The 70113-nt window shown below is 47.0% G+C and overlaps 2 protein-coding genes across 6 annotated transcripts; both read left to right on the forward strand.

Annotated features, from left to right (window-relative positions):
* Positions 1-16826: 16826 nt before the first annotated feature.
* Positions 16827-24571, forward strand: CNBP (CCHC-type zinc finger nucleic acid binding protein). Of its 4 annotated transcripts, none has more exons than XM_060180309.1 (5): positions 16827-16993; positions 22193-22309; positions 22426-22516; positions 22934-23137; positions 23572-24571. In XM_060180309.1, exons 2-5 carry the CDS (start codon positions 22207-22209, stop codon positions 23687-23689), a joined length of 516 nt encoding a protein of 171 aa, XP_060036292.1. In that variant the 5' UTR covers positions 16827-16993; positions 22193-22206; the 3' UTR covers positions 23690-24571. The 4 variants fall into 4 exon arrangements, with proteins under 4 accessions (XP_060036292.1, XP_007531689.1, XP_060036290.1 ...); XM_007531627.3 differs by having other exon boundaries at positions 16829-16993; positions 22426-22518; positions 22939-23137; XM_060180307.1 differs by having other exon boundaries at positions 16833-16993; positions 22193-22330.
* A 3182-nt stretch (positions 24572-27753) lies between these two features.
* Positions 27754-54887, forward strand: ISY1 (ISY1 splicing factor homolog). Of its 2 annotated transcripts, XM_060180311.1 has the most exons (10): positions 27754-27972; positions 32456-32478; positions 33034-33085; positions 35407-35431; positions 38809-38939; positions 41752-41869; positions 47458-47580; positions 50142-50263; positions 53705-53791; positions 54157-54887. In XM_060180311.1, exons 1-10 carry the CDS (start codon positions 27970-27972, stop codon positions 54262-54264), a joined length of 792 nt encoding a protein of 263 aa, XP_060036294.1. In that variant the 5' UTR covers positions 27754-27969; the 3' UTR covers positions 54265-54887. The 2 variants fall into 2 exon arrangements, with proteins under 2 accessions (XP_060036294.1, XP_060036293.1); XM_060180310.1 differs by lacking the exon at positions 32456-32478 and having other exon boundaries at positions 27754-27978; positions 33017-33085.
* Positions 54888-70113: the final 15226 nt, after the last annotated feature.

A 70113-nucleotide genomic window follows, 5' to 3' on the forward strand; every position in this document is an offset into this window, starting at 1 on the left:
AGGAAGAAAACAAACAAACAAAGACCAAATAAATGACAGCCCACTTTATTTTGATACAGAGCTTCCCTGGAATTCTGTACGAATCCAAAATTTGACTAAATCTTCACCAACTTCAGTTTTTGTCTCCTGATAGCTCTTATGGCAGCAAATGAGGAGGTCAACATCTAGATAAGGGGGAAATTGCTTCCAGTTATTCTTCAAATACAACAGAAAAAAAACTATTATGAGCTAGTAACAACTCCAAAGTACTCCCTTTAAATATGATGAGTCAGTGTAGAGGAATTTCTTGACTTAAATGCAAATTGATCTTAATAATATTGAACACAGATAAAACTCTTTGGAATTGGCAAAGTCCTATACCTTATTTACTTATTTTTTAAAAGTACTCTTTCCAGTATGGGAAAGGATTTGCTGTATGTTTTATAATTTTTTTGTTTATTTTATTGAGGGATATACAGAGACAAAGACAGTGACAGAGTACTGCTCAGCTCTGGCTTATAGTGGTGCTGGGGTTGATTTCAGGACCTTGGGGCCTCAGGTATGAAAGTCTTCTTGAAAACCATTATGCTGTCTCCCCAACCCCCCTTCTACCTTATTCAATCTTCATAACTCTTTGAAGAAAAAAAAAAACTGAAGTCTATTCTTCAACATTGATGTGTATGGTAGAGCTAGGAATTAATACTCCTAGAAATGGTGATGCTGGCCTTTTTTTTTTTTTTTTTAAGTGACTTTCAGGGGGAAATTATAAGAGGCTTTGCTGATCAATTTCCCATCTGCAGTGGGAGTGGGGGGAAGTTGCAATGTTCATGAAATACACAGCCAAGATCACTTTGGCCAGTCAGTGTCTTCTGAATGCTTGCTAGATTGGCAGCGTCGACTCAGCAGTGCAGACTGTGACCCCGTAGGTGCCACACCCCAGCAGGGAGGGACTCTGGGTGGCCCTGGGAGAGGGCACTCACTGAGAGGCCGAACTGGAGGGACTGTGCCAGTTTGGACAGCCTGCAGCTTTATGGCTAGCTGCAGAGAGAAGAAGGAGGAGAAGGAGAAGGAGCGGGAGGGGATAAAGGGGACGGAGAAGGAAGAGAAGAGGAGGAGAAAAAGGGGAAGAGATGGGGGGACTAGGAGGGGAAGAGGAAGGGAAGGGGGAGGGGAGGAGAAAGTGAAGGAGGAGGAAGAGAAAGAGGAAGAGGAAGGGAAAAGGGGAGGGGAAGGAGAAAGTGAAGGAGGACCAAGAGGAAGGGGAAGGGGGAGAGGAAGAGGAAGGGAAGGGGAAAGAGAAAGTGAAGGAGGAGGAAGAGGAAGGGGGAAGGGGGAGGGAGAGAGGAAGGAGAAAGTGAAGGAGGAGGAAAAGGAAGGGGGAGAGGAAGAGGAAGGGAAGGGGAAGGAGAAAGTGAAGGAGGAGGAAGAGGAAGGGGGAGGGGAAGAGGAAGGGGAAGGGAAGGAGAAAGTGAAGGAGGAGGAAGAAAAAGGAGAGGAGGAGCTATGTAACTGAGCAGATGAGAAAGCAAACCCTCCCTCTTAACCTGGCACGGCACTGGCTTGGCTCTTCCAGAGGCTGTGTCCCTTTTAAAAGTCACTGCCTCACCAAAGTAATCTGCATTCTCTGTGGCTGGCTGAAGCATGAGTCAGGATTCTAAATTCTGCCTGCAGTGCTAGGAGGTGGGGGAGGAGGGAGGGTTGGAAACCAGAAGCATCCGTGGAGAAGTACAGCATGATGTCAGCAGTTTCCAAGGGCTGGTCCACAGGCTGAGAAACTGGTTTCCTGGTACAGTAAACACATACATATATATGAATGTTCCCCAGACCAGGCAAAGGGCTTGCCAGAGCACATGTGGAGGTCCAGAGGTTTTGATAAGCTTTGCCTGGATCCATTAAAGCATTTTGATGGGTTTAACATATGCAAAGGAAATGCAATAGAATTGGGTGCCTCAGGCATGAGAGTCTTTTTGTAAATTTTTCTATTGAACTAAATAAAGTTTAAAAATTATTATAAATGAATATATTACCCAGAGCCATCTACAAATTTAATGCTATCCCCATCAAGATCCCAAGCACATTTTTTAGGAGAATAGAACAAATGCTCCAAATGTTTATCTGGAACCAGAAAAGACCTAGAATTGCCAAAACAATCTTGAGAAAAAAAGAACAGAACCGGAGGCATCACACTCCCAGATTTCAAACTGTATTATAGGGCCATTGTCATCAAAACTGCTTGGTACTAGAACATGAACAGACACACTGACCAGTGGAATAGAATTGAGAGCCCAGAAATGAGGCCCCACACGTATGGACATCTAATCTTTGACAAAGGGGCCCAGACTATTACATGGGGAAAGCAGAGTCTCTTCAACAAATGGTGTTGGAAACAATGGGTTGAAACATGCAGAAGAATGAAACTGAATCACTGTATTTCACCAAATACAAAAGTAAATTCCAAGTGGATCAAGGACTTGGATGTTAGACCAGAAACTATCAGATACTTAGAGGAAAATATTGGCAGAACTTTTTTCCGCATAAATTTTAAAGACATTTTCAATGAAACGAATCCAATTACAAGGAAGACTAAGGCAAGTATAAACCTATGGGACTACATCAAATTAAAAAGCTTCTTCACAGCAAAAGAAACCACTACCCAAACCAAGAGACCCCTCACAGAATGGGAGAAGATCTTTACATGCCATACATCAGATAAGAGTTTAATAACCAGCATATATAAAGAGCTTGCCAGACTCAACAACAAGACAACAAATAACCCCATCCAAAAATGGGGGGAGGACTTGGACAGAATATTCACCACAGAAGAGATCCAAAAGGCCCAGAAACACATGAAAAAATGCTCCAAGTCTCTGATTGTCAGAGAAATGCAAATAAAGACAACAATGAGATACCACTTCACTCCTGTGAGAATGTCATACATCAGAAAAGGTAACAGCAGCAAATGCTGGAAAGGGTGTGGGGTCAAAGGAACCCTCCTTCACTGCTGGTGGGAATGTAAATTGGTCCAACCTCTGTGGAGAACTCTCAGAAGGCTAGAAATGGACCTACCCAATGACCCTGCAATTCCTCTCCTGGGGATATATCCTAAGGAACCCAACACATCCATCCAAAAAGATCTGTGTCCACATATGTTCTGGGCAGCACAATTTGTAATAGCCAAAACCTGGAAGCAACCCAGGTGTCCAACAACAGATGAGTGGCTGAGCAAGTTGTGGTATATATACACAATGGAATACTACTCAGCTGTAAAAAATGGTGACTTCACCGTTTTCAGCCGATCTTGGATGGACCTTGAAAAAATCATGTTGAGTGAAATAAGTCAGAAACAGAAGGATGAATATGGGATGATCTCACTCTCAGCCCGAAGTTGAAAAACAAGATTAGAAAAGAAAACACAAGTCGAACCTGAAATGAAATTGGAGTATTACACCCAAGTAAAAGACTCTGGGGTGGGTGGGTGGGTGGGGAGAATACAGGTCCATGAAAGATGATGAATGACATAGTGGGGGTTGTATTGTTAAATGGGAAACTGGGGAATGTTATGCATGTACAAACTATTGTATTTACTGTTGAATGTAAAACATTAATTCCCCAATAAAGAAATAAATTATTTTAAAAATAATAAATAAATAAATAATTATTATAAAAGAGAGAGTATTAAAAAGAGACAGAAAGTGGGGTCGGGTGGTAGCACAGCAGGTTAAGCACACATGGTGCAAAGCGCAAAGACCATTGTAAAGAGACCAGTTAGAGTCCCTGGCTCCCCACCTGCAAGGAGGAGTCGATTCACGGGTGGTGAAGCATGTCTGCAAGTGTCTTTCTCCCCCTCTCTGTCTTCTCTTCCTCTCTCGGTTTCTCTCTGTCCTATCTAACAACAACAATAGTAATGACAACAACAAAGGTAACAACAAGGGCAACAAAAGTGGGGAAAATGGCCTCCAGGAGCAGTGGATTCGTAGTGGAGGCATCGAGCCGCAACAATAAAATAAATAAATAGGAATAGAAGACTAAAAGAAATCTTAAGACTACATTAATATGAGACTAGAGATGATGATGTGTTCACATGTGTGAGACCTTGGGTTCAATTTCTGGCAGCACATTAATAAAATAATGTTTAAAAAAAGAAAGAAAGAATGCTAATCTTCAGGACCACCATAAGCCAGAGCTGAGCAGCGCCCTTATAAAAAAAATAAAAATTAAATTAAATTTAAAAAACGGTTATTTATCTTGACTGTAGCAGTGGGTTTGCAGATGTACACATTACATACAATTGTCTAGAATGAAATAAAAGCTAAAAATAGTGTAAGCACAATTGGAAAAATCTGAACAAAAATCAGTGTGTGGTTACACATCCTGGTTTGAGATATTGTACTATATGTCCATGAGACATTAGCATGGAGTTTTGTTTGTTTGTTTGTTTGTTTTCCTTTTACCAGGGCGCTGCTCAGCTGTGGTTTGTGGTGGTGTGGGGGATTAAACCTGGGACTTGGGAGCCTGGAGTTTCTTTGCATAACTATTATGCTATCTCCCCCTGCCCTCTCCTTCTCTACCTCTATCTGAAATGCAAAGGAGAAAATGAGTCTTCGAGTGGTAGGAAACACACTGGGAAACACACTGGGAACACAACACAAAACTCTATACGTAAATCTACACGTATCTCAATAAAGACAAAGTGACAGGACATGTTTCACCCATGAGTTTGAGAAAAAGGTTGTTTCAACTCACAGTATAAATCGATTGTGGGGACCTGAGAAACCTGGCACCTGGGAGTATAGTTTGCTACGGCCACTTGTGAGAGTAAGATGGCAGGTGACCAGTGACATCTGAATTATACGTGATTCACTGCCCAAAGCTCCCAGCATTCCATGTGCCAGTATGACTGTGGTTCTCTCTCTCTCTCTCTCCCTCTCACTTTTTAATTTTTATTTATTTTTTATTTGTAATTGCCCTGGGATTAACGGCTGGGGCTTGGTGCCAGCACTAGGAACTCACTGTTCCCAGTGACCTATTTTATTTTCTATATTACTAGGACAGAGAGAAACTGAGAGTGTGTGTGAGGGGGGTTAGAGATGGAGAGAGAGAAAAAAGACAACTGTAGTACTGCTTCAGCACTGGTGAAGTGTCTTTCCTACAGGAGGGAGCAGGGGCTTGAAACAGGTCTTTGTGCATGGTCATGTGTGTATTCAGCTAAGTGCATCACAGCTCACCTCCCTCTTTCTTAATATCTTATTTTAATGAAACAGACCGAGACCAGAGCACTGCTTAGTTCTGGCCTATGGTTGTGCTAGGGACTGAACTTGGGACCTCAGAGCTTCCTCAAGCATGTAAGTCTCTCATATGATCCTTATGCTATCTTCCCAGCCCAATGTTGTGGTTCTCTCTCTACTCTTTTTTTCATTTGCCTCCAGGGTTATCTCTGCAACTCAGTGCCTGCACTAGGAATCCACTGCTCCTAGAGGCTATTTTTTTCCCCCTTTTGTTGCCCTTGTTGTTTATCATTGTTGTTGTTATTATTGCTGTCGTTGTTGTTGGGTACGGCAGAGAGAAATGGAGAGAGGAGGAAAAGATAGGAAGAAAGACACCTGCAGACCTGCTTCACCACCTGTGAAGTGATCCCCTACAGTTGGGGAGCCAAGGACTCCCCGAAATCCTCACTCCAGTCCTTGCACTTCGTGCTTAACCCGCTGCACCACCGCCCAATCCCCCACCTCTCTCCCCTCTCTCTCTACTCTTCAATTTAAAAAAAAAATTTTTTTATATCTATTTTATTTATTTATTCCCTTTTGTTGCCCTTATTGTTTTATTGTTGTAGTTATTATTGTTGTTGTCGTTGTTGAATAGGACAGAGAGAAATGGAGAGAGGAGGGGAAGACAGAGAGGAGGAGAAAAAGACAGACACCTGCAGACCTGCTTCACCGCCTGTGAAGCGACTCCCCTGCAGGTGGGGAGCCGGGGTTCGAACCGGGATCTTTATGCCGGTCCTTGTGCTTTGCGCCACCTGCGCTTAGCCCGCTGCACTACAGCCCGACTCCCTCTACTCTTCAATTTTTATTTGATTTTTTTGGGGGGAGCTCAGTGCCTGCACCACCAATCCACTTCTCCTGGAGGCCATTTCCCCCCCTTTTGTTGCCCTTGTTGTTTTTATCATTGTTGTGGTTATTATTGTTGTTGTTATTAATGTCATTGTTGTTGGATAGGACAGAGAGAAATGGAGAGAGGAGGGGAAGACAGAGAGGGGGAGAGAAAGACAGACACCTCCAGACCTGCTTCACCGCTTGTGAAGCGACCCCCTGTAGGTTGGGAACTGGAGGCTTGAACTGGGATCCTTAAGCCAGTCTCTGTGCTTCATGCCATGTGCGCTTAACCACGGCACTACCGCCCAACCCCCTCAATTTTTATTTTTTACCAGAGCACTGCTCGGCTCTGGTTTACAGTGGGGCTGGGAACTGAACCTGGGAACTTTGATGCCTCAGGCATGAAAGTTTTTTGCAGCATCATGCAATCTTCTTAGCCCAAATAAATGAGCAACATGAAAACTCAGAGCTTCAGGTATGAAAGTCTGTTTACATAATTATGATGCTATCTCCCCTGCCCATAAAGTCTTTTTTTCCAAAAGTAAAAAAATGAAGGGAAGGGCCTAAAAGGTGACTAAGTAGATAAGGCATTAGATTCTCAGGTAGAAGGTCTTGAGTTCAATCCCCAGCATTACCTAAGCCATGGTTCTCTCTGACAAGAATGCTCTGGTTTTCTCTCTCCTGCTCTCTGTTTCATATTACTAGATAAATAAGGGGGCTGGGGAGATAGCATAATGGTTATGCAAATGCCTGAAAGCCTGAGTCTCTGAGATCTCAGGTTCAATCCCCAGCCCCACCATAAGCCAGAACTGAGCAGTGTTCTGGTCTGTTTTCAGTTTCTTTCTCAGTAAAACAAAATAAATGTAAATATTTTTTTTAAAATAGATAAATAAGGACTGAGGAAGTAGCTCACTTGGATGGAGTGTGCTGCTTTGTCGTGTGTGTCACCAGGTTCAAGTCTGGCTGTCGCCATATTTAAGGAAGCTTCAGTGCTGTGTCTCTTTTATTCACTCTCTCTGCCTTTTTGTATTTTTCTTTTTTCTTTTTGCCTCCAGGATTACTGCTGGGGCTTGAATCCACTGATCCTGGAGGCCATCTTTTTTTATTTGTTGTTACTGTTGTTGGATATGGCAGACAGAAATTGAGAGGAGGTAAATTCAGCGAGAATAATGACAGACACCTGCAGACCCGCTTCACCACTTGTGAAGCAGCCCTCCTGCAGGTGGCGAGCTGGAGGCTTGAAGCAGAATGCTTGTGCCAGTCCTTGCATTTCTTTTTTTTTCCTCTTTTTTAAAAATTTTTATTGAGGAATTAATGTTTTTTACCTTCAACAGTAAGTACAATAGTTTGTACATGCATAACATTCCCCAGATTCCCATATAACAGTACAACCCCCACTAGGTCCTCTGGATCCTTCTTGGATCTGTATTCTTTGGTGCGATTCACAGTCCTTGCATTTCATACTGTGTACACCTAATCTGGTGTGCTACCTCCTGCCCCACCCACTTTGTATTTTTCTTTCTTTTTTTCCTCTAGGCTTATAGCTGGGGCTCAGTGCCTGCACTACAAATCCACTGCTCCTGGAGGCCATCCCCCTCCCTTTTAAAAAAATATTTTATTTATTTTATTTTAATGAGAGAGAGAGAGGGAAAGAAAGAGAAAGAGAAAGAGGAGAGGGAGAGAGAGAGAGAGATATGCCAGAGCTCTGAGCACTGTTCAGCCTGTTCAGCCCTTCTCTGGTTTATGTGGAGGTCTTGGGGACTGAACCTGGGATCTTGGAACTTTGGGCATGAAAGTCTTTTGCAGAACCATTATGCTCTCTCCCCAGACTACCCTCCCCCCTTTTTTTTATCTCATAGGACAGAGAAAAATCGAGAGGGGAATAGGAGGTAGAAAAATAAGTACCAAGGATCCCGGTTTGAGCCCCCGGCTCCCCACCTGAAGGGGAGTCGCTTCACAAGCGGTGAAGCAGGTCTGCAGGTGTCTATCTCTCCCCCTTTCTATCTTCCCCTCCTCTCTCCATTTCTCTCTGTCCTTCCAATAACAACGTCATCAATAACAATATTAACTACAACAATAAAACAACAAGGGCAACAAAAGGGAATTAAAAAAAAAAAAGACAGACCTGCTTCATCACTTGTGAAGCGTCCCTTCTGCAGGCAGGGAGTGGGGGGGGGGGCGGTTTGAACCAGGACCCTTGTGCGGGTCCTTGCACATAGTATTACGTGTGTTTAACTGAGTGCGACACTGCCCAGCCCTCTCTTTGTATTAAAAAAAAATCTTTTTAAAAAATGAATAAAGAGATTAGACAAAATACTGAGAGATTAGGTGAAGTACTCTCCCAAATATCATATAGGATTTTATGCTCAATATATAGAAGTTTACTTTGAATTTAACCTTTAAAAATCAGCTACACTGGCAGATCGTATGGCGGCACCCTGGGTTAAGTGCACATATTATGAAGCATAAGGACCCACACAGGATCCTGGTTTGAGGCCCTGGCTTCCCACCTGCAGGAGGGTCACTTCACAAGCAGAGAAGCAATTCTGCAGGTGTCTGTCTTTCTCTCTCCTTCTCTAATTCTCTTTCCCTTCTCAATTTCTCTCTGTCCTACCCAACAAAATGGGGGTGGAGGGAAGCTGCCAGGAGCAGTGGATTTGTAGTGACAGCTGAAGGTTAAAATAATAATAATAATCTTTTTGTATAACCACTGTTATTTTTCCTGTACAGCCCATAGTCTTGATGGGAAGTTTTTTTTTTCCTTTTTTTTTTCTTTTTATTTATTTATTCCCTTTTTTTTGTTGTTGCCCTTGTTGTTTTATTGTTGTAGTTATTATTGTTGTTGTCGTTGTTGGATAGGACAGAGAGAAATGGAGAGAGGAGGGGAAGACAGAGAGGAGGAGAGAAAGATAGACACCTGCAGACCTGCTTCACCGCCTGTGAAGCGACTCCCCTGCAGGTGGGGAGCCGGGGTTCGAACCGGGATCCTTATGCCGGTCCTTGTGCTTTGCGCCACCTGTGCTTAGCCCGCTGCGCTACAGCCCGACTCCCGGGAAGTTTTTTTTTAAGATTTTTAAAAATATTTATTTATTTATTTATCTCCTTTTGGTGCCATTGTTGTAGTTATTATTGTTGTTATTGATGTCGTCATTGTTGGAAGAGGGGAAGATAGAGAGGGGAAGAGAAAGATAGACACTTGAGACCTACTTCACCGCTTCACCTACAGGTGGGGAGCCAGGGGCTTGAACCGGGATCCTTATGCTGGTCCCTGCGCTTTGGGCCACTTGTGCTTAAACCGCTGTGCTACTGCCGGACTCCCGGGAAGTTATTATTATTTTCTTTTAATGAATGCCACTTTTCTTTTCTGTTCTTTTTCTTAAGTTTGTTTTCTTTTTTTTTTTTTTTTTTTTTTTTTACCAGAGCACTGCTCTGGCTTAAGGTGGTGCAGGGGATTGAATCCAGGAGTTTGGAGCCTCAGGCATGAGAGTCTCTTTGCATAATCTTTATGCTATCTACCCCTGCCTGAATGCCACTTTTCTTCTAAGGAGAAGAGGAATGGATTTTTTACTTTGATACTACACTTGATCTTAGTCAAAAGGCTGAGAAGTGATGGATTTTTGCTTTGAGACTTTAACAATTTTGCAAAGAAAGTTTTCCTCTAACCAGTTAGTTTGCATAAGTAAAGACAGCTTCAATTCCAGGTTACAGAGAGGGAAAGCCAGCTGGTGGAACACTCACCAAATGATTAGTCAGCCTTTTATAGTGTCCTTGTCATCAGCTGGCGTCCCCACACTGTCCCTCCTAGGACTCCAAGGAAAAGTGGAGGCTTTGTCCTGATAATTACTGGGAGGACGGAAGTTCTGTGTTTAAGTAATTATGCAGCTCCAGTGGGAAGCATCTCTCACTTTAAGCCAAGTACTTAAAGTCTTTGGACCTATTACCTCATGTGGGTAATAAAAGTACTTATCTCATGAGAGTGGTGTGAAATCTCATAAAGAGGTATAAAGAATGGCTTAACAGTCAAAAACACTAAACTGTAATAATGGATAGCATTTTTGTAGTAACCACTTTATCTGGGCACTGCTATAGGAACTTGGCAGATATATTTAATTAGTTATTAGCTAATAGCCCTGTATTTGTATTACTGATTCCTATTCCAGGATTCAGCTCAGCAGATTATGTTTCTATTCAGCAACAGAGAGGAGGGCTGGAGACAGTTTCCTATTTTTTTTTTTAATATTTATTTTATTTATTTATTCCCTTTTGTTGCCCTTGTTGTTTTATTGTTGTAGTTATTATTGTTGTTGTCGTTGTTCGATAGGACAGAGAGAAATGGAGAGAGGAGGGGAAGACAGAGAGGGGGAGAGAAAGATAGACACCTGCAGACCTGCTTCACCGCCTGTGAAGCGACTCCCCTGCAGGTGGGGAGCCGGGGTTCGAACCGGGATCCTTCTGCCGGTCCTTGTGCTTTGCGCCACCTGCGCTTAACCCGAGTTTCCTATATTTTAACCCTAGTTATAAACGTTCCAAGGAAAGTCACAGAGACTACTTCTTTGCTGGCAGAAAAAAATAAGACATGGAAGGGCTTGGAAGGATATATATTCACTCTCATTATAGTTAGACAGCCCCCTTTAAAGCATGTCCTGTACAGTTGGGCATTTTAGCGGAAATTAAAGAATTGGCAGGTATTGCTGTTCAACTAGGAGATTGAAGGAGTCCTGAATCATGCTGAGTCACAGCATTTTAGCTGATCCTTTCTCAGGGCAATTAATAATTCCTTCTGGCCTCTTCATCCTGCAAGAGCTTCAAGGGCAAGGCCTGGGTCACATAATTACTCACCTTTAGCCTCATGCAATAATGAGCATAATGCCTGGGGGAGACTGAAGGCTGGGTGGGAAGTGGGGTGGGGGTGGGTGGGAAACAACACATTTCCAGGGAAGGGACAGGGGAGCCTATTCCTCACCCCCCCCCCCCAAGAGCATTAAACTGCCTTTCTGATTTTCAAACATCTCTAGGGAAATAGTCATACCCAGTGGCAATGCGGGCAACAAGGGTTACTGTGGTTAAATTCCATTGTAGATCTCTTCTGGACATGGTCAGAGAAGGCACAATATCAGTCTGACTATCAAAAGTACCCCTGCAGAAAGCTGGGTGCAGGGAAAGAAGAACTAGTAGATGTTCCTATTCCCAGAGCCAAGATGCAAACTGTATTATGTCTTATTTCTTTTCTTTTTTAATATTTATTTGTTTTCCCTTTTCTTGTCCTTGTTTTTTTTTTTTTTTTTATTGTTGTAGTTATTGTTGTTATTGCTGTTGTTGGATAGGACAGAGAGAAATGGAGAGAGGAGGGGAAGACAGAGAGGGGGAGAGAAAGACAGACACCTGCAGACCTGCTTTACCACCTGTGAAACGACTCCCCTGCAGGTGGGGAGCCGGGGGCTCGAACCAGGATCCTTCCACTGGTCCTTGTGCTTCGTGCCACGTGCACTTAACCTATTGTGCTACCGCCCGACTCCTTATTTCATTTTTTTATTTTTTGACTCTGATTAGTGGTGGTGTTGGGCATGAAACCTGGGACATCTCACATACAAGTCCTGTGCACTACAGCTGTGACTCTCCCTGGCTATGTTTCTTTAATTATAATTATTTTTTAAATAAATGCATTTAAGGGCAGAGGAGAGAGCATAATGGTTATGCAAAGAGACTTTCATGCCTGAGGCTCCCAAGTCCCAGGTTCAATCTCCCAAACCACCATAAACCAGAGCTGAGCAGAGCGCTGGTTAAAAAAAAAAATAGTGGCCTGGGAGGTGGCACAGTGGTTAAAACACTCGATTCTCAACCATGAGGTCCTGAGTTCAATCCCCGGTAGCACATGCACCAGAGTGATATCTGGTTCTTTCTCTTCTCCACTTCTCCTATCTTTCTCATGAATAAATAAATTATAAAAAAACAGCATTATTATTAAAATAAATAAATTATAAATAGCACTTTGTATTTCTATACTTTTATTACCAAGGAGCTTATATAGTTTTATAGATTTCCTCTCCCTAACTGATTAATCTTTGTAATGTCTTGTGGTAAGGAAGAGTGTGGTAATTGCTGACACTTCAGTAGTGATTTCCTAAGTTCTAAGAGTGAGTCAGTCTAATGCAAGTCCAAGCTGGGCACATCTCTAATAATGACAAGAATCATAAAATATTTTTGAACTTGATTTTAGTTTAGCATTTCAACCGCAGTGCTACATAAATGCTTGCTACTCCATATAGACCCACTTATTAAAGATCGAACCACATGCTCCTAGTATTTAAAATAATAGCATAATGGTTATGCAAAGAGGTTGTTATGCCTGAGGCTCCCAAGTTCCAGGTTCAAACCCTATCTCCCATCACCACCATAAGCCAGAGCTGAGTAGTGCTCTGGTCTTTGTGGTGGTGTAGTGAAAAAGCTTTGACTCTCAAGCATGAGGTCCTGAGTTTGATCCCTGGCAGCACATGTGCCAGAGTGACGTCTGGTTCTTTCTCTCTCTTCCTAGCTTTCTCATAAATAAATATTTTAAAAAATAAAATTAAATTAAATTAAAAAAAATTTTTAGATATTATTTTGGGGGCTGGGCAGTGGCACACCATTACCAAGCACAAGGATCCAGGTTCAAATCCATGCTCCCCAACTGCAGGAACAATGCTTTACAAGTGATGAAGCAGTTCTACAGGTGTCTGTCTTTCTTTTTTTAAAAAATATATATTTTATTTATTTATTCCCTTTTGTTGCCCTTGTTGTTTTATTGTTGTAGTTATTACTGTTGTTGTCGTTGTTGGATAGGACAGAGAGAAATGGAGAGAGGAGGGGAAGACAGAGAGGAGGAGAGAAAGATAGACACCTGCAGACCTGCTTCACCGCCTGTGAAGGGACTCCCCTGCAGGTGGGGAAGGTGTCTGTCTTTCTGTCTCCTCCTTTGTCTCCCTCTCCCCTCTAAATTTCATCAAATAAAATAAAAGATTGGTGTAGTGCACCAAAGTAAAAGGCTCTGGGGTGGGATGGGGGAGGGTTCAGGTGCTGGATGGCAAGAGGAAAGCCTAGAGAGGGTTAAATTGCTATGTGAAAAACTGAGAAATATTACACATGTAGAAAATACTGTCTTTTACTATTGACTGTAAACCATTAATCCCCCCTGCAGGTGTGGAGCTGGGGGCTCGAACTGGGATCCTAACACTGGTCCGGTCCTTGAGCTTCCACCATGGATGTTTAACTTGTAGTGCTACCATCTGGCTTCTTTGTTAAAGTGATTTTACTTTAATGAGAGAGAAAGACACACACACACACACACACACACACACACACACACACCAGTGCACTACTCAGCTCAGCTCTGGTTTATGGTGGTGCTGGGGACTGAACTGGAACCTTAAGAGTCTCAAGTATGAAAGTCTTTTGCATTAGAATTATGCTATCTCCGTGGCCCTCAGCTGCTATCCTAAATTCACTTAGTGTAAACTGAGCACATCCGCTAAATGCTTTGCAATGACTAAGTAAATACTGGTGACTTAAATCAAGGTGTAATGCCTCAACACCTCTTAACCACTCCACTACCCTTTCACAAAGGTGACTTCAAAACTCCTACAACCTTGGATCTGGAAAGATTCAAATGAGATGAAGGGAGAGGACTGTCTCAAGTCTACATAACAACTGCCAGAACCAGTGCTACACACAAGAACTCCTGACACCAGTTTTTTAAAAAATTATTTATTCATTTATCTTTTTTTTTTTTTTTTTTAAGATTTTTTAATTTAATTATGAGAAAGATAGGAGAGAAAGAACCAGACATCACTCTGGTACATGTGCTGCTGGGGATTGAACTCAGGACCTCTTGCTTGAGAGTCCAGTGCTTTATCTACTGTGCCACCTCCTGGACCATTTATTGTTATTTCTTTTTTTTCTTTCTTTCTTTTTTTTTTTATTTTTTATTTTTCCTCCTCCAGGGTTATTGCTGGGCTCGGTGCCTGCACCATGAATCCACCGCTCCTGGAGGCCATTTTTTTTTTCCCCTTTTGTTGCCCTTGTTGTAGCTTCGTTGTGGTTATTATTATTGCCCTTGTTGACGCAATTCGTTGTTAGATAGGACAGAGAGAAATGGAGAGAGGAGGGGAAGACAGAGAAGGGGAGAGAAAGACAGACACCTGCAGACCTGCTTCACTGCCTGTGAAGCGACTCCCCTGCAGGTGGGGAGCCGGGGGCTCGAACCGGGATCCTTACACTGTTTTTTTTTTTTTTAATAAATTCACAGCAGACCTCTTAGGTCAGGCTGTGTATCTTTTTGTTGTTGTTGTTATAGTTATTCTTGTCATCATTGTTGTTGGATAGCACAGAGAGAAATGGAGAGAGGAGGGGAAGAGAAAGACAGACACTGCAGAACTGCTTCACCGTCTGAAGCGACTCTCCTGCATGTGGGGAGCAGGGGATTTGAACCAAGATCCTTACGCTGGCCCTTGCGCTTTGCACCACATGCCATTTATTATTTTTATTTAAAGGTATGGGTAGTCCCAGGTTCAGTCTCCAGTACCACCATAAACCAGAGCTGAACAGTGCTCTGCTGAAATAAATAAAATGAAAATAAATGTTTGAAAAAACATTTATAAAATAAGTGTACTGTGGTCTGGGAGGTGGCACAGTGGGTAAAAGCACTGTACTCTCAATGAGGTCCAGAGTTCAACCCCTGACAGCACATGTGCCAGAGTGATGTCTGATTCTTTCTCTCTCTCCTTTCTCATTAATAAATACATAAAATCTTTAAAAAATAAATTTGCTTATTTTAGAGAAAAGTAAAGATAGAGATCAGAACACTGCTTAGCTCCAGCTTATGGTGGTGCTGGGGGTCTGGGGATTGAATCTGGGACTTCACAGCTTCAGGCATGAAAAGGCCTTTGCATACCCATCATGCTGTATCCCCACCCCTCAGTTTTGTTATTATTTATTATTTCTCTCCCCCCACCCACTTTTGCCTCCAGGGTTATTGCCGGGCTTAGTACCTGCACTAGGAATCCACTGCTCCTGGCGGCCATGTTTCCCATTTTGCTGCCTTTGTGGTTATTGCTGCTGTTGCTGGATAGGACAGAGAAATGGAGAGAGGAGGGAAGACAGAGAGGGGGAGAAGAAGACAGACACCTGCAGACCTGCTTCACCAGTTGTGAAGTGACCCCCCCTGCAGGTGGAGAGCCGGGGGCTCGAACTGGGATCCTTATGCCGGTCCTTGTGCTTTGCTGCACCAGCACCTGGCCCCTTGCTTGCTCATTTATTTTACCAGAGCACTGCTCTGGCTTATGGTAGTGTAGGGGATTGGACCTGTGAGTTAGGCATAACCATTATGCTATCTCCCCACCCTATTATTGTTAAAGATTTATTTATGAGAGACAGTGAGAAAGAACCGGAATATCCCTCTGGTACATGCCATGCTCAGGATTGAATTTGAGACTTCAAGCTTCAGAGTCCAAGGGTATAACCACTGTGCCACTTCTCATGCTGCTTCACTCCAGTTTTAACACCTTAACAGATTCGTGCACTTGACCTCAAAGGCTAGTCAGTAAGCGAATATACTCTATGTAATATATACATATTAGCCAACAGAGTAATAAGCTTATGGAGCTTACTACAAGCTTATAGTGATCTCAGGGCTTCCTTTTAGTTTTGTTTAGACCAGAACACCACTCTGCTCTGCCATATACCTGATGAGCTGGACAGAGCCTGGGACCTCTCCCATGCAAGTCCTGTGCCCTACCACTGCTCCATCTCCTCTTCCAGGACTCTCCCATTTCTTTTTTTATTTATAAAATAAAAAATATCGGCAATACCCTAGGGAAGGAGAAGCACAATTGGGCAGGGGTAGATAGCATAATGGTTGTGCAAAGAGACTGATGCCTGGGGCTCCAATGTCCCAGGTTCAATCCCCTGCACCACCATAAACCAGAGCTGAGCCGTGTTCCGGTTAAAAAAAAAAAAAAAAAAAAAGAGGCGCACAATTCCACACCACTTCCATATCCCATCCCTGGGCTCTCCCATTTAAAAACTGCATTTTTCATTGTAAAAATTTGTCAATTGACTCTCCCATCGTAGAAACTGAACCAAAAATGGGGCCGAGACTTCCCGAGTATTTTAGTCCACACAGAACCCAAATTGGCTTCATCTTGACAGCGCACCTGGGACTATGAAAACCGTCTCTCGGGCTGGGGAGACAGCATAATGGCTCCGCAAAAGCCTTTCAAGCCTGAGGCCCTGAGGTCCCAGGTTCAATCCCCAGCGCCACAACAGGTAGGCCAGAACTGAGCAGTGTTCTGGTCTCTCTCTCTCTCTCTCAGTATCTTTCCCTCCGTAGCTACTCTTTCTCATGAAGATAAATAAAAATAGCTTTAAAAAAGAAAGAAAGGAAGGAAACCCTCTCTCTAGCACAAGGTGCCGTCCGCGCCGAGGCCCCAGTGTGCAGACGCCCCGCTCCCCCCAGCGTGGGCTCTGCGCTCCGGTCGGGCCCCGGGAGTCGGGTCCGGGCTCCGTTCCCGGGGCTTCCCGCGCCGCAGCCTCCCCCGACCCCGCGCACCGCCGGCCCGGGACGACCGAGCAGGGCCCGCGAGGGCCGGGCCTCAGCGCCCGGCGGGAAAGGCCTCGCGCGCGGCATGGCGGGAGAGGCGGCGGCGCGCGGGGGAGGGCCGGTCCTCCTCCGCGGGCGGCTCTGATTGGACGGTTGCGCGCCTCGCGCCGATTGGCCGCGTGGGCGAGGCGGAGGCGAGTCGTGCGCAGCGGCGTGTGAGGGGCCGTGTGCAGACCCGCGTGTGGCGCAGGCAGGGACCCTGAAGAGAAACAGCCGCTGCCTGACGAGCCGCCTTCTTCGGCCTTTGCGTCCGAGTCGCCGCCGTCGCGGGCCCGCTCAGACGCCGGAGGTGAGGGCCGGGGCCGGGGAGTGGGTGGTGGAGGTGACTCACCGGGCTCGGCCGAGTCGGGCGCGGAGGGCAGGGAGCGCTGGGGCGGTGATGGCGGCCGCCTTCCGGCCTGCTCGGCCGCTGCGTCAGGCGGGAAGCCCTCCCGGGAGTCCGCCCCGGTCGCCCTCGCCTCCGGGGGCCGGGCCTGCGGCCGTCGTGCCGGGGGGAGCCGAGCCGCCGCCGCGGGGCCTCAGCCGGAGCCTCAGCCGGCGCCTCAGCCGGAGCCAGGCCGCGGCCTCCCTGAGGACGAGGCCCAGCCCCTGCGCCCTTGGGACCGAGGCCCCGGGCGGCGGGAACTTGTGGGGGCGGCGGGGCCGGGGGCCGGGCGCGGGCGGGCCACGTGCGGGGAGAGGGGCCGCGCTCGCTTCAGAAAGGGCTCGAGGCGGCGGCCTTGCGTCTGGGGGAGCGGGGCCGAGGCCCCCGGCCCGGACGGCGCCCCGACTCTTGGGCTTTTTGTCGTCATTCAAACGCCCTCAAGTTACTCGGCTGACGGGGCGGCGGCGGCGGTGGCGGTGGCGGCGCGGAGAGGGCCGCTCTCCCAGAGCCCGCGCTGCTTCTTTAAGTTCGGGGAGCCGAGAAAAGAGAAAAGAAAAAGAAAAAAAAAAAAAACCCGGCGGCAGCGCTCCGGAGTCGCAGCGGCCGCGGCCCTTGGCAGCGCTTGTTGGGTCGGTGAGCGGCTGCGCCTCCGCCGGCAGAGCAACATGGCGGGGGGGTTAGGCCGCCTCTCCCGGCCGCCCGCCGACCGCATGTCCGGGCCCGGGTCTCTGAGGGGCGGGTTTCCGGCGACCGTGAGACTGGATCCGATTTTTTTTTTTTTTTAAAAAACAGGTGAAGGAGGATTCTCTCACCTCCTGCTTATCTCACCCTCTGACGCAAGTTGTGTTTTTTTTTTTTTTTTTTTGTTTTTTTTTTTTTAAGAAAAAGGCTTTCCACATTTCCTTTTGACCCATTTTTGGAAACTTCCCGCACCGGCAAGTTAACTTTAAATGAAGTAACTTGAAGGCTTTGAGAGTTTTATAAAGATGAGTGGGAGAAGATTGCTCCCTCTTGGGGTATTTCTCCCCCTGCAAAGCAGCCTTTTCACATGCGGTCGTCAGCGGAGAGAAACGGCTCCCTCGCCGGCGTTAAGTGCTAGGCTGCTGGCGGCTCACGCAGACACCGAAGAAATGCCGCCGACTTGGCTTCAGGCCGCTGTTAGCTCGTTGAGTCGGATTCTTGCCTCCGAGGGCCGAGTCAAGGAGCCCCCCGCCCCAGTGACAGCTCCTGACGACAGTTTGCAGCTAACAGTATGTGATTGTGCACTCAGCTACTTATGTCACGCTGGAAACTTGGTTGGCAACCAGAGGCCTGCATTCCTTTCCACACTGGTCACCAGCAGCAGCAGCGGCGGGTTACAGACAAGTGGGTAGTCTCACGAGTGCTTAGATTCAAATCTGGAGACGACATATTAGCACTAGAGAGCTGCATCGGGCGCAGAAGGGTGTCTTTGAGGTATTACAGTGGGGTTTCTGATACAGCTTTATGACCTTTTTTTATCTCAAAAGTCATGAAATAGGTGGTATGAGTAGCAGAGTGGTGGTAAAGTAGCAAAGTTTGTGTTTTAGAACAGTAGAACCGCAGTGAATGGGAAGAATTAGTTACTGGCTAGATGTTTGATCACTGGGGTTAGCTCTACTTTTTTGTGCGAGTTAAAAAGTTGGCTTCTTTCCTCTTAGCCTCCTGACAGTAAATGGAGAGCCAGATGAATGATGCCAAGGCATCCCAGCCTGCTGTGTGGAACGCTTTTTCCTTTTCCGTAGTCTCGCTGAATAGAAGTGTTCCTGGCAGTGTCCAGCGCTGCTGCGGTAAAGGCCCGAGAGTCCCGGACACTGCACCATTTTTATGTCGGCGGGGAAAAAAAAAACCCTGGAATAGTAAATGAATCTCTGGTCACCAGAATTCAATCCTATTGATCAGGGATAATTTGTGACCACCTGGAATGACTAACTCAAGGGGGGAGGGTATTAACTAGTGAACCAGGTGCCAGTCTTTTGGGTTTGGCGACTCGCAAAGTCTTGCTTGGAGGTTAAAGTCTTGCTTGGAGGTTAGGAATATAGTTATTTTTATTTAACTAAAGAGAAGTTCGGAACAAATACTTTTAAATTAAAAACTGAATTAACAGTGCTTTATATGATCATTTGCTCTCATAGTAGTATTTAGTAATTATAGTAAAACTTCTCACACTTCTTGAGTCTGGGAAATTAATATTTTTATGAGAGAGATATTGAAAATAGACTAGAGCACTGCTCAGCTCTGCCTTATGGTGATTCTGGGGCTTGAACCTGGGACCTTGGAGCCTCAGGCATCATGAGAGTCTTGGCACAACCATTATGCTGTCTCCTCAGCCCGGCTGTAATATTTTTGAAGCAGGGAGTGAGTTTTTGTATACTTTAACAGTAGCATTATGCCCTTGAAAAGCCTTATTCTAGAACTTTCTAGTCATGTGGTTTTTTGGCAAGTCACTGACTGGTCTTAGATCTTCAGTTTCCTCATCAGTAAAATAGGCATAAGGATGCATCGGGGCTCTAAACATTATAGTAGGTTTATTGACTATTTGACTCATAGATACTTAGTTCTTAATTAAAACCTTTCATGGTTATCAGGGCCCACAGACAAGGGTGTGAGTAACCAAGGTTATGCAGTAAAAAGGCACGAACCAGGATAAGAACACAGAATTTTCCCCACTGTTGGAGTTATCCATTATTCCAACCAGAATGCAATGTAACTTTTTACTGTGTACGGACACTAATGAAGCATGAGTGAGTCCCTTTCCGGGCACAAAATCTATCATCTGGTTGCATTTAAATCAACAGTGCAAATAAATCAGGGATAGCCACAGGCCTGGAGGAAACAAGTCAATAGAGGTGCACCAGATAGGAGCATATGATTGTTGGGGGGACAGAAGACTTGGATTCCTATCATACTTCCCCCTCTAACTTGATTGTTGCTGTGTATATTTGTCTTTACTGGCCTAGAGCATTGCTCAGCTCTGGCTTGTGTCTGGTGGATTGCGAGGCTGGTGCTTAACTAGCTGAGGTCCACCACCACTGCGTTTCTTTCTTTAATGATTGTTTTATCAGAGAGGCCAGGGATCAAACCCGGCGCATGTAGGTCCTGCACTCTACCACCAGGCCTCTTCCCTGGTCATTCAGTAAGTAACTTGGAATAACAGCACCTTAGGCCCTGACTGGTCTGGATTAGTTTTGTGCATGTGACACTTTCATTCAACAATTACCCCTCCTAGCCCCTTCCCTAAAAGCAGTCAAATGCTGAATTTTTTACAACTGCTACTAAGAGAACATGTGGGTGGTTGTGACTCATTGATGAATCACTTGGTTTTTGCCATCAATGAATGATAAAAAGCAATATGTTAGTGTCATCAAACATTAAAAAAAACGTTTTTTTAATTCTTTATTGGGGAATTAATGTTTTACATTCAACAGTAAATACAATAGTTGTAGGTTTTTTTTTTTTTTTTTTTTTTACCAGAGCACTGTTCACCTCTGGCTTATGGTGGTGTCAGGGATTGAACCTGGGACTTTGAAGCCTCAGGCATGAGAGTCTGTTTGCATAACCATTATGCTATCTACCCTCCACCCACATTCTGGGTCTTAATAGGAAGAATTCTGGTTTGGGAGATTTGGTCAGATTCTTCTATAGAGTTGGCATCTGAACTGGGCCCTTGAAGGTTGGAAAAGATGTGACAGGTGGACATAACCCATGACCAAGGTGATACAGCCAAATTCCAGCCAAGAGCGTTCCCAGGAAGCTCTGTCTCTTGTTTAAGGACTTTACTAAGGAGTGCCCTGGAATTCTGTAAAGATCTTTTAACTACTTTTGTCCAAAAGGGAGTGGGCATTTTGAAAACATAGCGGGACTCTATGTTGGTTAAATATAATGAGAAATTTATCTGGGTGAAAGTATAGGTGGTTGGCTGTCCTTTAAAAATGAAAAAAAAAAAGTCTGCGGTAATATAAGCCTGGAGTACAGCTTCACCTTTCATATATAAGCTCCAGTCTACCAGAATTGTGACATGGGGGGGTGCCTCTTAAATATTCCCTTCTAATGATAGGGTGATATTAATGAAATAGTTCATTTCTTCTTTTTTTTTTGAGAGAGAGAGACATGCAGAGAAACACCAGAGCACTATTCAGCTCTGGTTTATGGTGGTGGCAGTGTGGGGTTGAACCTGGGACTTTTTTGGAGCCTCAGGCAGGAGTCTCTGCATAACCATTATGCTATCTCTGCCCAATATTTCTTTTCCATTTAAGATCTAGTTAGTATTTCCGAACCTTTATTTCAGCAAACAATTATATGACAGTAAGGTTTGTGGATAAATAAATGTAAAACTTTTTTTTTTTTAAAGTGGAGCAGTGTTTAGCCCTGGCTTGTAAAGTGTTGAATTTGGGATTTCAGAGCCTCAGGCTTGAGTCAGTTAGCATAACCATTATGCTGTCCACCCCCCCAGCCACATCAAACACTTGGTTAGGGGGGGAGACTGCATAATAGTTATGCAAAGGATTCTTCATGCCTGAGGCTCCAAAGTCCCAGGATTGATCCCAACCACCATTAAGCATAGTTGAGAAGTGCTCCCAGTAAAAGCACATAGTTATACAATATTTTACTTATTTATGATAAAGGAGAGAAAGAACCGGACATCACTGTACTGCATGTGCTACCAAAGATACCTCATGCTTGAAAGTCTAATGCTTTATCCACTGCCACCTCCAGGACCACCAATGCTTTTCATTTTTTTCCCCTACTGATGGAAGATGGGGGAGGAGAGACACTTGAAGTGTTTGACCCAGGTCTGAGCCCTGTTGCTCTGGGGGAGGGAACCTTCAGTGCTGTGTTGTTTCAGAACAGTGAAGCTTTGGTGATGATGAATCAATCTGCAGGACAAGTCTTAGCAGGTGTGAAGAATAAAAATTATGTGGAAAAATTACATTTTTAAGTTTCCATACGCTGTAATTGTATAATATTGAAGTGCCTGAGAACATAGTTTGATTCTCTAGCCGTTATGTTGGCTGGATACCCCTCATCCTCGTAATTATAAAAATGTATTTAAAGATGGGAAAGCTATTCAGATGGCATAACACTGTCGTTTTTTATGTTTTGAAGATCTAACTGCAGCCATGAGCAGCAACGAGTGTTTCAAGTGTGGACGATCTGGCCACTGGGCCCGCGAGTGCCCCACTGGTGGAGGCCGTGGTCGTGGAATGAGAAGCCGTGGCAGAGGTGGTTTTACCTCGGATAGAGGTATTTCTGTCGCGGAAAGTTTTTGATGTACCTAGATATTCATTAGTATGAAGACTGATCTAATTAGCCTAATTCTTTGTTTCTACTCAAAATAGGTTTCCAGTTTGTTTCCTCGTCTCTTCCAGACATCTGTTATCGCTGTGGTGAGTCTGGTCATCTTGCCAAGGATTGTGATCTTCAGGAGGATGGTAAATATTAAATACTTTTCAGATCCCTTTAGAATGTGGGGCGGTGAACGTGCATTACTGCATCTAACATTAGAAAATAAACTCTTCAGTTTGGAGCTTTGTGCTTTATGCTAAATTTTTGATAGACAAGCAGAAAGAAATGGACTGGGAAGGCGGTTCCGGAAGCTCTGGTTCGCCATTGCTTGAACTTGAGTCTTCGCACAGCACATTGTAACACGAGCTCTACCAGGCATGCCACCCAGCACCTGGTCATAAGACTCATTAATGAAAGAGCAGAGAGAACCAGAGCATCAGCCTGACACAAGCGGTGTGAGGGTTGAACTGCACCACCTCCAAGGCCACTACTGTGTGCTTTAACTCATAGCAGCACTTTATAAAGGTTTTATAGTCTTGGTCTGCTTCTTTTCCTTATTGTTGAAGCCTGCTATAACTGCGGTAGAGGTGGCCACATTGCCAAGGACTGCAAGGAGCCCAAGAGAGAGCGAGAGCAGTGCTGCTACAACTGTGGCAAACCAGGCCATCTGGCTCGTGACTGTGACCATGCGGATGAGCAGAAGTGCTATTCTTGTGGAGAGTTTGGACACATTCAAAAAGACTGCACCAAAGTGAAGTGCTATAGGTAAGCTGGTAGAATGTTGCTGGGGGAAAGTTCATTGCAGAGAGCCTTCTAAAGATGCACTAACTATAAATGGGAAGTGTCTAATTTTTTAAAAATGGGACACAGCGGAAGTTGACTTAGAGGGAGAGACCACAGTGCCAGAGCTTTCTTTAGTGCCCATGTAGTGTTGGGGGTCAGACCTAGCTCATGGTGAATGTCCTATCACTTCAGCTCTCTCTCCGACCCCAAGACAGGACATCTTAACCAACATTGACTGGTTTGTTTTGGTGAAAATGTTTGTGCTTGGGCTGCTTATAAGAATCTTTGTCACATAAATTCTTCCAGGTACTTTTAGTTCAGGGTTAGATAAAACATACTATACTGTTAATTTTTTTCGTTCTACGATGTGGCTTTAGCAAACAGTTGGGTGTTTAACCGCTTTTATTTCATTTTAGGTGTGGCGAAACTGGTCATGTAGCCATCAACTGCAGCAAGACAAGTGAAGTCAACTGTTACCGCTGTGGCGAGTCAGGGCATCTTGCACGGGAATGCACGATTGAGGCCACAGCTTAATTATTTTCCTTTGTCGCCCCTCCTTTTTCTGATTGATGGTTGTATTATTTTCTCTGAATCCTCTTCACTGGCCAAAGATTGGCAGATAGAGGCTACTCCCAGGCCAGTGAGCTTTACTTGCCGTGTAAAAGGAGGAAAGGGGTGGAAAAAAAAAAATCGATTTTCTGCATTTAACTACAAAAAAAAAAGTTTATGTTTAGTTTGGTAGAGGTGTTATGTATAATGCTTTGTTAAAGAACCCCCTTTCCGCGCCACTGGTGAATAGGGACTGATAAATGGGAAGAGTTAAATCAGATCAGTAAGCCCGATTGGGGTTTCTTGAATATGTTCCCATGTAGGAGGTAAAACCAATTCTGGAAGTGTCTATGAGCTTCCGTAAGTAACTTTAATTTTAGCATAATGATGGCCTTGGATTATCTGACCTCAGTAGCTACTAAATGACATCAAGTAACATCTGTATCAGGCCGTACATAGAACATACAGTTGAGTGGGAGTAAACAAAATAAAAAAGCAAACAAGTTAATGGCTGTCTGAGAAAAAATGGAATTAAAGCCAAACAGAAACATCTCCATCCTAGCACTGATGCTGGATATACAGATGGTGATAGCAAAAGTTTCGAACACATTTTTTTTCAAAGACTAAATCTAAAACCCAGAGTAAACATCTATGCTCAGAGTTAGCATAATTTGGAGTTATTCAGGAATTGCTGAGATGCATTTTCACAGAAATCAAGATGTTATTTTTGTATACTATATCACTTAGACAACTGTGTTTCATTTGCTGTAATCAGTTTTTAAAGTCAGATGGAAAAAAGCAACGGAAGTCCTAGAAAATAGCAGTGTAATTTTAAACTATCCAATAAAGCTGGAGGAGGAAGGGGAATTTGACTAAAGTTCTTTCTTGTTTGAAATTTTCATTACTGTACATAGTGCAAAATGCCATATTAAAGAGGGGAATGTGGAGGACCGAAAGCTGGACATTTGGACTTTTCTTTTTGTCCTGATTTTAATATTGAAGAGATCGCTGATAAAGAGAAGCATAGGTTTTACTTTCTCAAGTTATCTTTCCCATCCAATGTTGTATCCTTTGTCTTCTTCCTATCCTTGTTACTCCTTCATATGGCCATGTCGTTCTTCACTCTGGGTGTGTTGTGAGCTTTTCACTGTCCACCTAGAGGCTAGTCAGTCTGATTCAGTGTAAGTTTGAGTATGAAATCAACATAAGGGCTTTCCTAGGGAATTTCCTTTTGAATATGACTAAAGATTGGGGCTGGGGAATATCCATCCACATGAGGTTAATTTCCTCCAAGTTAAGTTGAGGAAAACAACTTCGTTTTTCAAAAAAAAAAAAATCATTGCTGCATAAGTACCCAGCAGCCTTTTTATTTACACATTTTTTGGAATCCTATGCAACATGGCCACTTATGCTCATTACCTTTATGTTGCAACCTGAAGTTTTGGGAATCATTTCCTCCCATAAGTGGATGATTTTGCCAAATGAGGTGGATTTGGGTGTAAGCATCTTTTGCTGTCTAGGAGATAGGGCCTCCTTGTACAGTTTGCTATGGTTCCCATTTAGCAAGCTGGCTTATCAAAAAGGTCAAGCAAGGATTTTTCATGCAGCGAGTTGAAGATAGAGGAAAGTGAAAGCACTCCAGTGATAAAATTTGGTCTTGCTATTACCCCTGCAAGGTGATTTTGGTTTTTTTTGCCTCCAGGGTTATTGCTGGGGCTAACCCCCCCCCCCCGAGTTTTATATACAGTGCCAAGGAACAAAAAAAGGTCTGACAATGTGTGCATTACTGATGAACCACCTCCCCAATCTAATTTTTAGTGAAGGAGAAACACCAAAGTGCACTATTCCACAATTTCAAAACCAAAGTGATTTTGCTTGCTGTTCCCATGTGGTGCAGACATCTTTGTGACTAGCATACAGATCATCCTGGGCTTTCTGATAATGTGTTTGTTTTTTTGTTGTTGTTGTTTAAGACTTTATTAATAGAGCACCAGACATCACTCTGGTACATGTGCTGTTGGGGATTGAGAACTGGGGATCTTAATGCTTGAGAGTCGATGCTCTAACCACCACTTCATGGACTGCTGACATAGGATTTCTGTTGAAATTGTTTTTGTCTATTTTTTATTTTTCTTGGGTCTAGGACTGCTGGCATTTCCCTCACAGTGAATGCACTCATATTCCCGTACTCAAAATACCCCGATGATACCAAGTAGGTGCATGCTGATTTCTGAATTGAATTGCCTGTGTTCAGACACGTACTTCTCAGTGCTTCCAGGTTGCGTGCCACTGAAGAGGAATACTTTGTTGTGTTGCTCTGAAGTAGACCTGGTTCAACCAGTTCTGCAACACTTGCAGGGTATGGCCACTAGCTGTAAAGCCTTTGCAAGGCAACAGATGGTCAGCTGTGAAATGCAAGGAGGTGTAGTAGTAGAAAACTGCAGAAGAGCCCAGACTGCAAAAGTTTTATTGACATGAGAGGATCAGCATCACCAGCATATGTAAAAAATAAGTCTAAAGTTCTAGCTACTGTCACCTGTGCAGCTAAAAGTTACGCCACACCACAGCCTTCGGAGGCTTCAAAGTCCCAGGTTCAATTCCCTGCAACATCATAAGCCAGAGCTAAGCAGTGCTCTGGATAAAAACATAACACTGGCATGTCCATTAGTGGGGATCAAGTGCCCTCCAATACGTTACCTCTGGTCGTACATACCACTTTTTAAGCATCCAAGAATTTTTTTTTTTTTTACTATTGAGTAGAGATGAGTCAGGAGACGGAGAGGTAGAGACCTGCAGCCCTGCTTCACTACATGAGAAGCATTCCCCCTACAGGTAGGGACCATGGGCTTGAACCTGGGTCCTTGTGCACTTGCTAACGTGCGCTTAACCAGGTGCATCACCACCTGGCCCTGAATTTTTTTTTTTTAATTTTATTAAACATTGGAGGAGACCTGACGCTGTTGACTGGCTACGGAAGAAGGGCAAACGCTAGAAGAAGATTGGAGGAGAAATTATTCTGGTACATGTGCTGCTGGGATTTAACTCGGGACCTTATGCTTGAGAGTCTGATCCTTTATCCACTGCGCCACCTCCCGGACCATGAACATAAGTCTTACTCCTTAGACAAGCCTTCAGTTTTTCACCAGTGGGAGGACTTCAAGCACTGGGCCAGTCTGCTAGACCGCGCTATGGTTAAGACCGTGGTCAGGGAGGTGGTGCAGTGGATAAGGCATTGGACTTTTGAGGCATGAGGTCCTGAGTTCAATCCCTGGCAGCACATGTACCAGAATGGTGTTTGGTTTTCTCTCCTATAATTTCTCATTAATAAAATCTTTAAAAACCCACGTAATTGACAACTGAGATGGAGACAAGGGAGCCAGTCAGCCAACTCCAGGGGGAGGGACTCGCCCACCAGCTGCAAACATCCTCACTCAAGCAGAGCCGAAGAGCAAACCCCAAAGCCTCGCTTGGTGGTGAGCGATCAGTTTACACAGGGTTCGAAACCAGTAGGTAAGGGGGCAGGCTGTGGTTGAGCACACACATTACAGTGCATAAGGACCAGGGTTCGAGACCCCAGTCCCCGCTTGCAGGAGGAAAACTGCGAGTGAAACGGCTGCAAGTGTCTCTACCCCTTCCTCAATTTCTGGCTGCCCCTTTTTTATTTTAAATTTATGAGCAAGAATTATACATCACTCTGGTACTTAAGCTGCAGGGAATTGAACTCAGGACCTCACGCTTGAGAGTCCAGTGCTCTATTCGCTGCACCACCTCCTGGACCACATTTCTGGCTGTCTATCCAATAAATACATAAAGATAACGAAGAAAAAGTAGGTAAAGACGAGGCATATTGCTCTCATACAAATTAGAGACGCTGGGGAGAACAGCCAACGAGAGCACAGCAGCCGGCGCCACCCCCAGGCGAGTTGCCGAGAATAAGCAAGAGAATCTTCGCCAGTTATCGCGAGAGCATGAGCCCAGACGGCAGGGCAGAAATCCAGTTTAGTCAGCCCCGCCCCTTCCTGCTGCGCAGGCGTGGTTTCGCCCACCGCCCCAACCACTAGCGGGGACGTAGAGGCGTCCCGAGGGAGCGTGCCTGCATTTCCTGCCCGCCCACTACCAGCTCGGGTCACTTCCGGTCCTTTCTGTTTATCGGTCCGACAGGAAAGCGGTCGTTGCAGTTAGCGCGAGTCTTCAGTTCCCGTCAAGGTCGGCCTCGCTTGAGGCCTACAAGTGACGTGAGCCGGGGCCGCGCCCTCCCTCGCAACATGGTGAGTGTGGGGGAAGAGGGAGAGCGGGGGTCTGTGAGGGCTTCCAGTCCCTTCCGGGGGTGTCCGTGGCGGGGGTCGGACTTGGTTCGGGGCTCGGGAGCCTTGGCTGGTGTTTGCGATGCTCTTCCTGCCTCCCGTCGTGTGTCAGGAGCCGGAGGAGCAAGCTGCGGGCAGCGTGCCGCTCAGGATGGGGCGCTCCGTCCGCGCCGTGTGGGGGAGCTGAGGAAGGAGCCGGGGCGGCGTGGCGGCCTGCCCCCGGGCCCCTGGAGTCGGCTCTCAGCTCCCCCGGCGGAGACGTCGCGGCCTCGCTGTCAGAGGCGGCCGGCGGGCCCGTGGTCTCGCGAGGTTTGTGGGTCGCGCCGCACCGACGGGCGCGAGCCGTGCGCGCCGCCCACGTGACCCGAGTCGCTGCCTCGCGGCGCCCCGCCCTCCCCCGAGACGACTGGTCGGAGCCCGGCCGGGAGCAGCTCCCGGGTCCTGCCGCCCTCCCGCCAGTGAGCGGGCAGCTCTTGGGCCCGTCTCCCCGCATGCCTCTGGCTTCCCGTGAGCCAGGCCGCCCGGTGCTGCATGCCCTTCGTAGGGAGACATTTAAAAAGCCGTGTTTTCTTTTTTTTTAACTTTACTTATTTTACCCTTTGTTGCCCTTTTTTTTTTTTTATTGTTGTAAGTTATTATTTTTTTAAAAAAAGATTTTTATTTATTTTTGAGAAAGATAGGAGGAGATAGAAAGAACCAGACATCACTCTGGCACATGTGCTGCCGGGGATCGAACTTGGGGACCTCATGCTTGAGAGGCCAAACATTTGTCACTGCACCACCTCCTGGACCCCTGTCGTTGTAGTTATTATAGTTGTTGTTCTTGATGTCGTTATTGTTGGATAGGACAGAGAGAAATGGAGAGAGGAGGGGAAGACAGAGAGGGGGAGAGAAAGACAGACACCTGCAGACCTGCTTCACCGCCTGTGAAGCGACTCTCCTGCAGGTGGGGAGCCGGGGGCTCGAACCAGGATTCTGACGCCGGTCCCAGTGCTTTGCGCCACGTGCGCTTAACCCGCTGCGCTACCGCCCGACTCCCTAAAAAGTGTTTTTATCATGTTATTATTGGAAAGAGAAAAATTGTTGAGAGGGGAGATAAACATACTTCTTTCTGCAGCCCTGCTTCACTGCTCTTAAAGTTTCGCCCCTGCAAGTGAGGAGGAGGGGCTTGAACCTGGGTCCTTAGGCTCTGTGAGTGCTTTGCCAAGTAAGACTGGTCCCCTAATTTACTTATTTATTTATTGGATAGAGACAAATCAAGAGGGGATGGGGAGGGAGAGAGGGAGAGAGGGAGAGAGACACCTGCAGCTCTGCTTCACCGCTGGTGAAACTTACCAAGTCAGGCCGGGGCATTGAACCCGTGTCCTTGCACGTGGCAGCATGTGCACTCTAACAGACCTGCTACCACCCTGTCCTGTCCTTTGTAGTTTAGTAGTGGGGCATGTCCCTATAAGTTCCCTCTAAAAGAAGACTCGTGATTGAATTCCTGCACCTAGTGTGGTGTTGAGTAGCTAAAGACAAGGCATTTTGCTCTCATACAAATTGGGGGGTCCTGGGGAGGAGATAGGAGAACAAACAGCGAACATGAGGGCTGAGGTCTGCAGCCCCTGCCTGGGTGGGGGGTGGGGGGGGCTGAGAATAAGCAGCAGAGTCTTCGCAGCTATCCTGAGAGCATAACCAGCAGGCCGCAGGGCAGAAGTCCAGGTCATTCAGCCCCTTCCCTCCTGGCTCCGCAGGTGTGGACATGAAGACTTCATTGGGGTCTGGGCGGTGGTGCACCTGGATGAGCGCACATGTCCTAATGCCCAAGGGCCTGCGTTCAAGTCCCAAACCCCCATCTGCAGAGGGGACACTTCACGGGCAGTCAGTCAGTGCTGCAGGGCTCTCTATTTTCCCTTTCCCTTTTGACTTCTTCCTATCAAATAAAAAATATTTTTTAAAAAGACCAAATTAGGGGCTCGGGCGGTAGTGCAGAGGGTTGGGCGCAGTGGTGCAAAGCACAAGGACCGGCATAAGGATCCCAGTTCGAGCCCCCGGCTCCCCACCTGCAGGGGAGTCGCTTCCCAGGCGGTGAAGCAGGTCTGCAGGTGTCTGTCTTTCTCTCCTCCTCTCTGTCTTCCCCTCCTCTCTCCATTTCTCTCTGTCCTGTCCAACAACGAACAACATCAAGAACAACAATAATAACCACAACAAGGCTACAACCACAAGGGCAACAAAAGGGGGAAATAAAAGGCTTCCAGGAGCGGTGGATTCATGGTGTAGACACTGAGCCCCAGCAATAACCCTGGAGGCAAAAATAAATAAATAAATAAATAAATACTTAGGCTCTGCAGGCTTTAATAAAAGGTAGAAAACTTAACTTCAGCCTTGAACCTTGAAATTGATGGCTTCCCTGGGAGGGACTATTTTATTCAGTGGTGGATGTTGTGGCCCTGCAGCCTTTAACCAGACTTTTGATTACAGGCAGGTCACAAAGGAGATTTCAGTTCAGTTCATTTTTGCCTTGGGTCTGTCTATCAGCTGCATCGCTGGTGTTTATCTTGTCGAATCATCATGCCATCTCTACAAGATAAAGGGTTTGATCCCAGCTGTAGGGATGGCTAACCTGAGACTTAGAGAAACTGCTTCTCAGGGATGGCAAGTGGAAGAGCTGGCAGGTAATCCAAGCCCCAGCTCAGCAAGTGCTCGCTGTGCCTACACTACAACCCAGAAAACGTACTCTGTCTGACATCGTTCCAGCAATCACTGACTTGCCACTCGCGTGATGTTTTGCTATGTAAATGAGCTCACTCTGTAAAAGCCAGTCTTGAGATTTTTCCACATTCCACTGGCAGAGGACAAAATGATTATGGTTGGTGTGAAGTTCCATAACAGGTGTAAACTCAGAAAGGTAGCAGAAGCCAAGCTGGGAAGAAGGAATGATAGAACTTTCTGGAATGGAGGACACAGGTAAGAGTTAAGGAATGGATAGGAAGTAGACAATTCCCAGGGTCTGAGGACAGTGGAAGAAGAGTAAAGGGTGTTTTTTTTTTTTAACTTAAAATTTTAAATTGTCTAATCTTTATTTATTGGATAGAGACAGCTAGAAGACAATGGGTGGGGGGATACAGAGTGGGAGAGAGACACCTACAGCACTGCTTTGCCACTTGCAAAGCTTTCCCCCTGCAGGTGGAGACAGGGGGCTTGAACCTGGGTCCTTGTGCACTGCAACCACCCGGCCCCTTGTTTCTTTTTCTGTACACGCACCATTCCACTGTTTTTGCCAGCAGACTCTTATGTTTAGTTTCCCTTCCTTCTTTTTTTTTTTTAATATTTATTTTATTTATTTATTCCCTTTCGTTGCCCTTGTTGTTTTATTGTTGTAGTTATTATTATTGTTGTTGTCGTCGTTGTTGGATAGGACAGAGAGAAATGGAGAGAGGAGGGGAAGACAGAGAGGGGGAGAGAAAGACAGACACCTGCAGACCTGCTTCACCGCCTGTGAAGCGACTCCCCTGCAGGTGGGGAGCCGGGGTTCGAACCGGAATCCTTATGCTGGTCCTTGTGCTTTGCGCTACCTGCTCTTCACCCGCTGCGCTACAGCCCGACTCCCATTTCCCTTCCTTCTATATTTTATTATTATTATTTTTGTAGAGGGTGCGAGACTTCAGGAGAGGAGAAAGGGGAGTAACTCTGCTTCACCTCTTATGAAACTTCCTGTGTAGGTGCTCCCATGTGGTGACCATGAGTTTGAACATGGTGGCTTGTATGTGATAGTGTGCACTCTATTGTGCGAGCTATCTCCTGGCATAATGTATCTAACTGACCTTATATGAGCTAGAGGGTTGCATGTGAGAGCGACACACCAGAGAATTACTTGGGTACATGCAGCATCAGGGACGGAACCAGAAACCTCGGTCATGCAAGTCCTATGTTATACTGGCAGAGCCATTTTCCTGGCTGCACTCATGTACATTTTAAACAGAGGAAACAGCATAAATAAAAACATAAAAAATTGAACATCTTTTGATTTTTGCTGTTACTGTTCATTTATCAGTTCAAGAATTCTGTTTGTGTCTGTGAGCTTATAAAATCTTTCACTTGGGAGTCGGGCAGTGGCTCAGCGGCTTAAGCGCAAGGACTGGCGGGAAGAATCCCGGTTCAAGCCCCCAGTTCGAGCCCTGGTTTGAGCCCCCAGCTCCCCACCTGACTCACTTAACAAGCAGTGATTAGGTCTGCAAGTGTTTATCTTTTCTCTCTTCCTCTCAGTGTTCCTTCCCCTCCTCTCTCCATTTCCTTCTGTCCTAGCCAACAATGATGACAGCAATAATAATTACAACAATAAAGCAACAAGGGCAACAAAAGGGAATAAATAAATTAATTAAAAAAACCCAAAAAACCTTTCACTCAAAATATAAATTTTAAGAAAATATTTTGAACAAAGATATTTTTCTTTTCTTTTTTTCAGGCCCGAAATGCAGAAAAGGCCATGTAAGTATCAACATGATTTTGGAAAATTTGTATTGCCTAGTTACCACCCTGGCACGTTTTCAGTATTTGGTTCTTTTGGTAGATGGATCTTTTGAGTATTGTTCCTGTACTTGCCCATTTATTTTCCCTGTTAATGTGTCCTGACAACTCCCAGACTTAAATTGCATGAAGGTTCATCACCTTGGGGCAGTGCAGGATGTGATGGTGACAGCTAGGCTATCCCATGGTTTTAGTTTTCTAGCACCTGAATATGCTACATATCACAGTGCTCAGAGAAGAGTTGCCCACACTGTCCTTACATGCAGTGTAATATAGATACTGGTTAGGTTGGAGCACAATTGGCCTTGTAGATGCTACTCCTTGAAACATAAAAATCTACGAAGTCCTCAATGGTTTCTCACACACAACACACACACACACACACACACACAACACACACACACACACACACACACTCACTCTACCATTAAGCCATGAGCAAGATATACTCCATCTAGGAACTTGGGTCACAAGAAATCCGAGCAGACTCTAATGGGAGTTGTCTGTCCCTTCTAGGACGGCCTTAGCAAGATTTCGCCAAGCTCAGTTGGAAGAGGGAAAAGTGAAGGTTGTATAGATCTTCTTCATGAATGTAATAAGTTATAAAAACTCCCCTTTGGCTTGCTTAAAACTCCAAAGCTTTTTTCTTTCCAAAGAGGTTGTGCTCTTGACTTCAAGCATCTCCCTATTAATGGAATGGGGTGGTGATCTGACTACTGCTTCCATGTCCCCTGTGATTTGATAGTTGGGTCCTCCATTATTATCCCAGCTCTACATAATGAATAATAGGAAGTGGGATGTGCTGGGATCTCGACACATAGAGACTCAATTTAAGAATAATACCTACCACTCTTTGCTTAAAATGAGACATACAGACATATATAATTTGTACATACACGAATGTATATGTACGGATAACTTACACATAGAGATAACCATCTCTATTTAAGGTAGAATACATATGTCATAAGATTAGATTTAACTTAGTGTTTTTTTTTATTTCTTTATTGGGGGATTAATGTTTTATAGTAAATATAATAGTTTGCACATGCATAACATTTACCAGTTTTCCACATAACAGTACAACCCTACTAGGCCTCTGCATCATATGTTGCAGGTACCTGAAAGATTTAACTTAGTTTCCGTAGCTTTTCTCTTTAAAATATTGTATTTTTTAAAGAATTTATTTATTTATGAGAAAGATTAGAGAGAGAAAGAACTAGCATCATTCTGGTATATGGTGCTGCTGGGGATTGAACTTGGAACCTTATGGTTGAGAGTCTAGTGGCTTTATCTACTGTGCCACCTCCTGGACCACCCTAGCTATTTGTCTACTGTTGTATAACTTAAGTTGTTCATAGTGATTCACTGTACTAGTTGCAGTACAACAAGTAGTCTTTTTGTTTGTTTTTTTAACCTGGGTAGTTATTTCTTGTTTGTTTTTTTTTTTTCCTGCCCAGTCAGTGCTGGGCACTATCAATTTACACTTTTTTGGTTTTTTTTCTTTTTATTCGATAGGACAGAGAGTAATTGAGAGAGGTGGGGAGAGATAGAGGGAGAGAAGAAAGACACCTGCAAACACTGCTTCACCACTTGTGGAGTGTTCCCCTTGGTGGGGATTGGGGGATTGAACCTGGGTGCATATCCTTGTGTGTATGTAGTACTATGTGCACTTAACTGGGTGCGCCCCGCCTGTCCTGCTGAGTAGTTTTTTTTCCCCAAGGAAAGACTGTAGAGTGAAGTTTAAGGTTTGATGAATATATTTGTAACTGAAACTGCAAATGTATTTAGACTATTAGGCACTTTAAGATTCAGGCCAGAGTGGTCCAGGAGGTGGCACAGTGGATTATGCATTTGGATTCTCAACCATGAGGTCCCAGGTTCAGTCCCGCGAGCACATGTACCAGTGATGGCTGGTGTTCTTCTCTTTCTCCTCCTGTCTTTCTCATGAATAAAGGAATGTCTTAAGAAAAAAAAAAAAAAAGATTCAGGCCAGAGGGGTCAGGCAGTGGCACACCATGGTTAAGTGCACACATTCCAGTGGACAAGGATGCAGGTTCAAACCACATAGTCTTCACCTATAGGAAGAAAGCTTCTCAAGTAAAGCAGGTCTGCAGGTGTTTCTCTGTCTCTGTCACCTGTGAATACTGCATAAACTATAAACTTATAACTACAGTAGTGTTGTAGCAGTGTGTCTGTTTTGCTTCTCCTTAGAACGAAGACCCTTCCTTGCTCAGAATGTACTGAGCTTCCCAAGCTGAGATAGTGGAGACTGGCAGGTACATTCTGTGTGAACTTAATTTTGGTAAAAGTAGTAAGTCTCATTGATTATCTGTTATCTTAATTATTCTAAAACTAGAATCCCAGGGGCCGGGTGGTGGCAACACCTGGCTGAGCACACATATTGCAATGCTCAAGGACCCAGGTTGAGACCTGCAGGGGGAAAGCTTTGTGTGAGTAGTGAAGCAGTGCTGCAGGTGTCTCTCTGTCTCTCTTCTTCTCTTTCACCCCCTTTCCCTCTCAATTTCTGGCTGCTTCTATCCAGTAAATAATAATAATTTAAAAAAACTTAAAAAAATCAGAATCCCAAATATTTTTAATTATTAAATTTGAACTTCATTTTCTTGTGCTTTTAGACATACTAAAAGAAGATGTTATGAACTAAATGAGAAGTTTATGAACTTATATAAGGCCTTCACCCCCTCCCCTCTCAATTTCTGGCTGTCTCTATCCAATAAATAAAAATAATTAAACAAAAAAAAATCAGAATCCCAAGTATTTTTAAATTACTATATTTGAACTTTATTTTCTTGTGCTCTTTAGACATACTAAAAGAAGAAGTTATATACTAAAAGAGAAGTTATAAACATGTATTATTTTTCTCTACAGATCATTGGTGAAATCTCAAAAAAAAGTGCTCAAATTCAGTAATTGTAAGTTAGCCTCCCCTCCCCTCCCTCCCCTCCCCCTCCTCCTTCCTCTCTCCTCTTTCTCTTTGCCGTGTGCCACTAACCCGCTGCGCTACTGCCCAGCCCCCTCTCCTCTTTCTCTTAACTTCTCTTCATTGCCAACAGGTAATTGCTGGGGCTTGGTGCTGGCACAGTGAACCCACTGTTCCTGGCAGCCATTCTTTCTTTTCCTCCCCCCCCCCACCATTTTTATTGATAAGACAAAAGAAAAAATTGATGAGAGGAAGGGGAGATAGAGAGACAGACACAAAGAGAGACACCTGCAGACCTGCTTCACTGCTCATGAAGGATGCCCCCTGCAGATGCGAGCAAGAGGGCTTGCGCCGGGTCCCTGAGTGTGGCAGTGTGGATGTTCGACTGGGTGCAACCAGCCAGCCCCCATCTACTGATTTTCTAACCATTTGCACTTTTGAGCATTGAGGCTCCTGGCAACCACCCCCCCCCTTTTTCCTTTTATTTGATAGGAAGAAAGGTTGGGAGAGAGCATAATGATTATATAGAGACTCACTTATACCTGAGGCTCCCAGTCCCACATTCAGTCTCCTGAACTCCCATAGCCTAGCTAGACTAAGCTGCTCTGGTAGGAAAAGGGTGAAAAATAGGGGCAGAGAGAAGTTGAGAAGGAGGGTAATGTGTATGTATATACACACACACACATACATACGCACATAGAGAGAGGAGAGACAAATTTGAAGCACTGTGTTACTCTTTATGAAACTCCCTTCTGCAGGTGAAGGGAGGCCGGGCACTTGAACACAGATACTTGTGCGTGGTAAGTTGTGCTGCTCTACCATGTGCGCCACTACTCCTGACCCCCAGCACTTTTAAAGATTTTTAAAGATATTTATTCCCTTTTGTCTTTTATTGTTGTAGTTATTGATGTCATTGTTGGCTAGGACCAGAGAGAAATGGAGAGAGGAGGGGAAGACAGGGGAGAGAAAGACAGACACCTGCAGACCTGCTTCACTGCCTTTGAAGCGACTCCCCTGCAGGTGGGGAACTGGGGGCTTGAATCAGGATCCTTATACTGGTCCTTGCACTTCGCGCCACGTGTGCTTGACCTGCTGCACTACCACCCGACTCCCCCCCCAACACTAAAAAATATTTAGGGGGCTGGGCGGTGGCTCACCAGTTAAGCGCAAGTCCCTAGGTTTGAGCCCCTGCTCCCCACCTGCAGGGGGGATGCTTCATGAAGCGGTGAAGCAGATCTGCGAAGGTTTATCTTTTTTTTTATAAAATATTTTTTTTATATTTATTTTCCCTTTTGTTGGCCCTTTTTTTTTTTTAATTGTTGTTGTAGTTATTGTTGCTGTTATTGATGTCGTCATTGTCGGATAGGACAGAGAGAAATAGAGAGAGATGGGGAAGACAGGGGGGAGAGAAAGACAGACACCTGCAGACCTGCTTCACCGCTTGTGAAGCGACTCCCCTGCAGCAGGTGGGGAGCCGAGGGCTTGAACTGGGATCCTTATGCTGGTCCTTGCGCTTGGTACCACCTGTGCTTAACCCGCCTGCTGCGCTCCTGCCCGACTCCCTTTTTTTTTTGGCCTCCTGAGTTATTGCTGGGCCTCGGTGCCTGCAGTAGGAATCCACTGCTCCTGAAGGCCATTTCCCCCCATTTTGTTGCCCTTGTTGTTATTGTTACCATTGATGTTGTTGGATAGGACAGAGAGAAATCGAGAGGGGAGGGGAGACGGAGAGGGGGAGTAAAAGACACCTGCAGACCTGCCTCACCGCTTGTGAAGGGACCTTCCTACAGGTGGGGAGCTGGGGGGCTCGAACCGGGATTCTTAACGCTGGTTCTTGTGCTTGGTGCCATGTGTGCTTAACCCGCTGCGCTACTGCCCGACTCCCTTTTTTTTTTTTTTTTTTTTTAATTTAAGAAAGGATAAATTAACAAAACCATAGGGGAGGAGGGGTACAACTCCACACAATTCCCACCGCCCAATCTCCATATCCCACCCCCTCCCCAGTAGCTTTCCCATTCTCTATCCCTCTGGGAGCATGGACCCAGGGTCATTGAGGGTTGCAGAAGGTGGAAGGTCAGGCTTCTGTAATTGCTTCCCCACTGAACATGGGCGTTGACTGGTCAGTCCATACTCCCAGTCTGCCTCTCTCTTTCCCTAGTAGGGTGGGTCTCTGGGGAAGCGGAGCTCCAGGACACATTGGTGGGGTCTTCAGTCCAGGGAAGCCTGGCCAGCATCCTGGTGGCATTTGGAACCTGGTGACTGAAAAGAGAGTTAACATACAAAGCCAAACAAATTGTTGAGCAATCATGGACCCAAAGCTTGGAATAGTGGAGAGGAAGTGTTAGGGAGGTACTCACTGCAAACTAGTGTACTTCTGCTTTCAGGCATATATTTTGCAGTAGTTTACAGATACGTGTGAACATATGCTCTCTCTCACAGAAACTGGTGTATATCTAGGTTTGGGGACTTTGTTAGAAAGTGAACCACCTGAGATGAAATTAGAGTGTACTATGAAAGGAAAGGTCTCACCCCCACACGTGAAGCCTCTGGACACAGTCTGAGGTGAAGCATGCTGAGGTGGCACTCGTTGCATCGATTAGGTTGTTTTCTTTCTTTCTTTTTTTTTTTTAACCAGCACACTGCTGAGCTCTGGCTTGTGGTGGTGTGGGGAATTGAACCTGGGACTTCAGAACCTCAGGCATGAGAGTCTCTTTGCATAACCATTATGCTATCTACTCCTGCCCTCTTTCTCTCTCTTTTTTTTTTTTTTTTTAAGAATTTATTTATTCTTGAGATAGGCAGAGAGAAATAAAGAACCAGACATCATTCTGGTACATCTGCTGCCAGGGATGAAACCTCGCGATTCCGAATCCAGTGCCACCTCCTGGACATGGCGTGTCTTCTCTCTCTATCTCCCCTTCCTCTTTCATTTTCTCTCCTATTTAACGAAAAATGAAAAAGAAAAAATATCTGCCAGGAGTGGTAGATTCATAGTACCAGCAATGAGCCCCAGCAACTGGAGGCAAGAAATAATTTTTAAAAATTATTTTAATGAGATAGCGAGAGATACAGAAAGAAAGAAACAGTGAGATCAGAGCACTGATGGCTTATGGCACTACTTGGGATTAAACCTGGGATCTTCCAGCCTCTGGCATGGGTTTTTTTTACTTTATTATTATTTATTATTATTACTGTTTTTCCAGAGCCCTGCTCAGCTGGGGATTGAACCTGAGCTCAGGTGTTTGGTACCTAAGGCCTGAAACTCTTTTTGCATAACCGTTATGCTCTCCTTCCAGTTTCTGACACTCATTTTGAAGGACTTACATTTGAGTGTTACTTGGGAGAAATGATAGTAACTTTTTCTTTTCTAGCTGGCTTAGGTGAATTCCGGATTCGTGACCTAAATGATGAGATTAACAAGCTGCTCAGAGAGAAAGGACACTGGGAAGTCCGGATAAAGGAGCTGGGCGGACCTGACTATGGAGTAAGTAAAGTCCCCTGGCGGCTCTAGAGGGGAAGCTCGTGAGCTTTCTGGGAAGCTAGGCAGGTCCTACCCAGTGTTGCTCCCCCTGCAGCTCCCAGCCCAGGCCTGCTGGAGTAAGCACTAGAGAAATCGGAGAAGAAAGTGACATGTAGACCAAGACCCATGAAAAGGATGGATAGGGGTGGCTACTGACTTCATAGCACAGGCCTCAGAGCAGGCAGGGTACCTGTGTTTACTAAAAAATTGCCTTGAGTGAGCCACTTGTTTATTTTCCTCTCCTCCCCACCCGTCCCTCCCCTCCCCTCTCCTTTCCTCCCTCTCCCCCCTCCCTCCCTTCCTTCTTTCCTTCCTTCCTTTATTCTTTTGGTAGAGTCAGAAATTTAGAGTGGAGGAGAGATAGAGAGGGAGAGAGAAGGAGCGACACTTGCAGCACGGCTTCACTGCTTGTGAAGCCTCCCATCTGCAGGTGGGGAGATCTGAATCTGAGTCTTTGAACTGGTAATGTGCATTCAACTGGGTGCTCCATAGCCTGCTCCCCATTTTTTTTTTTTTTTTTTTTTCAGAGCACAACTCAGCTCTGGCTTCTGGTGGTGAGGGGGATTGAACCTTGGAGCTCAGGCATGAGAATCTGTTTGCATAACCATTACGCTGTCTTCTCCCACCCCCATCTGTTTTGGTTTATTTATTAATGACAGGAGAGAGAGAGCGAGCGAGAGCGTGTGCGTGTGTGTGTGTGTGTGCGCTTGCTTGATCACAGGCACACCAGAGCATCACTCTTGAATGTCTGATGATGGGGTCTGAACTCAGGACCCGAGTTCTTGAGTTTGCATTTTATCTCCTATGCCTCCAGGGACACTGAGCTGCTCTCAGCTCCCTGGGAATTGGCGCATCCATGGTGACTTTTTCCCGTCTTACCAGATGCTGCAGTCTTCATGCTTATGCTTTCCGCATAGCTGTGCTGTGCTGTGCTTCAGAATAGTGACTGGAGCCGGGGAGACTGGCTAGAGGGCGGGTCCTGAGTTTGATCCCCCAGAATGTGTCAGAATTTAATTAATGAGAAGGAAAGAGAGAACCAGAGCATCATTCTGGTTTTTGTATTGCCAGGGATTGAACTCGGGACCTTATGTTTGAGGACCCAAAGCTTTATCCACTGTTTGATCTCCTGGTCCACACTTTTATTTTTTCCTTCTTGACATAGCACTGCTCAGCTCTGGCTTATGGTTAACCACCTCTCAGACTGCGTACCTTGTAGTACTAGTAGTGTCTAGTTAGTGAAGTGTAACCTTTATTATTATTAATAATATCTTTATTTATTAGATAGAGGCAGCCAGAAATTGAGAGGGAAGGGGGAGAGAGAGACAGAGAGACACCTACAGCCCTGCTTCTCCACTTGTGAAGCTTTCCCCCTGCAGGTGGTGACCAGGGGCTTGAACCCACGACCTTGCACACTGTAATGTGTGCACTTCACCAGGTGCCCCACCACTCAGCCCCTTAAGTATATCTCAGTATGTAAAAATACACACAGCTGTGAGCTGAGAGGCAGTGCAGTGGATAAAGTGCAGTGGGACAAAGTTAGACTCTCATGTATGAAGTTTTTTTTTTTGTTTGTTTTTTTTTTTAGATCAACCTTCAGCATCTCATGTGACAGAGTGATGCTTTTCTCCCTCTCTCCCGTTCTTGGTCTCTCATTAATAAATAAATCTAAAAAGAAAAGAAAAAGAGTGGTACAGTGGGTAAAGCTTTGGATTCTCAACTATGAGGTCCTGAGTTCAACCCCTGGCAGCACATACCAGAGTGATGTCTATTTCTTCCACCCTCTCCTCCTGTCTTTCTCATAAATAAATAAAAATTCTAAAAAAGAAAGAAAGAAATGAGAAATAACATGCAGAGGGTCAGATAGAGCTCATCTGGTTGGACATGCACTTGGCCTCAGCACTGTTCCACCACTTGGGAAATTTTCCCCAACGGAGGTGCTTCTGTGTGGTGACTGGGGACTCAACCCAAGTCCTTGTGCTTGGTAATGTGTGTGCTCTGTTGCTGTCTCCTGTCTCCTACAATAATATTCATTTTAAATACTTTTTGTAAGTAGAGACAGAAAACGGAGAGGGAAGGGGGAAGAGAGAGACTTGCAGCACTGTTTCACCACTCATAAAGCTTCCTTCCTACAGGGTGGGAATAGTGGGCTTGAACCTGGGTTTTTATGTACTGTATATTGTGTTCTCAACCAGATGTGCTATCATCTAGCCCCCATTTAAAATGTTTATTTACATATTGTCATGAGACACATAAACACAGGTGGGCACACAGCACTGTTCTACTGTGGGATGTGGTGGTATTGGGAATTAAACCTGGAAACTTTGGACCTCAAGCGTGAATGTTTGGTAAGCTCCCACAGTGCTATCTCCCTGGCCTCATAAGCATCTTTTTCTGAGTCAATGTAAGAGCCATCACATTTAAGATATAGAGTACATTCCATCTATGACTATGCTATGATTTTCTTGGATTTTTTTTTTTTTTTTAAGGATTTCTTTTATCTTAATGAGAGAGAAGGTGGGAGGGTAGGGGAAAGAGAGAGAACCAGAACATTACTCTGACATGTTTGGTGCTATGATTGATCCCAGAACTTCATGCCTGCAAATCCAGTATTCTGCCTTGTTACATCACCTTTCTGGTTGCTGTAATTAATTAATTAATCTTGCTGTAACTTACTTAAATCATCTTTCTGTTAGGTATGTTATCTTAAAGTACATCTGCAGTTATGAGAACAAAGGGATTAAGGACCAAATCCATTTTGTCTTTTTTTCTCAATAAGAAAGTTGGCCCTCGAATGCTGGATCATGAAGGGAGGGAAGTCCCAGGAAATCGAGGCTACAAATACTTCGGGGCAGCGAAAGATTTACCTGGTGTTAGAGAACTATTTGAAAAAGAACGTAAGTAACCTTTGTGAAGGTTTTAGCCTTCAGTTAGAATTGGTAGTGGTTATAGGAGTTGGTGTACTTCATGTTAGCTTGGTGGTACTCCTGTGTTGTTTCTTAGCTGCTTAGGTGATGTGTTTGATATTTTTGCCTCCAGGGCTGCCACTGGGACTCTATGCCTGCACAGTGACTCCACCATCCTCAGTGGCTTCCCCCCAACCCCCCACACTTGTTTCTTTATTTATAAAATAGAGGTATGAGGGGAATCGGGTGGTAGCACAGCGGGTTAAGCGCACGTGGCGCAAAGCACAAGGACCGGCGTAAGGATCCCGGTTCGAGCCCCCGGCTCCTCACCCGCAGGGAAGTCGCTTCACAGGCGGTGAAGCAGGTCTGCAGGTGTCTGTCTTTCTCTCCCCCTCTCTGTCTTCCCCTTCTCTCTCCATTTCTCTCTGTCCTATCCAACAATGACAGTATCCATAACAATAACAATAGCTACAATAATAAAAAAAAACAAGGGCAACAAGAGAAAATAAATAAATAAATATTTTAAAAAATGGAGGTATTGACAAGACCATGGGATACGAGGGGTACATTTCCACATAGTTCCCACTACCAGAACTCCCTATCCCATACCCCCCCCCCCCCTTGAAAACTTCCCTATTCTTTATACCTCTGGGAGTATGGACCCAAGATCATTATGGGGTGCAGAAGGTGGAAGGTCTGGCTTCTGTAATTGCCCCACACATTTTAAAAAATAGATGCAGAGAAATTGAAAGGAAGAGATAGAGAGAGAGAGAGACCTGTAGCACTGATCCACCACTCATGAAGCTCTCCTGCTGCAGGTAGGGTCCAGGGTTTTTTAACCTGGGCTCTTGGTGTATAGTAATGTGTACACTCTACTAGGTGCAACACCACTCAACCCCAGTTCTCAGGTTTTCTGTGGCACCAAGATTGAACCCAAATCTCTCACATGTGATTTACTACTGAATCACTGTCCTAGCCGAATTTTAATTTTAAAAAATTGCAGCCCTTAGGTGGTGTCAGGCGTCAAATCCAGGTTCTCACACATGCAGGGTGGGTGCTTGACTGAGCTGTCTCCCAGGTCCTGTTCCTGGGTTGTAGGTAAGTTAGCAGTGGGAGTGGGAGACTGTGGCACAGATCAGCATTGGAAAGTGAATCCGTGCACCAGTCTCTCTGAGAAAATTCCCTATTTCAAGTTCCACCAAACCTTGGTCTGAACCCCAATTAGAAGTGGAGTTACTGGTTGAGTGCACACATTATAATGCACAAGGACCCAGGTTCAAGCCCCTGTCCCCACCTGCAGGGAAAAAGCTTCACAAATGGTGAAGCAGTGCTGCAGGTGTCTCTCTGTCTCTTTATCTCCCCCTTCTTGATTTCTGGCTGTCTCTATCCAATAAAGATAATAAAAAACAAATTATAAAATACTGAAAAAAAAAAAGAGAGTTGGGCAGTAGAGCAGCAGATTAAACGCAGGTGCTAAGTGCAGGGACCGGCATAAGGATCCCTGTTCGAGCCCCTCGCTCCCCACCTGCAGGGGAGTCGCTTCACAGGCGGTGAAGCAGGTCTGCAGGTGTCTATCTTTCTCTCCCCCTCTCTGTCTTCCCCTCTTCTCTCATTTCTCTCTGTCCTATCCAACAATGACGACATCAAGAACTACAACAATAAAACAAGGGCAACAAAAGGGAATAAATAAATATATTAAAAAAGAAGAAGTTAAGTTACTCTGAGAGTCTAAATTGGTACTTGCTCTTCTTTTGCATTTCCCTTTGTGGCTCTGGAGTTGTACTATAATTTAATTTAGTCTTATGGAAAAGTCTTCTGAGTTCTATTTATTTAATGAGAGAAATACTTAGAGACCAGAGTACTGCTCAGTTTTGGTTTATGGTGGTACTCAGGATTGAACCTGGGATCTCAGAGCCTCAGATATAAAAGTTTTTGTTTTGTTTTGTTTTGTTTTCAATCAAGAATATAGAACTTTATTTATTTATTTATTATTATTTTTAACCAGAGCACTGTTCAGCTCTGTCCTATCCAACAATGACGGCATCAAGAACAACAGTAATAACTACAACAATAAAACAAGGGCAACAAAAGGGAATAAATAAATGTCGTGCTCTAGCTTATGGTGGTGTGGGGGATTGAACCTGGGACTCTGGAGCTTCAGGCATGAGAGTCTGTTTACATAACCATTATGCTATCTATCCTCCACCTGAAAGTTGTTTTTTTTTCCCCTCCAGGGTTATTGCTGGAACTCTACACTACAAATCCACTGCTCCTGGAGGCCATTTCCCCTTGTTTCCCTTGTTATTGTTATCGTTGTTGGATAAGACAAAAATCGAGAGAGGAGGGGTAGACAGACCTATTTCACCTGTGAAGTGACCCCTCTGCAGGTGGGAAGCTGGGGCTTGAACCCGGATCCTTACCCGGTCCTTCCACTTCGCACCATGTGTGCTAAACCTTCTGCACCACTTCCCAGCCCCCAGCAGTCTTTTGCAGAACATTATGCTGTTTCCCTAGGCCTTCTGAGTTTTTTTTTTCCCCCCTCCGGGGTTGTTACTGGAGCTCAGTGCCGGAACTACAAATCAATTGCTCCTGGTGGCCAGCTTTTTTTTTTTTTTAATGGATAGGACAGAGAGAAATTGAGAGAGAAGGAGAAGATACAGGGAGAGAAAGACAGACAGCTGCAGACCTGCTTCACTGCTTGTGAAGCATTCCCCCCCCCCCCCCGCATTTGGGGAGCCAGGGGCTCGAACCTTGAATGGTTTCTTGCGCTTTGTACTATGTGTGCTTAACCCAGTGTGCCATTGGCCAACTCCGCCTTCTGAGCTTTTCATAGAAAAACTGAACAGAGAATGAAGATGCAGTATTCTCCCACTGTTCACATCCTTCCCATTTCACCCCAGTTGATTCTTTTATTTTTTTATTATTTTAAAAAATTTATTCCATTTTGTTGCCCTTGTTTTCTTTATTGTTGTAGTTATTATTATTGTTGATGATGATGATGTCTTTGTCATTGTTGGATAGGACAGAGAGAAATGGTGAGAGGAGAGAAAGACAGACACCTGCAGACCTGCTTCACTGCTTGTGAAGCGACTCCCCTGCAGGTGGGGAGCCGGGGGCTCGAACCGGGATCCTTAAGCCAGTCCTTGCGCTTGGCACCACCTGCGCTTAACCTTCTGCGCTACCGCCTGACTCCCAGTTCTTTTATTTATTTATTTATTTATTTATTTTTTTATTTATTTTTTTAAAGATTTTATTTATTTATTCATGAGAAGTGATAGAGGAGAGAGAAAGAACCAGACGTCACTCTGGCACATGTGCTGCCGGGGATCGAACTCAGGACCTCATGCTTGAGAGTCCAAAGCCCCATCACTGCGCCACTTCCCGGAGCAAGTTCTTTTATTTTTATGAGAAAGATACACACACACACACTCCCACTCTCTCTCCCTCTCCCTCTCCCTCTTTCTTTCCCTCACCCTCTCTCTTTCCCTCTCCCTCTCCCTCTCTCTTTCCCTCTCCCTCTCCCTTTCCCTCTCCCTCTCTCTCTCTCTCTCTCTCTTTCCCTCTCCCTCTCCCTCTCTCCCTCTCCCTCTCCCTCCCCCTCCCCCTCCCCCTCCATCCCAGGCACACTGCTCAGCTTTGGTTTGTGGTGGTATCAAGGGTTGATCCTGGGAGTTGCAGGTCTCAGGCATGTAATTCATGTGCTCTGACACACTGAGCTATATTGCTAAGTTTAGGGAGGCTGGGTGGTGCTGCACCTGGTTAAGTGCATATATTGCCATGCATAAGGACCTGGATTCAAGCCCCTGATCCCCACCTGCAGGGGAAAAGCTTCATGAGCGGTGAAGCGGTGCTGCAGATGTCTCTCTGCCTCTCTCTCTCCCCCTCTCTTTCTTGCCCTCCCTCTCAATTTCTTTCTGTTCTATTAAAGTCTTAAAAATTGTTTAGAAATACTATCCACTCTTTGTTCAGTCCTGATTATATTTCAGTTAAGTATCCTAAGACTGCTCTTGCTGGTGTCATTAACACTGCTTAAAAGTAATTCAGAGTTTAGGGGAGAAAGAGACACCTGTAGCCCTTCTTTCCTGCTTGTGAAGCTTCTCCCCAAGCAGGTGGTGACCAGGGGTTTGAACGCTGGTCCTTGCACATAGAAATGTGTATTCACCTTGTTGTGCTCTCTACCCTCACCCATCCCAGAGCCACCTTTCTGTGCGACAGAAAAAGTGACCTGGAGCAGTGAAATTATATGTGTACACACACACACACACACACACACACACACACACGATCAATGGATTGTACATGTGTGAGGCCCCTGTTGGCAAAATAAATAAAGTTTAGTGGGGCCAGGTGATGGTGCACCCCAATTGAGTACATGTTACCATGTGCAAGGACCTGGGTTCAAGCCCCTGGTCCCCACCTGCAAGAGGGAAGCAGTGCTTTAGATATCTCCCACCTCTCTCTTAATTTCTATCCAAAATAAATATTAAAGAAGGAAACATCTTTTACAAATTTAAAGTTTATTGATAAGAATCACTAGGGGAAAACAACAAGGCCACCAAAAGGGAAGATAAATAAATAAATGTGTGGATATATGTAGATGAAGAATCACTAGGGGCTTGGTGGCAACCCTACAGGGTGGAAGCTTCAGCAGTAATGAAGCAGGTCTACAGGTACCTCTCTTTCTCTCTCTCTTGCCTCCAGGGTTATCGCTGGAGCTAGGTGCCAGCACTATGTGTCCACTGCTCCTGGCGGCCATTTTATTGGGAAGGACAGAGAGAAATTGAAAGAGGAGGGGGAGAAAGAGATAGACACTCGCATACCCGCATTACCAGCTTCTGAAGTGATTGCCTTGTAGGTGGGGAATCAGGCTCGAACTGGGATCCTTGCATGGGTGTGGGTCCTTAACACTTCATATATGTCCACTTAATCCAGTGCGCCACCAGCCAGCCCCCACTCTCTTTCCCTCTCTATCTCCTCCTCCCTCTCAGTTTCTCTGTCCTATCAAGGAAAAAATGGGTTACCAGGAGTAGTGGATTTATAGTGCAGGCATATAGTGAGCCCCAGTGATAAACTTGGTGGCAGTTAAAACAAAGAAAGAAGCAAAAACTGGGGCCAGGTGGTGGCGCACCTGGTTAAGTACACACGGTTAGGCACACACATTACAGTGCACATGGACCCAGGTTTAGCCCCTCGTCCCCACCTGCAGGGGTAAAGCTTTCTAAGTGGTGAGGCAGGGCTGCAGGTGTCTCTCTGTCTCTTTCCTTCTCTCTCTCCCTCCCCTCTTAATTTCTGTCTCTATCCAATAATAAAAAATAAATGTTTAAAAAGAAAGAAAGAAAAAGTAACCATCATCTGCACCTTGAGTAAATTTTGATCTTTTTTCCTGGATGAACTTTTAAAAGTCACAATATCTGCAAACACAGGTCTGTCTACTATCCTCCTGGTATAGGGAGCAACCCATCTGATCCATGGTGTTTCCATGAACACACAGTCTCCGTGGCTGTGTAACAGTGTAACGGGAGAGAGCTGGAGAAAGGCTGTGATGGAAAAATTGAGCCAAGTTCTGCTCTGTCTTTTAGCTCTTCCTCCGCCAAGAAAGACAAGAGCTGAGCTTATGAAGGCGATTGATTTTGAGTACTATGGTTACCTCGATGAAGACGATGGTGTAATTGTGCCTTTGGAACAGGATCATGAGAAGAAAGGTTTGCCAGGCGTTTCCTGTCATTTGAGATGGTATCTGTTTTCCCCTTTGACAGTGTGTGTGGGGGGGGTTTCTTTTTTTTTTTTTTTTTGCCACCAGGGTTGCCACTGGGCCTCAGTGCCTGCACTCTCAGTGGTTATTTTTTCCTTTTCTATTTTTTATTCCCTTTTATTGTCCTTTTTTTTTTTTCCTCTTTTGTTTATTTATTAGATAGAGACAGCCAGAAATTGAGGGGGAAAGGGGTGATAGGGAGAGAAAGAGACACCTGCAGCCCTGCTTCACCACTTGCAAAGCTCTCCCCCTGGAGGTGGGAACCAGGGGCTCAAACCCAGATCCTTGTACATTGTAACATGTACGCTCATCCAGGTGCGCCACCACCCGGCCCCTGTTGCCCTTGTTTTATTGTTGTGTTATTGTTGTTATTGATGTCGTTGTTGGATAGGACAGAGAGAAATGGAAGGGGGGGTCAGAGAGAGAGAGAGAGAGAGAAAGACAGACACCTGCAGACCTGCTTCACCGCTTGTGAAGTGACTTCCCTGCAGGTGGGGAGCTGGGGGCTCAACCAGGATCCTTACGCCGGTCCTTGTGCTTTGTGCCATGGGCACTTAACCCGCTGCGCCACCGCCTGACTCCCGTTTTCTATTTTTTTATTTGACAGGACAGAAAGAAGAGGGGAGGGGAGAGAGAGAGGGAGGGAGAGAGACATTTGCAGACCTGCTTCACCGCTCATGAAGTGTTCCCCCTGCAGGTGGGGAGTGGGGGCTTGGACCCAGGTCCTTGCGCATGGTGGTATGTGTGCATAACTGGGTGCACCACTGCCTGGCCCCCCACAGTGGGTTTCTAAATGGTGCTTTTTGTTAGAAGGGAATTTTTCTTGGTTGTTAGTGGCCTGCTAATGACTTTGGCTCTATAACTTACTGTGAGACAGTCAGGGCCGTGTTGGACCAGAAGCAGCAGGCTGGGGAGCCATGAAGACTTGGTCCCTGTTCACCAGCAGTGCAGCATGTGGGTTCATTCCCAGCTGATCTTTCTAAGACTCATAAAGTGGAGCGTTCATAAGCAGCATTTAGATCAGCGTTCAGTACAGCTAATAGGCTATAATGTAGAGCAAGGTGGATGTCACATTCTGCATGCATCCTGTGTGCCAAGCACTGTTCTGGCCTTTATGGGCATTTTTTTTTTTTTTTTTTTGCCCCCAGGGTTACTGCTGGGGCTCAGTGCTGGCACTATGAATCCACTGCTCCAGAGGCCATTTTTCTTTTTCTTTCTTCTCTTTTCTTTCCTTTTTTTTTTTTTTTCCCCCTCTCTGTTATACTTGTAGGACAGAACAGAGACATTGAGAAGGGAGGGGGACCTACAGACCTGCTTCCTGAAGCATCCCTCCTGTAGGCGGGCAGCAGGAGCTTGAACCCAGGTTCTTGCACTTGGTGATAGGGGTGCTTAGCCAAGTGCACCACCATCCGGCCCCCAAATGTGCATATATATATATATATTTATTCCCTTTTGTTGCCCTTTTTATTTTATTGTTGTTGGATAGGACAGAGAGAAATGGAGAGAGGAGGGGAAGACAGAGAGGGAGAAAGACAGACACCCGCAGACCTGCTTCACCACTTGTGAAGCGACTCCCCTGCAGGTGGGGAGCCGGGGGCTCAAACCGGGATCCTTATGCCGGTCCTTGCGCTTTGCACCACGTGCGCTTAACCCGCTGCACTACCGCCCAACTTCCCAAATGTGCATTCTTAAGGAGATTTATCATAATCTGTGAGGAGTAGCAGCCCATCCCTGTGTGATGGATTGTTTTTGTTTTGTTTTGTTTTTTGCCTCCAGGGTTATTGCTGGGGCTCAGTGCTTGCACCATGAATCTACTGCTTCACTGCTTGTGAAGCGACTTCCCTGCAGGTGGGGAGGCGGGGGGCTCAAACTGGAATCCTTTGTGTTATGTGCGCTTAACCCACTGCACTACTTCCTGACCCCCCGGGTTTTGTTTTTTTTTTAAAGATTTTATTTATTAATGAGAAAGATAGGAGGAAAGAGAGAAAAACAACAACAAAAAAAGACATTCTTCTGGTATAGGTGCTGCTGGGGATTAAACTCAGGACCTCATGCTTGAGATCCCAAAGTTTTATCCACTGCACCACCTCCCAGACCATGTTTCTGATGCATTGTTTTGTTTACTTCACAAGATAAACAGAGGCTGCAGATCACTGTGGTTGGTAAATGTGGGCTGGGGCATTGAGCTGGGACTTTGGAAGCAGGTGGTCAGGAATAAGAGCTCTTTGCCAGCATGCTGTATCACGGTTTCCATTTTTATGTGGATATGTCATAAAGTCATTCAGCTCTTTGAACTGGGGTTATCTGGCCATATTCCCCATAAAACTGCCCTGAAGTGACTTGAAGCCAGAGATGTTTGGAGATCACACTGCTCCTCACCCCCAGGGCAGAATGAGCAATGCCTCATTCCATCAGGGCCACTTTTGCTTTGCTGACACTGATAGCCTTGCATTCTGTTAAAAGTTTTCTTAGAGACCAGAATAAATAGTACCTACTCTCCTTTATCTTCAGTTAGAGCTGAATTAGCAGAAAAGTGGAAAACAGAACGAGAGGCCCGATTGGCAAGAGGAGAGAAAGAGGAGGAGGAGGAAGAAGAGGAAGAGATTAACATCTATGCTGTCACTGAGGAGGAGGTACTGGGTGAATGATGAGGGTCTCCCTGGCACTCTTGTACTCTGAGCTGTGATGCCTGAGCCTTGGGAGAATCAGGCCAAATGCTGGGAGGGGGCTGGGTTCACCAGTAATAGGTCAGGGTCGAAGCCTAGCTTTGCTCCTGCCTTTGGCCGAGGCTGACGCCTTCTCACCTGGAAGGTGGATATGAAGTCTACTCCCAGGATCACAGAGAACTGTGAGAGTGCTTTGTAAAAATCACTTTACTGGGTTGGGGAGTTAGCATGATGGTTATGCAAAAAGGCTTTTAAGCCTGAGGCAACGAAGATCCTAGATTGATCTCCAACGCTGCCATAAGCTGAGCTGAGCCGTGCTCTGGTTTAAAAAAAAAAAAAGCACTGATGGACCTGGTGGTGGCGCACCTGGTTGAGCACACATGTTACAAAGCACAAGGAGCCAGGTTCAAGCCCCTAGTCCTCACCTTCAGGGGAAAGCTTTGCGAGTGGTGAAGCAGTGCTGTAGGTGTCTCTCGTCCTATCACCCCCTTCCCTCTTGATTTCTGGCTGTCTCTATCCAGTAAATAAAGATAATGAAAAAAAAAGGCACTAACTACTTTACTGGATAGATGAGACAGTTCATCTGGTAGGGCACCTCCCTTGCCATACATTTGGCCTGGGTTCAAGTCTCGGCACCACATGGGAATGCCAAGACCCTAGGGGAAGCTGGTGCTGAGGTGTGTCTCTCGCTAGTGGGAAAATCATGCATATGTGAAGACCCGCCACCACTACTGACCCCCGGAAATTACAAGACCAACAACTGCTTCGCACCAGGAATTACTATTTGTTAGAGATGCTTTCCTGAGTGCTCGAGTTAGATTTAGAAATGTGTCTGGTGGGGGTTGGGTGGGAGCGCAGCGGGTTAAGCGCACTAGGCACAAGCTCAAGGAACGCCGAAAGGATCCCCAGCTACAGGGGAGTCGCTTCACAGGCGGTGAAGCAGGTCTGCAGGCGTCTGTCTTTCTCTCCCCCTCTCTGTCTTCCCCTCCCCTCTCCATTTCTCTCTGTCCTATCCAACAATGATGGCATCAATAATAACTACAATAAAAACAACAAGGACAACAAAAGGGAATAAATAATTAAATATTTTAAAAATGCGTTTGGCTTGTGACCATATGACTGTTAGCCTGTGGACTTGCTTCTTTTTTTCTGTTCGGTCCCAGGAAGATGACAACTCTTCTTGTTGTTGTTCTCCTCCTCCCCTCCCTCCCCCTCCTCCCCCTCTTCCTTCCCCCTCCTTCTTCCTTCTCCTCCTCCATCCCCCTTCTCCTCCTTTAAGGATCTTAATTATTCATTAACGAGAAAGATAAGGGAGACAGAATGATCCAGATACTCTGGTACTTGTGCTGCTGAGGATCGAACTTGGGCCCTCCTGCTTTAGAGTCCATTCCTTTATCCACTGCACCATCTCCCGGACCGCAGGGCAGACGTCTTTGTTCAGATAGAGTGAGGCAGTACAGCACTGAAACTGCAGCACTCCCACATGGTATTCCAGGGGCTCAAACCTGGGCCACATCCATGGCAAGGCAGGTGCCTTTCCATGTGAACTCTCTCACTGGGCTCTCTGTCTGCCTGTCTGTCACCTCTTGAGTTGGTCTTTACACTCAGCATTGCACTTGGTGGTATCCACCAAACTTGATTTCAAGGGTTCATTCCGAATTACTGCCAAGTGGTACTCTACTTAGAGAAGAATATGCAGTTGGTAAGTTTAGGGGTCTGTGAGTTTTCATAAGACAAACACCTCATTTCACAAGTACCAGGTGAAGAAATGTAGCCAGAATCTCATCCCTACCCTACCCGACTCCGCACTCCCCTCTCCCTTGTCAATCTCCTGACCTCTGGTAACCTTTGTTACAAGTTCTCTGTGAGCTTGATCTAAATCAGTGGAATCAGGCATATCCTTTTGTGTCTAACAAGTCCTGGGTATTATGTGTAGTATTCAGTTAGGGGCTTTAACAGATACGGCTGCTGTGAACGTTCCTGTCCACTTGTGGTTTCTGTTGCTTATCCAGTGAGGCGCGATTAGCGGATTGTAGGGTAGGCATGTGTTTGACTGTAGTAGATGCAGTCGGGTAGTTTCCACAGAGCTTGGACTAGTCCAGACTCGGAAGTCCCGAAAGAGGGCTGCCAACCTGCAGCAGGCACTGATTCCTCCTCCTAGGCTTTGCTTCTCTTACCCCCAAGGCTTCTTTCTTTCCTTTGTTTGTTAGTCATCTCTTGGCTCACACGCCTCCTCTGAGTTGATCTGTTAAGGAAGGGGAAAAAAAAAACAACATAATACATTTACTGGCAAGGTTTAGAAACCTCAAATTAGGATCAGCGGAATACTAGTGTGCTGCTTGGCCATGTGTGTGTGTGACTCAGGTTCGGGCACTGCTCAGCTCTGGCTTATGTGTGGTGTGGGGGGATTGAACCTCGGACTTTAGAGCCTTAGGCATCAGAGTCTTTTTGGGTAACCATTGGGCTATCCCCTTTACCCCTTCTGCCTCCCTCCATTTTAAAAATAAAGAAGAAAGGAACCTAAACATGTGTAGTGTTAGCACACAGAACTTGAAGAGGTCCCATAGTATTAGCTGACTGGCACCAGTGATAGCCGCGGCTAAGTATTAGTGTCTGTTTCCCCCTCTCCCCCTTCTCCCCACTTCCCCTTGCTTTTTCTTCCCTGTCTCCACAAATGGCAGCTGTGTTATTAACCACATTTACCCACAGTGTTCTGTTGTTGTCTATACTTACTGATGTGTCTCAGGCATCTTTCTGGTTGAGCACTGAATTTCACTTACGTTTTTAAAGATTTTTATGATGGCCCAGGAGGGGTAACAAACAGTAGCTAAAGTTCTCGACTTCCAAGCATGAGGTCTTAAGTTCAGTCTCTAGCATCATATGTGCCACAGTGATGCTCTGGTTCTCTCTCCTATATCCAATTAATAAAAAAAAAAAAAGAAAGAAAAGAAAAGATTGATTATGGGGAAAGATGGTGGCTCACCTGGTAGAGCACACATGTTACCTTGCAGAAAGACCTAGGTTCAAGCGCCCAGTCCCCACCTGCAGGTGGGGAGCTTCACAAGTGGTGGGCCAGTGCTGCAGGTGTCTCTCCTCTATGCCTGTCTCCCTCCATGCATGGCTCTGTTTCTGACCATCAAAAAAAATAGCTGAAATCCTAAAAAAGAGTTATATGGGGGTGGGAGAGAAGGCGACAGATCAGAGCACTGTTCAGCTCTGGCATTTGGTGGCAGCATGGATTGAACCTGTGCCCTCTGGGGTCTCAGGCCTGAGTGCCAGCTGGTTGCTGTTCTCACAGGCTGAGCTCTCTCCCTGGCCCTCTTTCTTTGTAACAGCTGCAGAGTGGTGCATTTAATTGCTTTCTTGTGGTCTCCTGCCCATGGACTTTGGTTATTTTCTTTTTTGTAGTCGGATGAAGAAAGCAGTCAGGAGAAAGGAGGGGAAGACGGGCAGCAGAAGTTCATCGCTCATGTCCCAGTGCCCTCACAGCAGGAGGTAGGAGGGAGCAGAGGTCCCCCCCCCCACACACACACACACATGGGTGGTGCTTCCAAATGCAGAGACCTTTGGAAAGGAGGCTGCACAGAGGGCAGTGGGGTCCTCATCCTCCCTGCCCATTGGGGAACTCTCCCGACAGGACACTTGTGGGGATCCCCCTAGGACGTGGGATCCAGAGAAGGCAGGACTCTGCTTCCAAGGAAATTGCTCAGTACACTGTTTGCACATCTCTGGGGCGGGGCCTCTCAGCAACTATTCGGGGTGTCGTGCTCCTTGGCTCCTTATACCCCTTCACAGGGGCTCCCACCTGGCTGGGTTGGCAGAGTGTGGGGGATGATGAGCCTTTCCTCTCATACCCCCAGATTGAGGAGGCGCTTGTGCGGAGGAAGAAGATGGAGCTCCTCAGGAAGTACGCGAGTGAGACGCTGCAGGCCCAGAGTGAGGAGGCGAAGAAGCTCATGGGGTACTAGGACTGACCTGGACCCTGCAAGCAGATTTCCAGGGTCTGGAAATCCACAGAGCCTCACTGGCCCACAGTCAACCCCACACTGCAGACAGAGGCTGCTGCTACAGGGCGAATGCCCCTCGTCCCACCATTTTCCCTGCTCTTGCTGTTTCTCACCTCTTGAGAGGAGCACTGCCTGTGACTCCCTGGAAGGCTGTCTACATGTTAAACACTTCAGCAGTTGCTTTTGTACAGATATTTTGCTGTTGTGCGGGTCGACTTCCTTTTATCTGAGCATGCTGGCAGCTGCTGTCTCTCTGCCTGTGTTTTATTTAACTTCCTACTGTGATTTGGTGTAAGGGTGATCAATTTGATACTGTCATTTCTTAAAAATGCAGTTTTCCTAAAAAAAAAAAAAAAAAGTATTTGTAATTCCTCTTGAAAAATGAGCTGTGTCAGCCCTGAGCTGCATCTTTGTGTCAGCAGCCAACCAGAGCTGTCCCTCTGGGGACCAGGTACCAAGGTCCCTGCTCAGTCTGTCTCACTGCTTCCTGCCCAGGGGGCAGGATTTTTAACTTGGCCATTTCTGTTTTCTGTGACTGGTTCTGTAGATCTATTTTTATTAAAGATTTTTATAGAAAAAGAATACCTCCATGTCTGCAGCTTGTTCCCTGGGTCCCCCCTTGGCTGCATTAGGATGTGAGACTTCACCATCACTGCAGGGGAGAGTCTGGATATAGAAGGTGGGACTAGAGCTGCCCTCACCCCTCACCCACAACTGGCAGGGCAGGGCCCAGGCTTGGGCAGGTGCTCGGGACCTGCCCTCCCTTCTGGGACTTTCTGGTGGGAGAATCCCCAGCTGAGGCTGTGCCCCTGGGGAAGTGTGGGAACCTCCACTTACACTGCAGCGGGCCTGGGCAGATCTGGGAGTCAGTGTGGGGACCAGATGGGTGTCCCTTGGGCCAGGCTCAGACCGGTGGTTAGTAGGGGACTTCTGCTTGGAGAAGCCTGTTGCCCAGCAAGGGGTTGGCTCCTCAGACAGGTGGTGGGCGGGGGGTGGGGGTGGTGATCTTTGAGGGCTCCCAGAGGGACATGGCAGAGCCAGGTGTGGCTGGGGGTGGCAAGGGTCAGAGGATGGGGTCGAACCTGGACTAAGTGGGTGTCAGGTCCCTGATGTGTGACCCACCTCGAGTGCCCAATGCTATAGCCCTTCCCAGTCCATCAGTAGAGCTTAGTAACTCCTCAGTTACCTGGGACCTCATTGACAGCTTCCTGGGTACAGGCAGGTCAGGAATTAGTGTCCTACCCAGCTGATGTCCCACGGGTGTCCCTGGCTGAGATGGGACCAACCCTAGACTTCTTCCTCCCTACAAGCCGGTCGTCTTAGCCTGTCGAGTGGGGAATTGGCTTGGTTCTTGTGCCCCTGGGGGTGTAGGGGACAGAGCCAGTCTCCGGACCTTCGCTTCACAAACTGTTTGATGCTTTCTTTGCTTTGGCTCTACCCAGTTTCCAGAACGGTTCCTGTTCCATAGATGGGGTTTCCTCCCCTCCCCTTATCACCCGGCCCTTCTGTCATGCTCGGAGTTCTGTCACTCCAGACCCAGCCAGGCCTCCGGCCGGCCCTCCCACTGCTCCCCACTCCCTGCACCCTGTCCCTGCCTCCACCTGCTGCTTTTGGGCAACTGATAAATAAGGAAGAGACTAAGAACTTTCTTCTCTCGCCAAGATGCCCTGGGCAAACCTGCCATGAGGAAGCAAATGGGCTGGTTTTGCTCTCCTGCAGCTCCCCTGCCCTTCCTGGAGAAGTTTCTCAGCACCTGACTGCTTCCTCCCTGGGCCCTGAGAGAGGCTAGGCTAGAAGGCCCATTCTGCTCACACGAAGTGTAGGAGCCCCCTGGTGGGTGGGATGGCATGCAGCCTCCTCGGTCAGCTTCCGGCACCCATGGGACTGGTGAGCAGCTCACTGAAGTCGGCCTCACTGGGCCTTAGGCATCTACTTTTTTTTTTTTTTTCTGAGGGGAGAAGTGGGCCTTGGCCATGTATTCCCAGGGTTCCGGGTCCTGCTGCTGAAGTCTGAGCAGGGGAATAAGATCATCCTACTGGCAAGAGCAGGTCCATTTTGAGGGGGCCCAGAACACTTGCAGGGAGTCAGAGCCATCCGGGGAGGTGCACTGCACCTGGTCCAGGGGGAGCAGCAGAGGCGGTGGGGGTGCTGAGAGCCAGGTGACTGACTCTGTTGCTACTCGGCCCTGAAGCATGATGGGTACATTCCCAGAAGCAGGTCAGGGTTATTTTGGGCTTACGCCATTTTGAGGTTCTTGGAGGGAAGAATGGGATGTCTTTGCTTTCTTTGCCCACCAGGAGGGGCCGCCTTTTTCTGCCCCTGGGGGAGCTGTCTTAGCCCACACCCACCACTGTCCTAGGACTACCGAGTCTAACGTCTGTGGCTTCTAGCTGCCTTACAGTTTCTACTACCTTGTTTTCAGTGCTCTTCTGTATTGACACAGGTGACCTTGGTAGGTATCCGGTCTTCATGGTATTTTTTTCACCTTGAAAACACACTTTTTTTTTGCCTCCAGGGTTATCGCTGGCTGGTGCTTGGTGCCTGCACTACGGATCCACTGCTTCTGGAGGCCAGTTTTTCATATTTTGTTGCCCTTGTTGCCTTGATAGTTATTGTTGCCATTGCTGTTGTTGTTGGGTAAGACAGAGAAACTGAGAGAGGGAAGAAAGACGGGAAGAGAAAGAGAGACACCTGCAGCCCTGCTTCACCGCTCATGAAGCTTTCCCCCTGTGGGTGGGGACCAGGGGCTTGAACCTGGGTCCTTGCACACTATGATGTGTGCACTTAACCAGGTGTACTACTGCTTGGCCCTGGCCGGAAGGCTTTTTTTTTTTTTTCTTTTTAATTAAGATTTATTAACATGAGAGAGACTCAGAGCATCACTGATGCATGCAGTGCTGGGGCTCAGACTTGGGGCCTCATGTCTGTAAATTTAGCACTCTAGCTACTACCTTACCTCCCAGACCGCAAGACTATTTTACTTTACTATTTTTCATTTTACTATATTATTTATTTATTATAAGAGCACTCTCAACTTGGTGTATGGTGTTATGGGTGACTGAATCTGGGATTTGGAGCCTCATGTAAGAAGTTTCTTTTTGCAGGGCTACTATGCTATCTCCCCTACCCATGACTACCTTTAAAAAAAAAAAAATCGCAACGATTGCCACCTCAACATGCTTCACCTCAGACTGTGTCCAGAGACTTCACGTGTGGAATGACAACCCTTCAGCTTCATTACTCGGGTGAGACCTTTCCTTTCATAGTACACTCTAATTTCATCTCAGGTAGTTCACTTTCTAACAAAGTCCCATAACCTAGATATACACCAGGTTCTGTGAGAGAGAGCTTATGTTCACACGTACCCATAAACTACAGCAAAATATATGCTTGAAAGCAGAAGTACACTAGAGTTTGCAGTGAGTACCTCCCTAACACTTCCTCTCCACTATTCCAAGCTTTGGGTCCATGATTGCTCAACAATTTGTTTGGCTTTGTATGTTAACTCTCTTTTCAATCACCAGGTTCCAGATGCCACCAGGATGCTGGCCAGGCTTCCCTGGATTGAAGACCCCACCAATGTGTCCTGGAGCTCAGCTTCCCCAGAGACCCACCCTACTAGGGAAAGAGAGAGGCAGACTGGGAGTATGGACTGACCAGTCAACGCCCATGTTCAGCGGGGAAGCAATTACAGAAGCCAGACCTTCTATCTTCTGCAACCCTCAATGACCCTGGGTCCATGCTCCCAGAGGGATAGAGAATGGGAAAGCTATCAGGGGAGGGGATGGGTTATGGAGATTGGGTGATGGGAATTGTGTGGAGTTGTACCCCTCCTACCTTATGGTTTTGTTAATTAATCCTTTCTTAAATTAAAAAAAAAAATCATTAGTGATTTAATAGTGACTAACAAAATTGTAAGATAATGGATACAATTCTGTACAGTTCCCACCACTAGAGTTGTGTCCAATTCCCTCCATTGGAACATCCCTATTTATCCCTCTGGGATTATGGACCAACATTCTTTATGCAGAGCAGAAGGTGAGAGCCTGGCTTCTGTAATTGCTTCTCTGCTGGATATGGATGTTGGCATGCCGATCTATATCCCTAGCCTGTTCCTGTCTTTCCCTAGTAGGGTAGGGATCCGGAGAGGTGAGACTTTGGGAGCGGGGATAGATAGCATAAAGGGTTATGCAAAGACACTAATGCCTGAGTCCCAGGTTCTAATGCCAGAGTCCTAGGTTCAATCTCCTGCACCACCATAAACCAGCACTGTGCAGTGCTGTGGTTAAAAAGAGAGAGAGGTGAGACTTTGGGACACATTGGTGAGGTCATCTACCCAGGGAAGTCCGGATGGCATGGTGGCTTAAAGGCTACCGGTAAGATAGTGAGCAGGACAAATTGTCTAATAAACAGGAACCCAAAGGTGGGAATAGAGGCGATGAAATTAGGGGTCTTTGTGTGGGAAGAAGCTAAGGAAGTCTTTTAGGTATGTTCCAAGGGGCCCATGATGTTAGTAATTTGGGGCTGAGCTTGATAGCTAACATACAGGTGGACTCAAAATGTTGTCTTGGAAGATGGTGTCAGAGTTGAGAACAGGGCTAGAAAGCTGGATTAGGGCAGAGAGTAGCTCCCACACATGAGGAAAGTACATACGTGCCATTTTCTGTTTACCCCATTGATCTGAGCTAGGACCCATATATATACTTATTTATTACAGGAGCCTGTGTGATCTCTGAGTATCAGTCTGAGCTCGCAGTCCATGGTCATAGCTAGGAACATTGTAGGCTGCACTCATTTCAGGACCAGTCTTCCCTGAGTGGCAGAGTGGGCTGACCCAGCCTCCCTTTGGAGTGGGGCGGGCAGTTCCTACCACTGCTGACGTACAGTGAGGGCAAAGTCCTGGAGAGGCCCACAAGAGGGCTTATGTTGATGTTCTGAAGACTACCTATTTTTAAATAACAGACATGGATGGGGAAAAAACATGTATATGTGTGTGTCTGTATACATATACATCATATATATGATGGAGGGAAGGAAGGACCAGGGAGGTGGTGCAGTGGTTATGCAAAATAACTTCATGCAGAGGCTTTGAGATCCTAGCTTCAGTTCCTAGAGTCACCATAAATCAGAGCTATGCAAAGCTCTGGTAAAAAAATAAAAAATAATAAAAACACTAGTCCCTCTAACCACGTCTCCTCTGCTTACAGCGGAAACTTCCATTTATTAACTTGTTGCCACTGTGTGTGAATGAAATAGTTGACATAATGAAAATAGTTGACATCTACTCCACCCACCTACCACTAGTTTTATTTATTGTATATATATATGGAGAGAGAGAGAGACAGAGGCACACCACCACCTGGCCCCTGAGACATCTATAATACTCTCACTGCTTGTAAAGAAGCTTCCTCCCTGCAGTTGGGGGCTAGGAGTTTGAACTCAGGTCTTTGCACATAGTAACATGTGCACTTAACTGGGTGCACCACCGCTCGTTTTTATATTAAATGCTTACATGTAAGTTGAAATTATATCTATGAAATCTTATAATTATGTGAGCCAATATTAAATCACCAGTAACAAAAGTCATATTTAAAAAGCCCATTTTTAAATAAGTGCTAAAAAAAATAAAAAGTGCTCTGGAGGCTAGCACAGTGACCAGAGTACCAGACTTGGCAGGTGGGTGGGAGTCAGCAGCATCATATGTACCAGAATGGTGCTCTGGTTCTCATTAATCTTTTTCAGAAACTATGCCACTGTAGTACTCAGGAATTGAGTACCAAAAAAGGAAATGCAGACAGTTAGTTTTAAAACAGCTTGAGGTATGGTTTACATAAATATTTATTTTTGTTTATTAATGAGAAAAAGGAGAGGAAGAGGAAAAGCAGTGTATCACTTTGGTGCATGTGATGCTGGGGTTGGAACTCAGGACCTCCTGCTTTATCTACCGTGCCACTTCCCAGGCTGCTGGAGCTAGACTCTACATATAGTGAAATCCACCCATGGTATATAACAGTCCCAAGTTTAGAGGGTTTCCACTGCCCCACAAATAAAAGTGGTGGTTAAGTTTTCACAGCTTAGACCAGTGTGCCCCCACCCGTTGCTGGCAAGGCCACTGCAGCAGCCAGTTAAACTGTCCATTGGCTTGCACACCCTGCCCTGCAGTGGTCAGTGTCTTCCTCTCCCCAGGCCTCCAGCTGTTGGGAACAGAAGCTCATCCTGGCTTCTCTCCCTTCCTCCTCCTCCTCACCTCGTGCCGCTCGGAGCTGGAGGAAAATACGGTTTTCTGGGTTTTGGCTTTTGACATGCTCCACCTTCCCAGAGTTACCCCCAACATAGGAAACCTTCCACCCCCTGATCCTTGGAAAGGAAGCTACTTCTAGCTGTTCCAGTCCTCTGCTTTGCCCTGACATATGCACCAAATCCAGGCTCCCACAATTGCTTTTCCATGGCACTTTGGGGTTTCCTGTCTGGACTTTTAGCTGTTTCTCATAGAATCGAAGTTAAAACTGCTCCAGAATAAATAACTCCACCTTCTCCATGGTCATGCCTTTGCTTTGCCTCCTTAACCATCTGCTCTTCACCTGGCCAGCAGTCCCTAGGGGGACCAGTCCTGATGGACTTGCTCTGCTGATCTCCTTAAACTCTAGGAAGGTCTTTCTTCTGTGGGAAGGCCTTTTTCCCTCTGGGGAGGTTATGGGTTTTTGTCTGCTTCATTCACTTATAAACTCCCATGCCAGGAGTCAGGCGGTAGGTAGCACAGCGGGTTAAGCACAGGTGGTGCAAAGCTCAAGGACCGGTGGAAGGATCCCAGTTCGAGCCCCAGGCTCCCCGCCTGCAAGGGGAGTCACTTCACAAGCAGTGAAGCAGGTCTGTAGGTGTTTTATCTTTCTTTAAAAAAAAAAACCCAAAAACAACTCCCATGCCCTGGAACAGTATCTGGTAAGCATTAATTAAATGGAATGGAATTAGGGGACTAGGAGATTGCTCACCCAGTAGGACAAAGCCCAGGTTCAAACCCAGCACCACATGAGAACATCATAGGTGGGAACAGTGAAATTACATACATGTAATTTACATGCATGTAATACATACACTAGACAGTCACCACACAACAGTGCGCTAGCCCCTTATAAGGCGGCTCTCTGGAGAAGGCAGTTTTCTCAATTCCCTCCCAACTTGGAAGCAGGGAATCCCTTTGGAGGGACACATGCTTTTTTTTTTTTAAATCTATTTTAAAGTTTTTTTAAAAATATTTCCCTTTTGTTGCCCTTCTTGTTTTATTGTTGTAGTTATTATTATTGATGTCATTGTAGTTGGATAGGATAGAGAGAAATGGAGAGAGGAGGGGAAGACAGAGAGGGGGAGAGAAAGACAGACACCTGCAGACCTGCTTCACCGCCTGTGAAGCGACTCCCCTACAGGTGGGGAGCCGGGGGCTCCAACCGGGATCCTTAAACCGGTCCTTGCGCTTTGCGCCTTGGGCGCTTAACCCGCTGCGCTACTGCCTGACTCCCAAGTTTTTTGCTTTTTTTTAAAATCTATTTTAAGTCCCCCCCCCCCCCACATAGGTCTGGCCTTGTGTACAACATGTACTCCCAGGCCACCTTCTTTTGTTTCGGATAAGGAGCATTTCCATTGATGCCATAGTGCACCTGTGTGGTGCCAGGGACTTTGTTGTGCTGAGGCCAGTGCTGGTGAGCCATCTCCTTTAGGACCTCTAGTTCACTGGGCATTTGCAGGAGCTGGTATGCTATTCTACAGACCTCAAAGCTTCCATTCTCCCTCAGCTCAGGCCCATGCTTGTTACTTTTTGATTAGGTCAATTCCCCCGACTAGACCCATGACCCCAACTAACTGCAGCCCATTCACAGGTACTGTGGGCAGCTGTTTCTACCAACCACTGCCAGGCTGCCTTTAGGGCTTGGACCTCTCAAATCCTTCTGTCGTGGCCTCCCACCAGATGTGGTTAAGTCCCCTATTCCGAGATTCCCGGGGCATCTCCTGGACCCTCTCACAAGGATTCTGGCCTCCTCTCCTCAGTGTGCTACCTGTCCTTTCCCTTCTGCGGGGTAAGATGTTGCCACTCGTCGTCCCATTCCTCCCGTAGAGGAATTCTGTGCGGTCAACCCAGTGTGAGTGTTGCCTCCGTCTCCAGTGATCCATTCTAGGCGAGGCTTCTCTGGGTCCGAGGGCTGGGCTAGCAGGCTCGCCATTCCCTCCAGCCGGCTCCTGGCGGAGGGTCTGGGACAGCAGCAGGTAAGGGAGCCCAGGTCAGGTGTGGGAGAACAGGAACTGGGTGGGAGGAGTGGGGCTGGGCCTGGGGGTCGTGGTGGGAGAACAAAGGGTCCGAAGAGAGCAGTGGTTTGAGGTCTGCATCCAGCGCAGCAAAAAAGGTCGGTGGGGGCGGGGCGACTCGGGGGTGGGGCCAAACCGGAGGGGCGGGGCTAAGGAAAGGCTGGTGGGCGGGGCCTGGCGGGCGGGACGGACAACTGTGATGAAGGCGGGGTCCGGCAGGGGCGGGACCTCAGTCTGGATTCTGAGTGAGGCGAGCCTGAGGGCTACGCCGCGGGAAGAAAGAGTCGACCGGGAAGAGCCTGAGCGGGGCCTGAGGCGGGGTCAGGTCACAGGGGTTTGTGCGGGGAGCGGAGTCTCGCGGGGGGCGCCCGAAGGCGGAGTCTGCCGGGGGAGAGGTATCGAGGGCGGAGCTTGTCGGGGGCGGGGCCTGCGGGGCGGGGCCTGGGGGGGCGGGTCTGAGGGCCGGGCCCGCGCGGCGGCGAGCTGACCGCAGGCCCCGAGCCCTGCGAAAGGCTGGAGTCCGGGAGCCGCGGGGCTCGGGGCGGCTCGGGGGCGTGGCTCCGGGCGGGCCGGGCCGGCGGGCGGCGGCGCCGGGGCTTCAGGTGCGGCTGCCGGCTCCACGTCGCCAGAAGCCCGCGGCTGCCGTGGGTGCAGGCCGCCCGCAGCGTCCGGAGCACGCGCGGTCCCGGGGCTCCGCGCGGCCATGGCGGGCCCGGGCCCGGGGGACCCGGACGAGCAGTACGACTTCCTGTTCAAGCTGGTGCTGGTGGGCGACGCGAGCGTGGGCAAGACGTGCGTGGTGCAGCGCTTCAAGACCGGCGTCTTCTCGGAGCGCCAGGGCAGCACCATCGGCGTCGACTTCACCATGAAGACGCTGGACATCCAGGGCAAGCGGGTCAAGGTGGGAGGCCGGGCCGGCCGGGCCGGGCCGGGGCGGGGAGGGGCGGGCCGGGCCGGGGAGGGTCCCGCCCGCCCGCCCGCGGGCAGAGGGGGCGCCCCGCCTGAGCGGGGGCGCTGCCGCCCCCAACCCCCGGGGAAGCAGGCCGGGTCCGGGTCCGGGTCCGGGGGTCTGCGCGGAGGAGGCTGGCGGGACCCGGGACCCGGGCGGCGGGCGGCGGGAACGGGAGGCACCCGCGCCCTCCACGGTCCCGGCTGCTGGGGGTCCCCAGCCGGAAGACGCCCCCCTCCGCGACCGGGCCGGAGCAGGAAGTCGCCGCCCGTGGATCCCGCGGGGCAAACTTCTGGCCCGCGTCTGGCCCGGCCACGCCTCCTGCCGTCCCTTTGTGGACGGGCTGCCGGAACTCTCCCCGCCGCGGCCGCGGCCGCGTCCCTCCCCCTGCCGGCCGGCCGGCCGAGCGGGCCAGAGACGGAAACCTCCCTCGGCGGACGCGGAAGGCGGGGGAGCACCCGGCCCCGCACGGCGGCCACAGTGTCGGGTCTGTGCCGAGCCCGGAGCCGCTGGGTCCCCGCGCCCCGCCGCCCCGGCCCGCACCCGGCCCGCACCCGGCCCGCACCCGGCCTTGCTCTGGCCGCCGACTTGACTCCGGCGCCCAGCTCAGGTCTCGGGACAGACCTTCTCGCCTGTTAGCTCCGTGTCTTCTAGAAGTCCCCCCAAGACACTTGAGGCCCTTGGTCCGAGCGCTCCCTCCCGTGCTGCCCGAGGCCTTTTCCTGGTCTCCTTGGTTCTTTGTTTCTGCAAAGTTGGGATAATTCAGGGTGGGGCCTCCCTCCTGCCCCGCTGTGAAGCTGGAGGCCCACAGTCTTTGCAGGAGCCCAGCATCTCTGGCCGGGACTGGGGAAGCGGAAACTCCCTGCCTGAAGACGTACGTGTGCCTTAGTTTTCTTTTAAAAGTAGTCCAACACACACACACACACACACACACACACACACACACACACGCGCGCGCGCGCCTTTCTAGTCTCCTTGGGAGAGAAACAAGCCAGGTGTGCCAGGCAGCTTAGCCAGGTGTGCCAGGCAGCTTTGAGTCATTCAGGAGCAGGTGGCAGGGGGTCGGGAGGTGGTGGGCTGGGTGGCCGCCACAGCTGCTTTGCCCTGAGCAAGGAGCCCAGGCCTGTACAGGGCAGCGGTGTTCTCTCTCGAGTCCGGTGGTCTGCTCCTGCTCCACTCTCTTGTTTCTGGTGGCTCATGCTGGCAGTGGTCAAGGAGGGGGCAGGTGTTCCTATTTACCTGGTGAGATAACAGCCTGTTCCCTGGCCGGGCCCAGGGTGTGCTGTGCACCAGCTACAGGTTATGCAACGTGGGACAGGTGGCTCACCTCCAGGCTGTTCTAGGGAAGCTGCCGGGATGTGAAGAGGTGGCAAAAACATTAAAAGTTATAGTGGCCAAGGGTCTGCCAGAAGTTTTGCAGATGTGCTCTCATGATTAACCTCCCCTCCACCACACACGGGCCAGGCCCGCCCTAGGCGCACACCAGGTATGATAGAGGTGAGGGGAGTCTGAGTTACTTCACTTTTCCTGACTCCAACCATCGAGCTCTTCTTAGAATATGATTGTTTAAGGTTGGGGAGATAGCACATAGGTAGCACAACAGGACTTTGATGCAAGCGGTCTTAGGTTCCATCCTTGACACCACCAGCCAGACCAAAGCACCACAGTCAAAGTACAGAAAACACCTGCTGACCCAGAAAGTCCCCCTGTATCCTTTTGTGTTACTGTCCTCCCTTCTGCCCACCCCCTGTTTTCTGTCTCTGCAGTCTCAGTGTGTTTTAACTGACTCTTATCAGAAGCCAGACGTCTTCTTGTTGTTACTGCAGAAGCGTGTCCACACTGGGGAGTTTGGCTCTGACCATCCCAGGGCCTATCCTGCTTCAGCACCAACCCATCCCCCTCTGAAGCCTCCTCTCCCTGCCATCCAGGCAGCTGGAGAAGCTTGAGGAGCCTTGGTGATAGGTCAGCTGCTGTGTTTCCAGCTCCTCAGAGCTTTGTCATTCGGCTGTATCCTAGGTCCCAGGGTAATGGGTCTTTTGAGTCTGCCTTTTTCTTTTTTCCTGCCCCTGGGAATGAACCCAGGACTACAAACTACAAACAGCCTTCTCCGGCTATTTTGTTTTAAACCTTTTTGTTTGTTTGTTTGTTTTATTGCCACCAGGGTTGTCACCAGGCACTGTGAATCCATTGCTCCCAGCAGCCATTTTTTTAAAATTATTTATTCATGAGAAAGATAGGAGAAGAGAAAGAACCAGCCATCACTCTGGTACATGTGCTGCCGGGGATCGAACTCAGGACCTCATGCTTGAGAGTCTAGTTCCTTAGCCCACAGCGCCACCTCCCGGACCACCCAGCAGCCATTTCTTTCTTTCTTTCTTTTTTAATTGGATATGACAGAGAGAATGAGATGGGAGAGGAGATAGAGGAAGAGGAAGATAGACCCCTTGGGGTAGGGTAGTGGTGCACCTGGTTGAGTGCACATGTTACAATGTTCAAGGATTGAGTGGATTCTAGCCAGGTCATCACCTGCAAGGAGAAAGCTTTGCAAGTGGTGAAGCAGGGCTGCAGGTGTCTCTCTGCCACTCTCCTTCTCTCCCCCTTCCTCTTAATTTCTGTCTGCCTCTATAATTAAAAAAAAATAATTTAACATTTTTTAATTATTAAGAAAAAGATAAATACATGCAGACATCCCTCACTCATGAAGCATCTCCCCTACAGACAGGAGTGGGGACTCAAACCCAGATCTTTGCTCTTGGCAATATGTGTGCTTAATTAGGCCCAACACCATCTGGCCCTCATTCTATTTTTTGAAAGAGGGAGACTCCATAGCACTATGTATGCCACAGTGATATTCTGGCTTTCTCTCTCATAAAAATAAATAAATAGAGGGGCTGGGCAATGACACAGTGGGGTAAGTGCACATGGGGTAAGGATCCCGGAGGTTCGAGCCCCCGGCTCCCCACCTGCAGGGGAGTCGCTTCACAGGCAGTGAAGCAGGTCTGCAGGTGTCTATCTTTCTCTCCTCTCTCTGTCTTCTCTGCCTCTTAGATTTCTTTGTCCTATCCAACAGCAATAACAATGGTAAACAACAAGGGCAACAAAAGGGAGAAAAAAAAAGCCTCCAGGAGCAGTGTATTCGTAGTGCAGGCGCTGAGTCCCAGTGGAGTCCCAGTGATAGCGCTGGCGGGGGGCGGGGGGGGGGGAATTAAAAAAGAAAAGAAAAATGACAGCAGGAATGACGAAATCTCTCTGAGTCATCACTCCCCACTGTGAGCACAATAACACGCAGGCTCATCATCTCAGGGCCTTCCTCCTCCCTCTGCCCCTCACCCAGCATCTCCAGCCTTATCAGACCTTTCTGTCTTTTGAACAGGCCAGGCTCACTCTGCCTCAGGACCCTAGTATCTGTTCTCCACCTATCACCATTAAGCTGTGAATGCCTCTCCTTCACTGAGGCCCTCCCAGCCCCTCTGTCCCCTTTCAGGGCTAAGTTCAGAGCAGTCCCCTTGTTTGAGTTGATCTGTGCAAAGGCAACTTCTTGAAGGCACATATATCCAGTCGTCCTTGTGTACCTGTGAGTGCTCGCACCTCCAGTGGCATTCTAGACCCTTGCTGTGCGTGTCATCCAATTCAGTTTATGCAGACAGATGTGAAGTTGAGGCCAGAATAAGTGCTGTGTCCAGTTTGCCTAAGGCTACACACAAGTCAGGGACAAAGCCAGGCTAGCTCCTAGTCCAGTGTTGCTTTTTTGTTTGTTTTTAAAAGTTTGTTTATTAATGAGAGAGAGAAGAAAAGATTAGCAGAGCATCCCTCTGGCACATGTGGCACTGAGGATCAAGCTCTGGACCTCGTGCTCGAGGGTCTCACACTATGTGCTGCACCATCGCCTGGGCCCACCAGGGCTGCTTTTACACTCGGTCACTCTCAGAGTCTCTCTTAGCTTGTAATGTTGATCCTCAGGATCTTTCTGAGTCTCGTGAAAATCAGCTGCAGGCACCAAGCTTTGAGAGAAGAATGTGTATTCAGGCATTTAATACATTTTTTTAGTGGTTTAATTAAATATATTTTGCAGTGTCAAGGCCTTGCACATACGCAGTTTCATCACTCCCAGACCAACTGTTTTTTTTTTTTTCACTTAAAGTGACAGAGAGAGAGGGAGAGACACCACAGCACAGGAGCTTCTCCCAATGCTGTAGTACTTCCTGTGTGGTGTTGGGGCTCAAACCTGGACCATGCACAGCAAGGCACATACCTACCTAGTAAGCTATCTCCCTTTATTTATTTTTGTTTTTTTTTAATATTTATTTTATTTATTCCCTTTTGTTGCCCTTGTTGTTTTATTGTTGTAGTTATTGTTGTTGTCGTTGTTGGATAGGACAGAGAGAAATGGAGAGAGGAGGGGAAGACAGAGAGGGGGAGAGAAAGACAGACACCTGCAGACCTGCTTCACCGCCTGTGAAGCGACTCCCCTGCAGGTGGGGAGCCGGGGTTCGAACTGGGATCCTTAGGCCGGTCCTTGTGCTTTGCGCCACCTGCGCTTAACCCGCTGTGCTACAGCCCGACTCCCCCTTTATTTATTTTTGAATAAATCACCCATCTACAGACTTTCAAAGACTCAGGAGATGTCCAGGGCTAGAGAGATAGCTCACCAGGTAGGGTGCATGCCTTGCCATGCACGTGGTTCAGGTTCAAGCCCTGGCACCACATGGGAGGTGTACGGCATCACGGTGAAGCTCTGGTGTCTTTCCCCGCTCTCTTTCTGGAAGAAAAAGTGGCTGAGGGCAGTGAAATCCACTAGGCTTTGGCCCCCCTAAAATGTAAAGGTATGCAGTAAAAATTTTCCCTCCTACCATCCAGTACCCTCTGGAGAGGAGTGGTGCCCATCCTACAAGAGCTGTTGTGAATCAAAAAAAAGCAAGGATTACAAATATAAAGACTTGTTATCAGTCTTACTATCATTGTCTTCCCTAGATTACACAGGCGGTTTAATTTATTTATGGTATCAAGCAGCTCAATTTCAGAACATGAACTGCTTTTCCAGTTTTTCAGATCTTGCTGTATGTCTAGCGCTGCTATCGTATGGTTGGATGTTTATAGCTCTAACCTGTTTTTCATTAAGACAGATGCGTTCTGAATTTCTCCCCACCTTTTTTCTTTTTCCTTTTTGTTGCCCTTGTTTTATTGTTGTAGTTATTGTTGTTATTGATGTCATTGTTGGATAGGACAGAGAGAAATGGAGAGAGGAGGGGAAGACAGAGGGGGAGAGAAAGACAGACACCTGCAGACCTGCTTCACCGCCTGTGAAGTGACTCCCCTGCAGGTGGGGAACGCGGGTCCTTGCGCTTTGCACCACGTGCGCTTAACCCGCTGCGCCACCGCCCACCTCCCATCCTACCTTCTGTCCCCTAAGGACATCTCAGCCGCTTTAAAATCCTTTACAGCACCCTGACTGCTCTTCTGCTCGTTCTTATCTGGGGCAACACAGAGACCCGTTATGTAAACTCGCTTTTTTGTGGATCACCAGGAACATGGGCCTCAAGTGCATACATGGAGGCTCACCTGTAGACTTGAACCCTGCTGTTCAGCTCTCTCAGCTTCACCCAGTGTTGGGGACGCTGCCAGATCGCTCATCCACAGAGGTGATGTCTGTGCCCTTGTGCCTGAGCCTCCAGATCTTAGACCTCTGGCCTTGGCTCCTGAGTCTCCCTGGCCCTCAAGTCGTCTTTGTGTGTGTGTGTGTGTGTTTTACATTTACATATTAGTGACAGGGATAGGAGGAGAGAGAATGAACCAGACATCTCTCTGGTACATATGCCGCTGGGGATCGAAGGCAGGAAGGACCACATGCTTGAGAGTCCAACACTTTATCCACTGTGCCATTCCCAGACCACTCCTCTTTGTTTTCATTGCTGCTCCTGGCACTTCAAAAGAGAGGGCTGGGGTGGGGTAAAAGGAAATGACTTCTTTTCCCAGTTTGCATCTTGAGTTCTCTCAGCTAGGGATTCGGCTCTTCTGCTCATGTGCCTTTCTTTCCTTGTTGGAGAGAATTGGCTGGACTCTTTCAGATTTGATCACAAATAGTAAAAGGGACTGTTAGATAAGAGCTAAGTTCTAGGTCATGCCGGCTATCTGAAGAAATCTGTTCTTGATGCCAGTGACAACCACTGCTAATTGCAGAATAAGCCCAGCCTCCCCGGGTTTCTGCCAGTCCTAAGGCAGCACTTGTCTGTCGAATGACGGTGGAAAGAGTGCCAACGTTAGAGCCACAGGGCACCAGGCCAGAACCCTGGATTGGCCACAGAATGCCTTGGGCGTGTGGTGCCCCTGCTTCTGTCTTCACCTGCCCTATGGAGAACTGACAAGGGGCATCAGGTGGCACAGCTTCTCAACAGGTCGCTCCACTAAGCATTTCTTTCTTTTTTTTTTTAAATTTTTTTCTTTTTATTTATTTATTTTCCCTTTTATTGCCCTTGTTGTTTTTTTTTATTGTTGTAGTTATTGTTGTAGTTACTGTTGTCGTTGTTGTTGGATAGGACAGAGAGAAATGGAGAGAGGAGAGGAAGACA

The sequence above is a fragment of the Erinaceus europaeus genome, chromosome 21 (assembly GCF_950295315.1).
Source record: "Erinaceus europaeus chromosome 21, mEriEur2.1, whole genome shotgun sequence".
Classification (NCBI taxonomy): Eukaryota; Metazoa; Chordata; class Mammalia; order Eulipotyphla; family Erinaceidae; genus Erinaceus; species Erinaceus europaeus.

Coding starts and splice junctions, on each gene's coding strand:
- CNBP (XM_060180307.1), top strand. CDS start 22,207: ATGAGCAGCAACGAGTGTTTCAAGTGTGGACGATCTGGCCACTGGGCC. Junction 22,331..22,425: donor TGGTTTTACCTCGGATAGAG/GTATTTCTGTCG, acceptor TACTCAAAATAG/GTTTCCAGTTTGTTTCCTCG. Junction 23,138..23,571: donor ACCAAAGTGAAGTGCTATAG/GTAAGCTGGTAG, acceptor ATTTCATTTTAG/GTGTGGCGAAACTGGTCATG.
- ISY1 (XM_060180310.1), top strand. Junction 38,940..41,751: donor TGGGCGGACCTGACTATGGA/GTAAGTAAAGTC, acceptor TTTCTCAATAAG/AAAGTTGGCCCTCGAATGCT. Junction 47,581..50,141: donor ACAGGATCATGAGAAGAAAG/GTTTGCCAGGCG, acceptor CTTTATCTTCAG/TTAGAGCTGAATTAGCAGAA.